Source organism: Bos mutus, chromosome 12 (assembly GCF_027580195.1).
Source record: "Bos mutus isolate GX-2022 chromosome 12, NWIPB_WYAK_1.1, whole genome shotgun sequence".
In the NCBI taxonomy this organism is placed as follows: domain Eukaryota; kingdom Metazoa; phylum Chordata; class Mammalia; order Artiodactyla; family Bovidae; genus Bos; species Bos mutus.
The window spans coordinates 72,599,978-72,671,625 of record NC_091628.1 but is presented as its reverse complement, the minus strand read 5'-3'; the positions used below and the strand labels follow the sequence as shown (position 1 = coordinate 72,671,625).

The 71,648-nt window shown below is 50.7% G+C and overlaps 1 protein-coding gene across 1 annotated transcript; it reads right to left on the bottom strand.

The window, feature by feature from the left end:
* Positions 1-23,951: 23,951 nt before the first annotated feature.
* Positions 23,952-54,090, bottom strand: IRS2 (insulin receptor substrate 2). The gene is made up of 2 exons (XM_070380744.1): positions 49,975-54,090; positions 23,952-26,376 (listed from the first exon to the last, which is right to left on the bottom strand). The coding sequence occupies exons 1-2, from the start codon at positions 53,942-53,944 to the stop codon at positions 26,372-26,374; spliced, it is 3,975 nt and encodes a 1,324-aa protein (XP_070236845.1). The 5' UTR covers positions 53,945-54,090; the 3' UTR covers positions 23,952-26,371.
* Between the last annotated feature and the right edge of the window lie 17,558 nt (positions 54,091-71,648).

The following is a 71,648-nucleotide window of genomic DNA, read 5'->3' as shown; positions in this document are numbered from 1 at the left end:
TTTAATATGCTGTGTAGGTTGGTCATAACTTTACTTCCAAGGAGCAGGCGTCTTTTAATTTCATGGCTACAGTCACCATTCACAGCCCATTCAGGGAGAAACCAGGAGGGTTCATCAGGTGGGTGAAATGAACTACATTTCCTAAACCAACTCAGTTCTGTTTGAATGCTCTCTCTTCTTTCTGAAGGTGCTTAGTTTAGGATCTAAACTGCTCAGGGACACCAGTTCTTTAAACATAGTGTTCAATCACTCAGTCATGGACTGTAGCCCTCCAGGCTCTTCTGTCCATGGAATTCTCCAGGTAAGAATACTGGAGTGGGTAACCATTCCCTTTGCCAGGGGGTCTTCCTGATCCAGGGATCATACCCTGGTCTCCTACATTGCAGGTAGATTCTGGAGGGCTCAACTTCTCATTATGTAAAAAGATCAAAATATCACATCTGATGAGGGAAATGGATAATGATGACCAATATAGTGCCTGGTTAGTACAAGAATTCTACAGAATCCACAGCAACAGTGATTCAACTGATCGTTTTTGATCTCAGTTCAGTTCAGTCGCTCAGTCATGTCCAACTCTTCGCGACCCCATGGACTGCAACACGCCCGGCCTCCCTGTCCATCACCAACTCCTGGGGCTTACTCAAACTCATGTCCATCGAATCCGTGATGCCTTCCAACCATCTCATCCTCTGTCGTCCCCTTCTCCTCCTACCTTCAATCTTTCCCAGTAGCAGGATCTTTTCCAGTGAGTTAGCTCTTTGCATCAGGTGGCCAAAGTATTGGAGTTTCAGCTTCAGCATCAGTCCTTCCAATGAATGTTCAGAACTGAATATTTGATCTAGGCAACCAAAAATGAGAGGTAGTCCATTGCTATTAGATTTTGGACTTTAAACAATTTTAGGGGATAATTTTATTAGTTAGTCATATAAATACTATACATCTACTCCTATTTCCCTGAATCTCCGTATGAAAGCCTTTGTCTGTAAGATCAGTAAATCTTAGAGAAAGCAGTAAATGTTGAACGATCTGAAAAGGCAAGTCAGAAAAACCCACTTACAAAGGCTTCCATTCTGCCCAAAATGGATGTATTTGTAAGGAACATGGCTGACATGACCTTCTGAAAGTGCAGGACACCCAGCCTACAAGGTCTGCTTTTCAAAGCTTCCATCTGTCCCCACGGCCATTTCTAGTCTGTCAAGAGGAAAAGATGTTCTTCAGCTGTCTGGATGAGGGGTCTCAGAAGGGAACCTGAGACCCTCTCCTTCCATGGAAGCCTGGAGACCGGCTGCCCACCACCCCAGGCCACTGATGGACGGGAAGCCAGACTGCTTCCCAGGCAGCGTCACTTGTGTGCGGTAAACACGGACCCGCTCGTTAAGAGGGTGTCCTGCCTGGCAGCTCACTCACTTCCTTCAGGAGCCAAACCCTCCGTCGCCAGAAATACCAACAACCCTGTGTGCCCATCAGCTCTGAGGTGAGGGCTTATGGATGAGAAGACCCTTTTCATTCTAACAGATTCCCCTGCTATTTGGAGACTAGGAAGGAGGATTCCTACTTAATTTAACACCCCCCTGAACATTGCACTGAGTTGAAAAGATCGTTGTTTTGACGACAAAGTTGACATTTCAAACAGAGGAGCAGCTCACGGTGGGGATGCCTTGGGCTCTGACCCAGCAAACTGGAAGGATTTCACTCAGCTGAGTGCAGGGGCAACTATGAGCCCAGCATAGGGTGTGGTTTCTACAGCATCTGTGCCTCCAGGCTGGGTGGGCTTGGCTGAGCTTCTGAATCTCATCATCTCCTGAAGTATAAAGATCACTGGGAGGTTTATATGCGACAGTGCATTGAAGCGTTTTGCTCTATACCTTAGAGGCTTGCAGTGCAAGGCATATCTATATAATTGTTATTAATACTAAAAAGCCCCAAAAGGGGGCATTATCAGTTTCCTATTGATTTGGGAAAATAGCCACAGTAGTTTCTGGAACTTGATTCATGGTTGACCATGAATTACAGAAAGGGCAAAAAGATAAAATTCCTTAAAATATAAATCTCAAGGGTATGGAATAGAATTAAAGAACCCTGTGAAACTGAACACAAATCATGGTTTGTTTTCAAGGAAAATTGTGCTTGAATTACCAACCTAAATATTTCAATACGCTTTGGAGAGACACATGTTTTCTTGGGATGATAAAATATGTATTTTGCAAAAAAAAAAAAAAAATAGAAGGCATATCCAAAAGGACGGAAATATATATATTTCCGTGGGATCTCCGATCTTTGTTGCGGCATGCAGGATGGTGCCCTGCAGCATGTGGGATCCAGTTCCCTAACCAGGGACTGACCCTGGCCCCCTGCATTGGGAGTGCAGAGTCTAGGCCACGAGACCACTGGGTAAGTCCCTCAAATCTATTTCTGAATGCTGTTATCCATCCATACTGCCCCCACTTAATGGAGATACATCACCACTGTGCTGACCACCAGGGCAAAACCCTGTCTATACTTCAGGGTTAGTTTTGCACTTGGAATTCACAGTTGGTCTCACATACCCACTGTGTACTGAGTAGTAAACAGTTCTCAGAACTTCGTAAAAACCAGTAGAAGAGAGAGCCTACTGCCTTTGGAGGAGGAAATTAGTGCCATGTGTGATATTTGTAATAAATGTCGATGGAATCCAGAACGAGAATTTGCCTTCGGGATGAATAGGTGAATTGGTAGGACCTGTGGTAACAGAGGTCATGAACTCCTGGGCAGAGTCTGGTCAAGGTCAGCGATAAAGGGCCAGCCACGGGGTTTGGAAGGCCTATGATCTCATCAGGAAACCTCAGCTTCCCACTGCAACACTGCTCACCGTGGACAATGGGTCCACCTTGGAAGAGCTGGACCTCGTTAGCTGCACCAAGGTCAGACCTGAGAAGCCAAAGAACAGCAACGCACCAGACCTGGCATCTGGTCACGCACACCCCTGAGCAGAGGTCAAGTCCTCTGCCAACTGTGATTCTGCAGACAGCCCGCTCACCCCCAGCTGGTGGCAGGAGGATCAGAGTTTACCACCTTTTGGAGAGAGTGTCTGATTTTGCTCCAAATATCTGAATATACGTTTGAAGCCAGAGTGCCCAAGTCACCTGGCCACATTTCCACATCCATGCACCGGTTGCTCACGGTCAACCCGGCAGGCACCGGGGCCTGGGGGGACAGAGAGAGACATCCACAGTCTCCCTTCTGTCTGCAGTGCAGACCATGTGACGGGGACGATACAAGAAACAGTTACTCAAATTCCGCTGCTAAATATGAACCCTGAATGGAGGCCCCCTTGTCCCCCAGGTTATCAGCTAAAGAGAAGGGGCTCAACCATGTGACGAGGTGGAAGCTCTGACAACTGACCTTGTGGATCTCAGAGGCTGGAAAGGACCAGGGCCTGGTAGGGGTTGGGGAGGGCCCCTGAAGAGGAGGGGTCGCAGCAGAGCTTTGAAGGAGAAGGGTCCGTGTAGGCAAAGTGGAAGGGTAGTCCTTCAGAACCACCACCACTGCCCCGCCAAATGTAAAACCAGCCTTTCCCGTTTTTGATCGGTCTTTGTCAGCATCATTTACCCCTAAGATTCTGTGCAAATGAAAAACATTACAAGCAATCAGTAATTAAAGATAATTGCTTCAGTGGAAGAGATTTTTGTTTTCCTAACCTCCTCTCTCTCTGCAGAAAGGCAGCTCTCGGTTACACCTGCTGTGGGAGACTTTGCCCGGCTCACTTTAAAGAAGAAGTCGCTGTTTGATTTGGTTTCTTGTCCTCGACATGTCGGCCCCGGTCTCTTGCCTCTCCATTCCAGAGAGAAAAAATAAAAGAACAAGGCTCTTTAAACATCAGAGTGATGGCTGCTTACATATACAGCCTCAATATTTTATACAACAGCCACTTAGGAAAATGCGCAAGAATCTCCCAGCTGGCAGCTTTCATTTGGCAGGTGCACCTCCACTGAACCAATCACTTCTGATTTGGCTGCAACTCGTTTGGCTCTTCTGGCTGCATTGCACCAGTGTGTTTTTATTTCAAAAGGTCATTCACCTCTTCCACGGTTCAAAGGGACCATTTTGTTCATTTAAAGGGTGACTGTAATGATATATGAAGACACAGCCAAGGACCATGAGTTAGAATTGTGAGCAAAGCTTGTAGGAAAACCTAGGAACGCAAACCACAGAACACACAAAAAATAAGTTAAAATATCATTCCTTCATTTAAAAAAAGTGAAAAACACATTTCTAAACCACACTGTATGAGTTTTACTCTGTACTAAAATTAATAATCACACGTGCTATAAATACTTCATTTATCTATTTAATCCACATTCTGCACTGGCTGCATATTCTAGCTGCCTGCTCGATTTAACTAACCCACAGCAAATGAAAACAGAGATGTATATAAATTTGGTTTGTACATCGATTGTGATGGAGTCCACAACTAAACTCAGGTCTGACTTGATCAACTGGATAGTCATGTATCTTTCCCACCTCCGGGGGCGGGAGATGAAGGGGGCCTAATGAAACGGTCGTAAGTGACTGTACTGCTCTCTGCACGACAGGCCAGTGGATCAAAAGACTAGTTGCTGGTACAAGGAATAGCAATTTTATTTAGAAAGCCAGTCAACTGAGACAATGGGGGACTAGCACCCCAGACCCATTTTCCCTGAGTGAGAATTCAGGCCACTTTTATACTGGAAGGGGAAGGGGTCAAATCCTGGTTCTGGTCAGCCTTCAGAAGGGATGTGCCAGTTTCTTCCTTCCTGCATCCGTTCACAGGTGGGCCAGGTCAGGATGTCTCCTGTGAGCCAAACAAAGGTATTTTAGCTTAGCCCTCATTACCTGGGAGGCAGGGTTCCCAGAGATGGGCCTATATGTAGAAGTTAAACTTACAGGCAACACCCCTTTACTGATGAACTTGGAATAGGATACAAAGGTTCTTCCCTAGGGAATTCCCTGGTGGTGTGGTGGATAAGAATCCGCCTGCCAGTGTAGGGGACACGGGTTCGATCCCTGGCCAACCGTAGGCTACATTCAGGTAACACAGGTGGCCGTCACTTGGTGGGACCATATTAAGATATTTGATTTACATGAGATCTTTATAATCAGACTACTGTGGTTTTCACAGATGTTTGGCCTGTAAAAATGTTGAAGTTAACAATTTATTTATGCTACCATCCACCTGTATTTACAGAGACCACGAGGCAGAAAACAGAACCACTTGGGGGCTGAAAAGAATTTGAATGAGCTCCACCACTGACTGTCGTGGAGCTTTCCAATCCGGTCCTTTCTGAGCCTGACCTTCCTCGGGTGTGAAAATGCAGGCGCTATGACCTAGGGCAGAGCTGGCGGGACCACCAGGCTCACGTGGATGGAAGAAGGGCTGAGCACGCTGCCTGGCAGGACAGACACGCTGACCCACGGGTGGGGCTCACTGGCGCCCTGCCCCTCAGAACCCCCCACCCCACATGGTCCCAGCAGCAAACACAAGCATTGACAGGTGTGTGTCTGACCCTTGGGCAGGTGTGCTGGGCTGGGAGCGGAAGTCAGGCATCTCAACATCTGTATTTATCCACCAACTGACACCCTGCCATCTCTCTCTCCCCAAGCTCAGCCTGAATATGGGGGTGAGGTGGCGGGAGCCCATGCTCCCTTCTGGGAGGGAGTGCAGAGGCCCTGTGGACACGAATGCAAATGCACCGGGGTAATTGCCGCCAGGCGCTGCCAGCCAAGCCTTTCCTGTTACTCATGGGCTCAGCTGATGCAGGCCCTGTTCACAAACACAGCATCCATGCCAGGACTTGGACCCAACAGCACCTCGAGCACAAACCAGAACAAGCTGCACTAATTTGCCTGAACCCCAAATGGAGCCAAATTCGAAGCTTTATTTTTGAAACTGCTAGTAGCAGAGAACCACAGCTTCAAAAACACCAGGAAAAGAGCCTCAACCAGGCATTATGACAGGAAAGATGCCTGAAATCTATTTCAGTGTGAAAATGCCATGGCGTTCTTACTCTCCTTTCTAAAACTGCTGAATCCATTATTGAAATGGTAACCTACATCATCTGACAGCCCCTACATGGAGCCACACTTCATTTACCCTAAGATCTCTCAATCAAGTGGAGACATAATCAGTGTGATCAATTTAGGGATTTCTACAGTATCTATTCCTGTGACACATTAAATCTATGTCTCTATAAGAGAAGTAATTGATTTTTTTCCCAAAGCAGGATTTTTTTTTTTTTTTTTCAGTTCCAAGAACAGCTAAGGGCTGCAGAACTGAGCAGATGGCCCCACGGAAGAATCTGCTCGGTAGATAAGATAGTTTATAAGAAATATTGTACATTCTGAATAACTGTCAGACTAGGTCACTTTCGCTATTGGATTGGACTATACCAAAATATTTAAGGTCTCAATTTTTCCAGAGTTCACAGTAACTTTCCTGCCTAGACCTTGACTTAAGCTTGGATTTTCCCTCATTCACAGAACCTGGCCTGTGACCGCATCTGGGGATCCAGTTGTTACTCTGTTGACCGCACTGGGGTCTTTACCACGTCTGACCTGAGTAAAAGGTTGTTGTTCAGTCACTAAGTCATGTCTGACTCTTTATGACCCCATGGACTACAGCATGCCAGGCTTCCCTGTCCTTCACTATCTCCCAGAGCTGGCTCAAATTCATGTCCATTGAGTCAGTGATGCCATCTAAACATCTCATCCTCTGTCATCCCCTTCTCCTCCTGCCCTCAGTCTTTCCCAGCATCAGGGTCTTTTTCAATGAGTCAGCTCTTTGCATCAGGTGACCACAGTAGGAGCTTCAGCTTCAGCATCAGTCCTTCCAATGAAGATTCAGGGTTGATTTCCATTAGGATTGACTGGTTTCATCTCCTTGCAGTCCAAGGGACTCTCAAGAGTCTTCTCCAGCACAATTCAAACACATCAATTCTTCAGGGCCCAGCCTTCTTTATGGTCCAACTCTCACATCCATACACGACTATAGGAAAAACCATAGCTTTGACTATATGGACCTTTGTTGGCAAAGTGATGTCTAGCTGATGCTGTCTAGGTTCTGGGTAGTAGACGCCTAAAGATAAGGTTCAAAGACTTAGCCAAGCCCTGAAGCAGAATAAGACTAAGTGACTTTGTAACTCCTCAGAAAAGCACAGCAAGGTGTTTATCAGAGAAAAGAGATGCGCCTTACTAAAGACAGAACACTATCTTGGTCCAAGAAAACAGTAGACTATCTTCTCTCTGGCCGTGATGGGCAGCCTCTACCTTGAACGGCAAATTTGCAGATTAATGAAGACAGTAAAATACGGCGTACCCTGCTGCCTCCAGGTGCGATATTTTATTCATGCCAGAGCTGTGGGAGCCTTGATTTATACGGACTTTCATTAATAGGCAAAATTCAGTGTGAAGGATTCACCTCCGGGCTCCCTTAAATTCAACACTCGGTCAAACGTGATGGGTGTGCCCCCTACTAAGGTGATACTTCCCAAGAAGACAAAGAAAAAACACGGGGAAAGGAACGACAAGCAGGTTAGAAAGGTGGTCAGATGAAACCATTTGAGCGGCTGGAATAAATTCTGCAGATCCCAGTATGGCCCTGACTGTCCCAGTCATAGAACAGCACTGGTCTACGGTGGAGTCATTCTACTTTATTTCTTTTTTTTTTTTTTTTAATTTTATTTTATTTTTAAACTTTACATAATTGTATTAGTTTTGCCAAATATCAAAATGAATCCGCCACAGGTATACATGTGTTCCCCATCCTGAACCCTCTTCCCTCCTCCCCCTCCGCATACCATCCCTCTGGGTCGTCCCAGTGCACTAGCCCCAAGCATCCAGTATCGTGCATTGAACCTGGATTGGCATCTCGTTTCATACATGATATTTTACATGTTTCAATGCCATTCTCCCAAATCTTCCCACCCTTTCCCTCTCCCATAGAGTCCATAAGACTGTTCTATACATCAGTGTCTCTTTTGTTGTCTCGTACACAGGGTTATTGTTACCATCTTTCTAAATTCCATATATATGCGTTATTATACTGTATTGGTGTTTTTCCTTCTGGCTTACTTCACTCTGTATAATAGGCTCCAGTTTCATCCACCTCATTAGAACTGATTCAAATGTATTCTTTTTAATGGCTGAGTAATACTCCATTTTACTTTATTTCTTAAAAGTTGTACTCCCAAGTTGTTGGGGGTTTTTTTTTGAAGTAGAAGGCAATGGCACCCCACTCCAGTACTCTTGCCTGGAAAATCCCATGGATGGAGGAGCCTGGTGGGCTGCAGTCCATGGGGTCGCTAGGAGTTGGACATGACTGAGCGACTTCCCTTTCACTTTTCACTTTCATGCATTGGAGAAGGAAATGGCAACCCACTCCAGTGTTCTTGCCTGGAGAATCCCAGGGACAGGGGAGCCTGGTGGGCTGAAGTCTATGGGGTCACACAGAGTCGGACACGACTGAAGCGACTTAGCAGCAGCAGCAGCATACTTGATTTACAATGTTGAGGTAATTCCTGGTGTATAGCACAGTGATTCAATTATACGTATACATATATGTATTCTTTTCCATTATGATTTATTGTTGTGTTCAGTTGCTTGGTCGCATCCAACTCTTTGCAACCCCGTGGACTAAAGTGCGCCAGGCTTCCCTGTTCTTCACTACCTCCCGGCATTTGCTCCAACTCATGTCCACTGAGTTGGTGATGCCATCCAACCGTCCCATCCTCTGTTGCCCCCTTCTCCTCTTGCCCTCAGCCTCTATTAACGTAATATACGATGTAATAAAGGTTGATTACAAGATACTGAGTGCAGTTCCCTGGCTATGCAGTTCCTTGCTGTTTATCTTTTACATGCAGTCGTGTATCTGCTAACCCCAAGCTCCACGTTCACGCCTGCCCGCACTTTCCCCTTGGTAGCCTGAAGTTTGTTTTCTGTGTCTGTGGGTCTGTTCCTATTTGGTAAGTAATTTCCGTGTATCATTGTTATAGATTCCATCCGTAGGTGACAGCACATGTTTACCTTTCTCTGTCTGACTTAGAATGACCATCTCTAGATCCATCCATGGTGCTGCAAATGGCATTACTTCACTCGCTTTTGTGACTCAGCAAGACTCTGCTGCATACACGGATATATACGCGCCACATCCTCTTCATCCCCCCTGCTGTCGATGGGCCTCCGGGTCGCGTTTGCGTCTTGGCTGCTGTAAACAGTGCTGCTGTGAACACTGGGGGCTTGTATCTTCAGATCAGAGCTTTCTCAGGCTCTCTGCCCAGGAGTGGAATTGCTAGACTACAGGACAATCCTATTTTTTTTTTTGTAGGAACCTCCATACTGTTTTCCATGATGGCTTCACTTCGTACATTACATTCCTACCGACGGTGTCGGGGCAGCGGGGGTTATCTTTTCAGTAGAGACATTTAAAAACTCAGATAGCTAATATATGGTGTCAGATGTTTGAAAACGTGTGATTTACTTTCTCCATTAATTGTGAATGCTTTGCAATTTGCCCCAAGCTTTTAAGAAGCTCTAACTGACCCTATGCAGAAACTCAATTACAAATTTTATCATCATTTCTATACTCAAGTGCTTGATTTCTTTAGGTTCGGAGCTTTCATTCATTCACTCACTCATTCACTTGCTTCCGAGCCCGAGAGCAGAATTGCAGGGAGGTATAAAACCATGTGCCTGCGTGCTAAGTCACTTTAGTCAAGTCCAAGTCTTTGCGACCCTATGGACTGCAGACCACCAGGTTCTTCTGTCCATGGGATTCTCTAGGCGAGAATACTGGAGTAGGTTGCCATTTCCTCCTCCAGGGATCTTCCCAACCCAGGGATTGAACCCGTGGTTCCTGCATTGGCAGGAGGGTTCTTTACCACAAGGGCCATCTGGGAAGCAACTATATAGGGCCCTCCAAATTGATTATTTTTACTTTTCTAACCATCAGATGTAACTCAAACTCACAGACTTGGAAAATGAACTCACGGTTGCCAGGCGGAGGGAAGACTTAAAGACTTCGGGAAGGTCACGTACACGTTGCCATACTTAAAATGGGTAACCAACGAAGACCTGTTGTACAGCACGTGGAGCTCTGCTCAACACTGTGCCAGCCGAGACGGGAAGGGAGTTTGGGGAGAATGGATACATATATGTATATGTCTGAGTTCCTTCACTGTTCACCTGAAACTATCACAACACTGCTCATCAGCTATACCCCAATACACAATGCTTTTGTTGTTAAAAAAAAAAAGTAACTCAAGTACATAAATCTGCCAAGAAAGGAAGTGGGTGTTAAGTGTTCTGATAGAGTGGGACAGGGAAGTGGGACCCCATGGAATCTGAAGTCCAGCATTTTAATCTTCAGGCTATTCTAAGTCCTTGGCGATTGCCCATAATGTTGGCGCAGAACCCGCGGCCGGCCCCCAGACGGCTCCGGTCTGGGGTGAAGACAGGGAGGAGCGGAGCCACCCACCCCGGGAGCTCACGCTGACCACCACTCCCCAAGGAGTGAGAAGGGTCCGCCTTGCCTTACGCAACTCCTAAGTTTAACCTGGGGCTCAGAGCGGGAGGTGGATCAAAGGGTGGATGATCACCTGTGCTCTGACAAGACATCTCTTGAGCGTGGTGAATCGGCTCGGTGGCCCTGGGCCCAGGGCAGCGATTTGAGAAAATCACCCATGGCAACAATTAGGCCAGGAGTCCTCAGTGACTGCCAGGAAGCTTGCTGAATGTTGGAGGGAGAGAGAATTTATGTGTAATCCAATTTGGAACAACAACAACATCAACTGAACGCTCCCAGTTCTGTAAGGGAGAAAGCCAGCCTGGATCTGAAGGGACCCTGATGGTGCCACTGGCCGGGGGTGGGGGCTGGCTTCCCAGTGAGACATTCATCTCATCAAGCCGTGGTCTCCACGACTGCAAATCGGGACCCCCTACCTCAAAGGCTCTGTGAGGCTTCAAGGCCAGCACCTAAGTACTCTGCAAACCAGTTATTATCACTCTAAGCCTCTGGGTTACTGTGACAGATGGGAGTCCATGCCAAGCAGCAAAGGCCCCCAGACAAGGGTACCATAATTACCCTAATATAAGCTCCACAGAGACACTCTCCCGGTTGGAGCTCAGAGTGGGGACCTGTGAGAAAGAGGTACAAAGTTGGTTGGCATCATCAGTGACAAGAGGGAAAATTCCACCTTCTTGCAGACCTCCTCGAAGTCTTGGAGAAAACTTCAAAGAAGAAATAGCAGAACCACACAAAAATGAACCTTAGCAGCAGGAAGGAGCCTCTCTGAGCCCCAGCATCTCTGACCAGAGGGATGCAGATCTTGCTGGGTGCTAATGAGGTGAATGAACCTTAAACGTTAAGCCTCATTTCCCCACAGAGACTCTCTGCCTTCACGCAAATGGACAGGCTGTGGCCACCGGTCAAGGAGCAAGAGATGGGTGAGGATCAGTGACAGCGGGGGTGGGCTAGTCCCCAGCAGGGCTCCACTCTATCCCCCACCCCAGACCTCTAAGGAGCCACCTTTCTCAGGTGAGGCACGGTCCCAGAATGAAGCCATCTTCCCCCAATATCCCACTTTTATTCCACGTATTTTATGTGGCAGGCAATGTGCTGACTGTTTTAAGCAGGTGATATTTCTAATCCCCACAATGACCCTGAGAGGTAGTATTATTGAACCAACAAGCTGGATAAGTGAGGCTCCCAGAGATTGAGTACCTGGCCCAGCTGAAGACACATCAACACTTGTAGCATTTTGCTCACCCCATGTTCCTTCCTCTCCCTAGGATTCTGAATGCAGGTGGACAGGGAGCTGTCCTGTGGGGTGGTCTCTGAGCCAGCTGCAGAACCAGGCCCTGGTGTGGGTCTGGTCGACCAGTTGGGTAACAGTTGCAGGGTTGGGCTTGGGGCCTTAGTTCCTGCCCTGTGTAATTGCCAACCCTCAAGCCACCCCAAATATACACTGGATATAAGCTAGAACATAGTCCTCGCCGGGCTTCCCAGGCGGCGCTTGTGGTAAAGAACCTCCCTGCCAATGCAGGAGACACTGAGAGATGTGAGTTCGATTCGTGGGTTGGGAAGATCCCCTGGAGGAGGGCACAGCAATCCACTGTGATATTCTCGCCTGGAGAATCCCATGGACAGAAGAGCCGGGCAGGCTACAGTCCATGGGGTCTCAAAGCCCGATGCGACTGAAGGGACTTCACACGGCGTGGCACGTGGTCCTTGCCATGAAATTCAGCTTCAGGACAAGCGCCCTCCCCAGCTCACCACCCCCCACAGTCCTTCCTGTGGAAACCTGAGGCTGCTCCTGCCCTGGCCAGTCCAGAGAGGAGGACCCAGATGACAGAAACGGTGCCTGCAGAAGCCCAAGGGAAGGCAGAAGGCGCTCAGCCACCAGTAAGAACACTGAGTGGCGTGGGAGGCTGACCAGGTGGTGCTCCAGGGAGCACACGAGTCCTTCGGAGCAAGGAATTCCCGGAGGGAGTAAGAAAGGCCCGCGTGTTAGACAAACCAGGGACTCACACGGGGCTGACGGGAAAGTGTGGGGAGGTCAGGAGGGCTGGGTGGCCGAGTGTGGGAAAACCCGAGGCGCTTGGCACACCCAGAGGAGGGGAGGGACTCAAGGGGCTGTGCTGCCAACCTGGCGCTGGGGCTTCATTGTAAAGGCCATCGGTGGGCCTGGGGCTCAAGGCAAGGCACCTGCCTGGATCTCGGATGGGAAGCTAACCGGTGCCAGGGCTGGGGGTGGGGGGTGAGAGTAACCATCCAGGCAAGAGCCAGGTGGCGAGTGGAGTTGCCATTGGCAGTGGTGACCGAGGAGACAGGACAGAAAGCTGGTGGAGACAACTTAACTGAGCTGGAACCGGGCTGTGTGAAAAACTACTTGGACGTGGGCAAATTTTGCACACAGGCAAAAATATGGTTTTCTTCCTGGGGGCGGAGCTTCAATTATTAAAAGATGTCCATGACCCAAGAAAATTGCCCCTATCTGCTTTTGGAGACGCGCGGCGTCCAGCGGGCAGGACGGGGTCCTTGACCGGATAACGAGAGGTAAGCAGAGGCCATTACTTGTGCACAGGCTTCTCCTTTCTTCAGGGGGGAGCCTCAGAGGAGGGCGGCCTACAGACGCGCCAGAGAGCCGGCCGAGCCAGGAGGGCACACGTGCCCACAGGCCCGCGTGTCTCAGCTGCGCCTGCTCTTTAATTGGGTTAAGCGGTCCAGCGCCAGGGCAAGCGGGGCCTGCCCAAGCCAGGGAAGGCTCCAGCTCCTTCACACACCTCTCCCCGGAGGGACCACGTGATGCTCAGCACGGGGAGGACGTGACACACTCCGCCCAGGGTTGGAGACCTCCGCCCGGGAATGGAGCTCCCGTCCCAGCCCAGACAGGGAGGGCCCCCTCCGCACATTCCACAGGTAGAGGCAGCAGCAGCAGAGAGGCACAAGCAGCAGGCAGGAGAACAAAAGGCCGCCACTCTCCCCCATCAACGCGCTTTCAGGCTGGTCCCGGGCAACTGCCAGCAGCCGGTGGGAGAAAGCAGAGATGAAAAACAACAGCCTGCCCAGCCGAGGCAACGCTGCTGAGCACGAGAAGAGGAATGCCACGGTGGGGGCAGATCAAAGGGCCCCGGGCACCTCGGAGGCGGCTCCCACACTTACAAAAGCACCTCTGTGCCTTTAACTGCAACCCCGGGAAGGGTCCCCGGGTTTCACAACCGGAACGCAGCCCGCAGTGATGTGGTTTGGAAATTAACCTGGCTGCTCTTCCCACTGCTGTTTTACATATTAATTAAAGTGTTTTCCCCGATCAGGAATGCCTGCAGGCTGGCAGGGTTCAGCAAAGGCCCTTCATGCCTGCCACCCCGCAGGGCCCCTGCCTCCCTCGTGCAGGGTTCAAGGACTAAACCTCTCCCGAGTCTGCCCCGGGACCCTGGCTGCCCTCACTGGCATCGTGCTGGAGGAGACACACCTCAACACAGCTTTTCAAAATTCATCCATCACTCCCCCCCACCCCCGACAACTCCCCTGCAAAGACGCCGGTGCAGTGCAATTTAAGGGAGTTGAGTTGCAGAAGACACGGCTGGAAGGGTGTCCATCTCTTCCCAAATCCATAGGCATCTCATCTACGAGCCTGTTCCTTTCTTCTTGTTTCCTGTCCCAGCCGTGTCTGGAAAATTCACAAACAAATCACATTTCAAGCATAAGGGAACTACATAGAGCTGATTCACTTTGCTGTACAGCAGAAGCTAACACAGCATTGTAAAGCAACTGTGCCCTATTTTTTAAAAAAACTGAAAAAAAAAAGGAATAAGTTGACTTGTCTAGATGATATATTTTTAGGGAATCACAGTGACTCAAAGTTTGAAAACCACAGAAACCTGAACACTCAACTTGCAAAACTGTACGACAGACTCGGCTTCCAGCAGCCTGCTCCAGTCTCTGACTCTGCATCCTCAATCTGCAGCTTCTAATAGTATAATATCACGTTTTTAAATTGAAGGTTTGTAGTGGTCCTTAAGATATACAGTAATGCCAGGACTCCCTCGTTACGTACATGTGGTTCATGTATCTGCCACCAGGATAACAAAGTTAAGTCATAGTTACTGCCTTAGGTTTTAGATAGTTTAGCCTAATACATCCTTCTCAGTTCTGAATTACAATTTGGACTGTATCCATAAACTTCTTGGATGATGTTAAGGATACGTCTTTCTTTGTGATTTTAGAGAACTTTGTTCCCTATAAAATCAAGGGTCAGGCGATTTAAATTCAACAATGCAAAATATAAGGCTAATTGGTCATTTGTAACAAAGGCAAGGAGTAAGCGTCTTTTAATTTCATGAAATTAAAATTACTCCTTGGAAGAAAAGTTATGACCAACCTAGATAGCATATTCAAAAGGAGAGACATTACTTTGCCAACTAAGGTCCATCTAGTCAAGGCTATGGTTTTTCCTGTGGTCATGTATGGATGTGAGAGTTGGACTGTGAAGAAGGCTGAGCACCGAAGAATTGATGCTTTTGAACTGTAGTGTTGGAGAAGACTCTTGAGAGTCCCTTGGACTGCAAGGAGATCCAACCAGTCCATTCTGAAGGAGATCAGCCCTGGGATTTCTTTGGAGGGAATGATGCTAAAGCTGAAACTCCAGTACTTTGGCCACCTCATGCGAAGAGTTGACTCATTGGAAAAGACTCTGATGCTGGGAGGGATTGGGGGCAGGAGGAGAAGGGGACGACAGAGGATGAGATGGCTGGATGACATCACTGACTCGATGGACATTGAGTCTGGGTGAACTCCGGGAGTTGGTGATGGACAGGGAGGCCTGGCGTGCTGCGATTCATGGGGTCGAAAAGAGTGGGACACGACTGAGCGACTGATCTGAACGGAACTGAACAAAGGCAATTCAGTTTCTAAGCCAAAGAGCAGATTACTCCAAAATTTATGTAACATGTGGAAGTAGATAGCAGTATAAATAAGGAAATCCAGTTGACTTACTGAAAATAGAGCTACTCTAGTTCCTTACTTGGGATTCCCAGGTGGTTCAAGTGGTAAAGAATCTGCTTGACAATCCGTAGGTCGGGAAGATCAGCGTCTATTTATAAAATTCCAGAAGAGATGAATGAAGGTCAAGATTCATTGTAATGAGCGTTTAGGGGTGCTCATTCACCCCTAAACACAAGGTACCAGCAGAAATTCCACCACTGCCGACTCATGCTTTGAGTGTGTGTCTAGAGTACATGCCCCTCCCCCAACCTGCATAGTTGGCGTGAGCCAGTTAGGGCCGCAGAGCCCCTGTGCCAAACTAGTTTATTTAGTAAGGAAACATAGTCAGTCCAGAGGCAGGGCCTGCTACGGCCTGGAGGGCCCATCAGTCTCCAACCTCAACCCTCCGGCTCATCCATCCTGCATTAACTGTGCCCCTGGCTGGCACCTCTTTGAGTCCTAAGCTGACAGCCTGAGAACTTACCTACATCCACTAAGGCCTGCATGGGCATTGGCATTCTCTTAGAAATGTCTGTGGATTGGAGCTGGGGCTCTCCAGCAGAGGAACAGGCTGTGTGCAGTTTCAAGTCCCTAACCCCAAAATAACGCGAGGGGACACAAGTTCATCGATTACCCAGGACTTCTGTGCCGAGAAAATAGGACTCAAGCACTCTGAGGCTCCTTCCAACTCGTAGAGCCTATGGCGTTACACCTGCTGGAGACGGTCTCACTTTGCCAGGACGGAAGATTCACAGAGCACTTATTGAATGCCTACTGTATGCATGGCACACTTATTCTAGGGTCAGGAGAACAGGTGTGAACAAGGCGGACCTCACCGCCCCCGGTCACTTACGTTCTATAGGAAAGACGGACAGCACACAAGATCAATCAGGGAAACACACGGTCTTGGGAAGAGGGACAAGCAAGAAAAAGCAAGACAGAAAAGTGCGTGTGAAGTACTGAGGCGATGCTCAAGTTTTCATTTTAAATACTAGCCAGGGAAGCATGGACTGAGAAAATAATTCTCTCAGCCTCGTGCCTCCAATCTTTGTCCCTGAGGCAAAGATCCGGGTTCAAATCCTTCATCGGGGAGCCAACTCCAGGAAGCCCAGCGGGGAAGTTGAGGGGCGGGCGGGGAGTAGGCCCAGGGAGCTGCCCTCCGTGGTGGGCACAGGGAGGTGTCCATGGGCACCAGCCCCTGCAGGGAGACAGGAGATGCAGGGCTGGAGTCAGGGGCGGGGAGGCAGAGCCAGCAATGGAGCCGGAAAGGTTTCCAGGACATAGACACTGCCTCCAAGTGACGCGGGGACACATCTGACCTGTTTTCTTAACAGGGTCACGATGCTTCCGAATGAAGAATGAACTGAAAGGCAGAGGGAGCGGCGAGCGGAGCACTGTGGGAGCAAGCCCGAGGCCGGGTGGGGGCCGGGGCGGTTCTGGGGACCACGTGGAGAGGTTCTGTCAGGGGAAGGGGGGTCAGGGGGTCCGAGGCAGCGTCAGGTCAAATCTGCATGATTGAAAGGTCCATTGAAAAGTCACGCAGGAAGAGCGAGAGCTGGGAACAGGAGCGGGGGAGAGATGCAGGGAGGTGGAGAGCATGAGGAAGCTGGAGGCACAGGAAGTGGTGGACAGAAGAGCAGCCTCCTCCGGCTGCCTTGTTTGTGCGTCCGCCCTTCTGACGCCAAGCCAGGACGGCACACTTAAAGCACAGAGCAAGCATACGAAGCGTCCAGCTTACTAGAGGGAGGAGTCCTCGTATCTGCTGCTGATGGGGTAGGAAGTAGGTTTGGGGAGTGATGTCCGTCCTTTCCCATTAAGACGCATCAGCCTCAGGGAGGGAACAGCAGACCTGCTGCCCCCTCAAGCCCAATGCAAACTGATTTCATCCCCTTCAAGTCTCCATACCTTAAAAGAATGGATGTGCATGTTATGAGGTTTAACATGATTTTCAATGAACAAAAGAATTCAGGGAGAGAGTTTCTCAAATGGCCAATATCAGCTGGTTAGATCGTCTAAAGAAACATCTAGGAGTTGTCTTATGGAAAGGTTTATCAAATCCAAATGGCCAAAAAATGATGCGCGCTTACGATGTTGGTCTGAGTCACACACATTCCTATCACCCAAGAACAGACCTACCAGAGCAGAGAGCAGAGTGTAGCTGCTGAGCAAACTGGCCACGAACGTCGTTTATCAAACCCCAGACCCTACAGAACGGCCTCCTCACATCAACCCACCAGTCCGCAAGTGATTCTGAAGACCCAAACATTCACATTCTCTGAGCTCCAGCAGCACAGGGGCAAACTTTTGGCCAGGGAGAGTCTGGCCCCTCGAAGGGCTGAAGCTCCCCTCAAGCTGTTCGCTCCTCCGCATCCACAGATCACTGCTCCATCCACTCTTCTAGAGAATGTTCACACTTCTACAAGGACTATCCCTGGTTAGAAAACCACAGTTACTTCCATACTCTTATTCTGAGTCAGTTTTCTAAACATATACATCTGGTGGGGCCGGGCCGGGGGCCTGCTCCCCACACGTAACTGTGTAGGGAGGGCCCCTGATTTCTTCTCGTCCCTGGACCACATGGCCCCGGGGATCCTCAGATGAGAAGCTGGAGATGGGGCTGAATCGTGAGGGCATGGAACCCTAAGGAGAAGAGCTTGGACTCTGTTGGGTACCAAGAGGGATCTCCTGAGGGTCTGTGCATCGAGCACTGACATGATTTGAGCTGAGCATCAGAACGACAGAATCTGCAGACACACAGAGGTGGGGACTAGAGACAGGCTGGAGCAGAGAGTCCACCAGAGCAGGTGAAATTAGCCAAGGGATGGAGCCGGGTGAGACACCAAAGACAGAAATGGATGGGACGTGGGGAGGGCCACAGGGGCTGTCAGAAGGAAGTGTCAGCCTCATTGACTCAGAGGAAATGGTCAGGAGGCGGAACTGGTTTTCAGGGAAGACAGGATATGCTTGTAGGCATGTTAGATTTAGGATGCCATTCAGAAAAGCAGGAGGAGAAGGGGGTGACAGAGAATGAGGTGGTTGGATGGCATCATCAGCTTGATGGACATGAGTCTGAGCAAGCTCTGGGAGTTGGTGATGGACAGGGAAGCCTGGCGTACTGCAGTCCATGGGGTTTTGCAAAGACTCAGAGGATAAGACTGAGCGACTGAACAAGAAATCCAGACGGAGGCAGGCTGCAGGCCCATCAGTGTGCGATCCTGGCTTGTGGGCTGGGGAGCAGCTGCAGAGGGGTGGGAGCAGAGGCCAAGGAGGAGGTCGCAGAGGAGGGAAACGCAGACCCAGGAGGTCACGGAAGGCATGCTGGGGTCCACGAGAGTCAAAGGGTAAAGGACGCAGGGAGGGCTGCGTCCGGGAGGCGGCCAGCTGGGCGGCCGGACCCCGGGGGAGGCAGAGCCGTGCGTGCGGAGGTGTGGAGGCTGACGATCCGTGCCATTCGAGTGCTCTTCCAAACTCACACACCTGGGGAAACGGGGGCAGCTGCCTCCCAGCTCCCCCGTTGTGTTCTCAGGAGAGCTGCGTGAGGATGGCCACAGACCGGAGGGTCTCGTCATGAGCGGTCCGCAGAGAAGGTGCTGCGGCTCCATCGCCGGCGGGCAGGGCCTGCGGTCACCGCGGATCTGCCCTGCTCCACCCGGAAGAGGGGGAATCCATCCTCCTTCCAAGACGGAGCTGACGGGTTCTCTCTCAGAAGCTCTCCACAACCGCAGAGCAGCCCCGGGGGCTCCAGCGTCCCGCCTCTGCCGGTCTTTGCTCTCTACAAGAGGCCCTAGCGGGGCTCGCTGACTTCCTCACCCCAGCCCCCCACGCCAGCTAGCCTGAGAGTGACTCAGACAAACAGGCATGACATCCCAGTCCCGGAGCAGGGTCAGCTCACCCGCTGGTCGTCCAGCAAGAGGAGGCAGGAGGGTGGGTGTTCTGCATGGGGCACACGACCCTGTGGAAACGAGGACCCCCTTCCCGTGCTGAGACAGGGTGCTAGGGGGAGGCCGAACTGGGGGAGCATGAGAAAACCCAGGTGGGCATCCTGGGGGCAGCAGGAATGAAAGGGCGGGTGTCCCCTGTAGGAGGCCCTGATTGCGGGGTCCCCTGGTCAGGAGGTGAGCTGTGTCTGGACTTTCCGGGCTGACCGCTGGACTCTGTAATGTGGATGGAGAGGCATGTGGGACCACCGGGGTCGGCGGGGACGGGCTGGGGGCTGGAGGAAAGGGAAGCGCAGCAGTGACCGAGGGCGGGGGGCAGGGTTGGGGGCACTGGGGGAGGAAGTGCAGGAGGAAACCCCCCCTGCCCCACGACGTCACCCACAGAACCAGCAGGGACACCAGGGGGTGCACACACCTCTCCCTCTGCTCCGAAGGGCAGGCCCTGAGTCTGTGAGTCAGCAGGGTGACTCCTCATCTAGCCTGGGCTCCTGTCCGGGGTGGGGACAACCGGCCTGACCGGTGTCTGCTCCACAGGCTCTCCCGTCAGCCAGGAGACCAGCCCGGGCCTGCTCCGCCGCCAGGGCCAGCCCTCAGGAGAGCAGGCAGGAGCCGCCGGGCTCACGGAGGAGCATGCCTGGTGCCTGCCACTGGCTCCATGTTCCCCGGACACAGCGGGCCACAGCCAGGAGAGGCCCACACTCCATCTCCTCATGAGCCGGGCCTCCCATCACCTCTCGGGGGCGGACACGGGGCCCTGTGAGACCTTGGCCACAGGTCATTTTCAGCTCCTGAAACCAAATGAGTAGCTGGTTGACACGATCGTCTGTCTCACAGAATGTTGTTTAGGGAATTGGGGGAAGCATCTCCAGTGCTTCTTATCTGGCTTATCTTCGTGCTTGTCATTTATTATAAAATTAGTGAACTTTATGAAAGACCTGTGCGTGCTGCAGTCCATGGGGTCGCAGAGTCAGACACGACAGAGCGACTGAACCGAACCGTGCCTGCTACAGGTGGGTGCTTAGGAGAGGTATTCGCTGTGCTTAGTCGCTCAGTCGTGTCCCACCAGGGCCCTCTGTCCATGGGATTCTCCAGGCAAGAATACTGGAGTGGGTTCCCATGTTCTATACTAGGGGATCTTCTGGACTCCGGGATCGAACCCGCATCTCCTGTGTCTCCTGCATCGGCAGACGGGTTCTTTACCACCTGGGAAGCCCCCACAGAAAGAATGTGGAGTGTGAAACCCCCTTCCCAGAAGAACTGAACCAACCAGCCGCCCTGCAGCCTCTGCCTGAAGCAACCGCCTGGCCCTGCCTCCCACCTGAGTCACTCAGTGAGCCGCACTGGGTGTGGAGAGCAGCCTGCCCGGCTATGCGCTGCCCTCGGGGGGCAGATATTAACTCCAGGGCGGGAGCAGATTTCCAGCCACACCTGGATGCCTACTGGTGATCAGGAGAAAACATTGAGCGGAAGGCAAGCATCCCTTTCACTGAGGGGAGTCTGCGTGCAGGAAGGTTGAGTGGTGGGAGGGGTCGGGGAGCGGCTTCGCTTGCTAACTGGAAACATTTGCGGTGGAAAGCTTCCTCCAGGATTCAAGGACCCTTTGGAGGAGGCCTGACAGGGGCCGTCCCCAGAGTGACTTTGGAGTTCCTGCGAACCCTGGAGGGCCCCCGGGAGCCGGCAGCCTGCGCGCCCCGGTGGGTGAGGGTCAGCATGAGCTGCAGGCAGACGCAGTATTTTCCCAGTATGACCCTGTGGCCCCAGCAGACTCACTGCCCTTTGGGCGAGTCTTCAAAAGTCACTGAACTTAGCGAGCAACCCAGAGCAGAGGGAGGGGACGAGGTCGCCCGGCCTCTGTGCGGCTCTAGGTGCTGCCCTGGGAAGGGCTGCCCCGGCCGCGGGCCGGACATCCTCGGTCCAAGCTGAGCAGATGAAAGCAGAAGCGAGGTCCGCCGGCCTGGAGCTGAGTGTTTTCAAAAACTAGACTGGATGGGAGAAAGGAGCTCCGGTCTGCTTTGAGAGCGGGAAGCAAAACCTCGGCTGCCCACCTGGGAGAAGCTGACATCTCCCACGGACCCTGCAAAGCCTGGAGGCTGCTGAGCCCCTTCGGGGGATGCTCAGAAGGTGGTGGGGGGGCTGCGGGCCCAGGGCGGGGGTCCCTGCTCCCCCCACCCTCGGAAGGGGAGACAGAGGAGCCCAGGCCGGCCATGGGGCTTGGGGTAAACCCACCGGGGCTCAGCTCCCCGATGGAAGAGGACACAGAGAACGGCCAGGTGGCATCTCCTGGCTCTGCTAGGATAGGACTCCTGCACGAGAAGGGACCAGGGGGTCCCTCAGGCAGCGCCAGGCTGGGTCCCAGCCCAGGGCTCCCCCGTCCCTTTCAAGGAGTCTGAGAGGGCTGCGACCACACCCATAAAAGAATTTTGTAAAAGTAGGGCCTTTCCTGGGTTTTCGCCGTGTGATGCCCTTGTAAATTACTAACAACCTGGCCTCTCTCTCGATTTTTAAGGGGGAAAACGGTTTCCGCACACCCGGCGCGACAGTTATCAAGCAAACCTCTACTGCTGTAAAGTCGCTGTGGGCGTGATGCTTTCAGGGTATCCTCTGGCCTCGCCGGACGGTGGAGGGAGGCGGCAGGTGGAAAACGTGGCGAGAGAGCTGGCATCACTTGATTGGAAGCTTATCTTCAGTTATTTTAACGGAGGTGCCAATCTCCGCTCACCTGAGGGTCACGAGTCTTGTGTGTTTCGCTTTGTTTGGGCAGCACGGGCCTTACTGCACTGATGGTCATCGTAACAAGATCACAGCAATGTGGTTAACAACAATTACACCCACGGATGAGGAAAATACACTGAGCCAGTGATGCCATCCAGCCGTGGACAAAACACACAGCCTGGAGACCTGGGATCGCGCTGACTGATCACAGGCATAGTCTAAAAGAGCGGCGGTGGACCCAGCGCTGTCGAGGTCTAAACAGGCCCCGACCCCCTTTGTCTTTCTACTAGTGGCCCCGAAGGGTGGAACGGATGAGGAAGTAACACCGCACAGCTCACCGTTAGACGCACAAAGCAGCGAACGGCCAGCCCGAGCAGCTTGCAAACTTGCCAAGCGACCTCCAATGTGGGACTCGGGGCTTTGAGACGGGCCAGCTGTGATGCTGCCGGTGAGCTCACAGGTGCTGTCATCCTTGAAGGTGCCCATCCGCATCCTCCACGCTGCCCACGAACGGCTTAGAATTGAGCTCTCCCCAGTCAACGTGGGGGGCCTTTAGCCTACATCTTGGGATGATGCCCTGCTAATCTAGCATTCTCCTCCAAGTTCAGAAATTGGTTTCTGGTGAATACTTCCAGCTTCCACAGGACCTTGATTACAAACCCCTCCCTCCTTTACTTACAGTCAACATTGGTAAAGACACTCTCTGATTCTTGCCTTATATGTCTCCCTTAAAATGACAGTCCTCTCATCACTAACATAGCAGATTTCAGGGGCGTCAAACCCTGTAGATCATGCCTCCTCCTAAGTGTCTAACGGGAACCCCCAGAACAACCAGTCTGGGCACCAACAGGCCGCATGTCATCACCAAGTTCCCAGATGCTGCACAGGGCTTATGGGCTTGAGATTTAAAAGCCATCAATCAAAAATCACCTTCCACATTGCTCTGATCTTATTTGTTCAAAAGAGATGCCACCCGTTACTGCATTTCAGTTGATATAATGCCAGTAAAGTGGATGTATAAAAAAGCGATTCCTAAGAGGTGGAGTTGCCCTTGATAGAAATCACTAGAGGTCCTCTTCCTGCTTTCTGTACCTCCTGGCTCCGGTGCTGTGACCACCCCACGCCCTGGACGCTGTGTGTCTGACACCTGCATCTCGGGAGTCGGGCCGCAGCAGGCACACGGGCACGGACTCGGGGGTGTGCTTCTGCACCCAAGTCCTGGTTCCGCGCCTCCTGAGCTCTGTGCCCCCCAGCCCAGGAAGTCCTTTAACCGTTTTGTGCCTCAGGCTGCTCATCTATAAAATGGGATGGCAATTCCCACCACCAAAGGTTATTAGGAACCACAAGGGAATTAACGTTTGCACAGCACTTAAAACAGCACCCAGGACTCCCCTGGTGGTCCGGGGTTGGGGCTCTGAGCTTCCACTGCGGGGGGCTTGGGTTTGATCCCTGATGGGAAAACTAAGATCCCTCATGCTGCACGGCCAAGAAAATAACTAAAATCAAATAACAAAAAGACATCAAGACAATAAAGAAAATAACAAAACAGCATCCTGTATGCCTGCAATGATTCTACGCTCCGTAAAGTGAATTTTTTTCTGTTGTTTTCTTAATACATCGACTTTTCATACACGTTGTGGTGTGGGGTGGGGGGGGTGTTATCTGGTTTCCAGAATACAACTATTAAATGAAGATGTAACAAAACGTTTTTAAAGAGCCAAATATTTACTTAATGACTCCGAACACCAGAAGAATGGCTTGATGTCAAATTCATTATCCACACAGGAAAAAGCATCGTGCAGATGGTCTTCATTTCATAAATAATGCATTTATTGTATTGCATATGGCTATTAAGGAGAGCATCCATGATCAATACAGACTAAATACAATGCACTAGTCTAGTTCCGTGGAGTCTGGTTTCCAGCAGTGCCATGTCGGTCCTTATGTACAGCGGAGACGGTGGAAGACAGCAGAAGGCAGTCTTTCGTCATTTCACGATAGCAAGAAATATATTTAACATCTTGATCTCCAGAAACAATACGTACCCCCTAAAAGAAAACACTGTCATAACTGTTAAAGTTTATATAGCAAAAAATATTTTAAATTTAAGGTAAGTCAGGCAAAATGTACAAAGACCCAATATACATTGTGAAGTTTTAACAAACATAACATTTATACATTTTGGTTCCATTCTGTAAACTAAATTAAAAATGTAAATATTGCATATGCCTTTTTTTTTTTAATTTTTTTGAAATGTACAGGATAGAAGAAAATTTAGTATATTATCAACTTTTTTATGTCGCTTGTTTGAAGCGGCAGGAGGAACATGACCACAGGGAGGGTGGCAGGACCACGCGAGGGAAGGGGATTCTGACGCTGCATCCGGCAGGGTCCACGACCCGTCCTGCGGGAGGGGCGGTTTCCATAGCAACTCCATCTATCCCGAGTCCCAGAACTAAACCAAAACTTTAGGACACTTTATACATCTTTTTCATGAAGTCTCTCTACATTACACACTGAAAACGACCTTCAAACCAACATCAGATGGTCTGTGCACGGTTGTGCTGTGTGATTCCAGAAGCGTGAAACTTGAGCAATGTTCAGGGCGGTCACTTTACATTCAACTTTGTCTTGCGATACAATCCTCTGTTCTGAAAGGTCAGCGTGGAAGGAGAAAGACGTTTGCATTGCGATTAAATATAGATTTAAGACATTGAATCTTTTTGGTCTTCCTCTAGAAAAGCCTCATTTTATGAATGCATTATTCTATACTGATATATATCTATATATTTATATATATTTTTTCTCCCCCTACCACCCCCCCAAAAAAAACACACCCCAACTCATTATCTCCAACAAATTCATGTAACGTCTACAGGACTCTCAGAGAAGAGGCACTGAGGATGAGCCCGTGGGAGTGGGGGGCGCCTGCAGCTCCCTGCCCCGCGCGTCAAGGAGCGAGGAGGCGACCTGACGCTCTGCAGCTCAAGGGCGGCAGTTCTTGGGGACACCCTCAGCGATCACCACAACACTGATATTCCCAGAACACTGAAGACACACAGAAGAGGGGTCGCTTGTTGGGAACTCCTCTGACAAGTGACATGCACTGTGAGATCACTTTCTTCCTCTGTGTCCCAGGATGCCTTCTTTCTCAGCTCCTTTTCCTTTTCTGTCTTTCTGTGTCTTTGTTGTCGTTGTTTGGGAAAGCCTCGTGGCCCGACACGAGAGTGTCATCAAGACAATACATTTTAGAGGAGACCTGCCAAACCCCTGACCCCCCGTCTTGGAAGGGCTCCATGCCTACGTGAATTTTTGGTTAGAGAAACGCAAGCTCAAGGTTAAGGACGGCAGAGACGTTTGAGCTTGTCGATAGGATCAAAGGTGGCTGCAGTCTGAAGTGCCTACATAAACACCTACAAAGAGAAGCTGGAACAAGTCTCTTAAAGGTAAAAAGAGATACTCACCCCATCCCCACCCGGCCTTCCCAGACCCTGCCCTCCCACCATCTCCCACCCCGTACAGTTGATGATTTGCAAGAGTAGCTTGCTTCCGTTACATATAATAATTATTATTCATCCATCCATCTTCAGAGTCCAGTCTCTAGTTGCACCTCCGTGGAGAGACGTCAGTCCCACGCGGGGCTCTGTGTGCGAGTAAACACGTAGGTCCCTGGGCTGGACTTCGATGAGCAGCTGTGTCCGGGGCTGGGGGATAAGGCAGATGACCGTGCTGGAGACTCAGCCAGCAGAGGGGGACCCCCCACCAACCACGCCGACCCGGCTTCACCTGGGACTGAGGTAGGACGGTGGTAGTTTTGAGCGGACGTCCGTAAACACCAGATTTTACCACTTGAACGCGAGCTGGGAGAATCTCCGAGCATGCTGCGGGATACATCTGCTGCGTCAAACGAGGGCGAGGAGAACAAAGACACTGGCCGCGACCAAGATTGTTCGACCTTCTCGTGAGTCACTCCTTCCGCTCATGTTGTTGAAAACCAAAACACAAACAGCGCGAGGAGGATGACTGCACCCCCTACCCCCGGAGACCGGGGGAGACGGGCGCGTCCACGTCTAACTGGGTCACAGGCGCGTCTACACGCGACGATCGCTCAGATCCAAAAGGAAATGGCAAGCAGCTTCCGATGTGTTTAAAAAAAAAAATGCTGAGCGTCTTCTTCCCATGGTTTTCTGTGATGTCTGTAGTCACAGGGATGGAGCCGGACAGGTCTTCACTCTGCAAGAGAAGGAGACGCGTCAGTGGGCTTCTGTGCACACAGAGTCACCCTGGGTGGGGAGGCAAGGGCCCCTCTTCACCGTCTTTGTCCCTTTTTTGGAAACGACCCTCTTTGGGAAGCAAACGTTTACTCACTCCATTTCTCCAGAGACAAGCTTGATGGGCCAGACTCCCACGTGGTGTCCCTGGAAGCAGGGCTGATGGACTCACAGTGTGCTGGTGAGACCCACCAAGTGAGGGTCATGTTTTTAATGCAAGAAAACTAGCCAGCATTCTCCCCTTGGTGGGGGGAGAGGCCATGTGACCTGGCCACGGCCCCCTCACCGCCCGGGGCTCAGACCATCATGTGGATAGTCGGGGGAAGCGGGAGGAACCACTGCCTCCCTCACGGGGCTGCAGAGACAATGAAAACCTCACCACGAGTCACAGTGTGCTACCAACCACAGATGGTACAAATGTGTCACATAAGAAAGGGGGAGAAGTGACAAGTCCACACGTCTGCCCCCGCAAGGAAACCCTTCTCACTGGATCCTCTACCCTACTCCTCGTTCACTTCAGGTCAGTCGCTCAGTCGTGTCCGACTCTTTGCGACCCCATGAACCGCAGCACGCCAGGCCTCCCTGTCCATCACCAACTCCCGGAGTCCACCCAAACCCATGTCCATTGAGTCGGTGATGCCATCCAATCATCTCATCCTCTGTCATCCCCTTCTCCTCCTGCCCTCAATCTTTCCCAACATCAGGGTCTTTTCCAATGAGTCAGCTCTTCGCATCAGGTGGCCAAAGTATTGGAGTTTCAGCTTCAACATCAGTCCTTCCAATGAATAGTCCCTGTTCCTAAAATGACCCTAGATTTCAAAACCTCCCGTTACATACTCCTTCCTCTGCCGACGACCCCCCTGGCGCTGACCTGGCAGGATGCCCACCAGCTCCAACTGCTTCCTCCCTTCTGGGCTGAGAGACTAAACTTCCTCAGCTTTTCCCGAATTCCCTCAGCTTACTTCCACTGGATGTGTGTGCTCCTTCTTCAGGGGACACACCACCCGTGAAGACTGACACGTCACAGCACACCGCCTCTCTTCTCTTAAGCCTCTTAAACAAAAATGCCAGGTGGAGCATCCCTCCTCATGTTGGTAACCACTCGGTCACATGAGCGACCGGTGGGCCACGCACCACTGTAAACAGAACAGTGTCGTCCTGCGAGGCTGTAGGTTACTTAACCAGCACCTCTGCGTATTATTCTGAAATCACTTAGAAGTCTAATGATCACACTCCCAGATTTACTTCTTTGCACGTCTACTGCTTTCTGTTCACCTTGAGCTCTGAGGGCTAATCCCAGCGAGACGGAAGTGTCCAGGGTGTCCCACGGCTGAGAGTGGGCACCTGCTCTGCAGCCAGGCGGTGCCCAAGCCAGAGCCGGCACAGACGAGGGCTGTCTACCCACAACGTAAACACTGTCATCTCTCATGACTTAAAGTTCCCAACAACGCGGCGTTTGAGACAGCGCCACTTTATCTCATCATATTTAAAAAGACTTATATCTTTTAAGGAACCTAATACGTAAACTACTCAGAACATGAAATGTAATGGAGAACAGGGCCCCCGAGTTCCTCCAAAGCACAGACGTGGCTCCATCTATTTCAAGTTCTCAACTGAGAACGTGAAGGGTTTGCATCCCCTTAAGTACACAGGCAGTTGTCAAAATCTACCTGAACTACTGAAGAATTGATGCTTATAAACTGTGGTGCTGGAGAAGACTCTCGAGAGTCCCTCATACTGCAAGAAGATCAAACCAGCCAATCCTAATGGAAATCAACACTGAATATTCACTGCACGGACTGATGCTGAAGCTCCAATCCTTTGGCCACCTGATGTGAAGAGCCAAGTCACTGGAAAAGACGCTGGTGCTGGGAAATATTGAGGGCAAGAGGAGAGAGGGCGGCAGAGGATGAGATGGTTGGATGGCATCACCGATTCAATGGACATGAACTTGAGCAAACTCCAGGAGATGGTGAGGGACAGGGAAGCGTGGCGTGCTGCGGTCCAGGGGTCACAAAGAGTCAAACACGACTGAGCAGCTGAACAACAGCAACCTGGACCGAGTCTCCCCTAAATGAGCCCGCATTTTGTCAACCCGGCCCTGACTGCGGGAAGAGTCCTGTGGCCACCGCAGAGGTAGTCACGACCCTGCGGGTCACACTTACAGAAAGAGTTCCATTCAGTTTATTTTTATACTAATGATTAGCTAAATGTGGCTAAAACATCTCATGTTAACACTCAACCCCATTACCTTGAAAACAGCTAAGCAAGTAAGTTCTCTAACCCCTCAAACTCTAAGCACACAGTCATATGCTGCTAAGTCACTTCAGTCGTGTCCGACTCTGTGCGACCCCATAGACAGCAGCCCACCAGGCTCCCCCATCCCTGGGATTCTCCAGGCAAGAACACTGGAGTGGGTTGCCATTTCCTTCTCCAATGCATGAAAGTGAAAAGTGAAAGTGAAGTCGCTCAGTCGTGTCTGACTCCCAGCGACCCCATGGACTGCAGCCCACCAGGCTCCTCCATCGAAGGGATTCTCCAGGCAAGAGTACTGGAGTGGGGTGCCACTGCCTTCTCCAACACAGTCATATAAATGAGGGTTAATACTTGCTGAAAAACTTACTTTCCTTTACCATCTGCAGATTCACAGGGCCATGGACATTTTTGCTCTGTTTTTAAAGACGTTTTACGGCTATGAAATAATTCCTAACATTAGAACTCCATCAGTTCTAATCAAGCTGAACGTGTCATTTCTTTGAAGCACAAACTGCATAACTGTCGAAACTTTTAATTTCTAAGCATTAGCATTATGAAAGCAGAGAGCTGCTAGGAGGCAAGAAGTGAACTGTGTTTTTATTCCCGGCGCCCTTTCGGCCTTCTTCCCAATTCTGCTCTTGAGCAGCACCTCTGGGAGGCTCGTGGGAGGATAAGGCAAGGCAGTTCCCGCCGGAATGGGAGTCACAGGACGGCTGTTTTCCCAGCCTGGAAGCAAGTACCTGTTTCACAGGTGCTCTGCCCTCTGCAGACACCTGCATTCCAAAGGACGCTCAGCTGTGGTCACCAGCGAAGGGAGAAACAGCCCTTCCAAGGGCACAAGCGTGGGCCATTGGCAACCCAGGGACACAGCCAGACGTGGGGACAGCGAGGAACAGGGCTCCCCAAGGTGCTGAGCCAACGGCTGGGCAGCCTCAGGCTTCCAAGGAAAGGCAGGGGCAGGGGCGTGGCCCCGCACGCAGCTGGGGGAGCCCCGAGGACACGCACACGCACCACACTCAGCCATCATGGGGAGTGAGCAGGGTGTGCTCACAGCACGTGGGGAGGATGTGCGCAGGCTGAGGCCAGAGAGAGGACAGGCGTCAGCTCAGAGACGGCATCCAAGCGTGTAGATGTGTCCTGGACCGACACAGCGGCACCACGTGGACGCCAGCTGTCTCCCCCGAACACCCCCGGTCAGGGCAGGGAGCCTCTGCATCCCCCGCCCCTGGAACGTCAGTCCAGGCCGCCCACGTCGCCTGCCACTGAAACCCCTGAGGTTCACCCCTGACTCACAGGGCGATCCTCCTGCATGTGGTCCGGCAGGAAGCCCGACCCAGGATCCTCAGGGCTCACGTGCGCTGAGCAAGCAGCCTCTCTGCGGTCAGGCGAGCATCCAGAACCCCTCTTGGTCCTGTCGCTCCATCCTGCATCCCACACCCCGCATCCCAGGAAGAAGGGGCCAGAAGTAGGAGCTGGGACCCAGGACCTGAGCCCACTGTTACCTTGTATTTATTTACTTTTGAAAGTGAAAGAGTCAGGCGCTCAGTCGTGTTTGACTCTTTGCAATCCCATGGACTGCAGCCCGCCAGGCTTCTCTGTCCATGGGGACTTTCCCAGTAAGAATACTGGAGTGGGTAGCCTTTCCCTTCTCCAAGGGATCTTCCTGACCCAGGGATCGAACCCAGGTCTCCCACATTGCAGGCGGATTCTTTACCAGCTGAGCCACCAGGGAAGCTTAAAATCACTCCTCCCTCTGAAAATTAGCCTGGTTCAGCCAACTAGAAAAAAAAAAACTTCTAGATCATCACCCCTCAACTTTATTAACGATGAATTCCAGCAAAACCGTATCTTATTATCTATGTTAATCCTACTAAGGGCAAAGAACAAACGATTACTTTTCTGATCTCTCCACAGCGCCGATCACTACGATGTGAGACATTCTCTGAACTGAGGGGTGCCGGGGTAACCTGAGGAACAAACGTGGCCGGAATCACGTGCTGCCCATGAACACAGTCAGAGAGCAGCATATGCTAATTCTGACTCTGCTCCTGGAGGTAATGGGTCTAGAAACTGTGGAAACACTGACGCACGTTGAACTGGTCGTGTAATTACACGCGGTACTGTTCTGTAGCTTAGACACTGCTGTGTAAAGAGACCCATTCACGGAAGCATCGATCGAGAGCTACTCAATTAAAAAAAAAAAAAAAGTTTCAGCAGAAAGACTGAAGCTGTTCCACACAGCACACCAGGCAGCCCGGCCACGTCCACCTTCTTTCCACTCTGTCACAGGTGACACATGACATCCTCGTGACGGACACAGTCCTTTGTCAGCTACTGTAACTCCCTGGGGACCAGGGCTAATTCTGCCCTTTCTCTTCCATTTAAAAGACCAACCAGAATGCAGATGAGCACAAGTGTTGTCAGCAAAGGCCTGCCTCCAATATGCTCTATTTTTTAGAGAAAGAAAGAAAAAGGAAACACATCACTGAAAAACTCTGTCCTTGAGACAAGCAGGGGAGCCGCCAAGCCTTGGAATAGGACACACGTCACACCACCACCGAACTGGCCTCCAAGACTGCAAACACCACGGTGGAAAATGTGGTGAGTGGCGGATCAAGAAGGTTTCAGAAATAAATCGGGGAAATGTGCTCTGGCCAAAAAAAAAACAAAACAAACTCAAACAGCATTCTGGAGCATGTTCTGACTCATGGCTTTTAAAAGTGATTTCTTATGATTATTTGGGTTTGGATGTAGACAAGAGTCCCGTGTGGGGCTCGTGCAGGCCTCCCTGCCTGGGAGGGACCAGGACCTCCCAGGGCTTTGGTGAACACCACTGCATCAGACAGAAAGCATACCCAAGCAGCAGGTACACACGGGTTAGTATTTTCAGGCAGATCTGAGTAAGAGGCAGTACGGACACTTGTTTGCATGACAAAAAGGAAACATTATACTTCTTAAAATAAACATTTATATTTCTAGTAGCAAACACGATTAAAAAAGAGCTAAACCTGCTGCTGAGCCCAAACATGGCCTACAGGTTCATTAAGACTTCTTATGTCAAACACAGAACGATGGGAGAAAATAAACTTTTCAGTTACATGAGAAATTCCTAGAAAAGGCAACCTGATAATTCAGTATCTCCCCACTTTACTAAAAGCAAAAACACTCTTAGTATATACAAAAAAAAAAAAAAGTAAGGTTGGGTGTGATAACAAGCAAGCCAAGGATTCTAAGAAAAACGGTTACTTAAACTTTGCAAGTGGAAAAAAAAAAAATAACTCACAAGGAAAATACGGAAGCACGGAGTCCCCAGGACAAATGGGTGCGGCCAGTGACTTGACCAACCCAACTTGTGGAAGACCTAGAACCTTCTGGAGGTGAGCTCATCACGGACAATTAAAATCATTTCATCCCGAATGCTTGTGATTAAAGACATTTCCTGGCATCAAGTTGCAACTTGATGTTAATGACACGATAGGAGACAGGGTGAGACATCCAAGTACTCACAGGAGGCTGGGCTAATAAAGGCATCTCTGCTGCTCTGCTCGTGTTTGACCTGCACATGAGACCTGAACCACCGAAGACGAGAGCGCTCAGGTGTCCCAGGCTGGTTGCTGCGCGTGCGTGTTTGTGGGTGTGTGTGTCAGTCACTTCAGTCGTGTCCGACTCTGTGCGACCCCAGAGACGGCAGCCCACCAGGCTCCCCCGTCCCTGGGATTCTCCAAGCAAGAACACTGGAGTGGGTTGCCATTTCCTTCTCCAATGCATGAAAGTGAAAAGTGAAAGTGAAGTCGCTCAGTCGTGTCCCACCCTCAACGACCCCATGGACTGCAGCCTACCAGGCTCCTCCGTCCATGGGATTTTCCAGGCAAGAGTACTGGGGTGGGGTGCCATTGCCTTCTCCGAAGGCCTTTTCTAGGTAAAGCCAAATGAGGGAGCCTCCGTGACTTGCCAGCCGCCTCAGGGCTAATCGGCGAGAAAGGATAATCCTTAAACTTCTCCCAGAAGTTTCATCACTGCAGCAGGGGGACGCCGCTACCCCTTTCTGCAAATAAAAGACAGGAGGGACCCGGGGAGGAGTGAGGAGGACTCCTTTTGGGTCCTGGAGTCTAAACCTTTACACGCGACCATCAGCTCTTTCTAAACTCCCCCAGGACATGGAGCCCTGTGATGGTGGATCTCTGCTTGGTGCGCCTGGACCATCTCGTACCCGGCACTCAGCGCGGGCCTGTTAAAGTCCTTCACGAAGCCCTGATGAGTTCAACGGAAACCAAAAGCCACGTGGTGGGTGTCAGTTCTCACAGGCAGAAAAGCAGGATGAAAATCTTCTCAAGGAGCACAAAAGCAACTCGGAGCTGTCCGAGGCCCGGGAGAAAGCATCCTTTGTCACCTCACGAGTGGCCTTCGGAGAGAGAGGTCAGCAGTGCACGGCCAAGCCCGGCCCTTGCCATTTCTGCAAATGGAGTTTTATCAGAACGTGGCCCCGGTCACTCACTCGGATGCAACTGTTTCTCACTCTCAACGGTGAGGTTGAGTGAGGGTGGCAGAGACGTTGTGGCCCCGGAACACAAGCAGGAGGAGGAGGAAGGGTAAATTTGTGAGAGTTAAAACGTATTTCTGCGTGTTACACCTCGAGACTCACGGATAGCCCCTTGGAAAATTATCTTCGAGCCTGTGTGCTTTCGAGATCTGATCCCATCCACTTACAGCCTGCTATCCTGTTACAGACCCTCCTGAGAAGGAGAAAGCAAGTCATGAAGTCATTTATGAAGCCACCACGCTCTTGTGGAAGCGGTTTTCCTTACAAGTCTATTTGATGTTTCATGAATAACATAGCAGAATCGAATAAATCGGATTATAACTAAATATATCCTACAGTACTGCTCTTTCAACTTGAAAAGAAGTTACATACATTAGACCTGCAACTCAAAAAGGGTCCAAATCTCTTCTCTTTCTTGGGTCATTTGAAAATGCAACTATTTATGTGTCTGCCCCCGAAAACAATAAATGTTTTGGGGCCAAATGATAGAACATGCATTAAAAGTCCAACTGTGCTGTGAATGGTACAATTCTTTCCTTAGCTGTATAGTAGGCACACTATTAAAATGTTAACGCTGCGTCTAGGTGAAGTTCTCAAGCCTAAATACTATACTTTTCTCATGAAGTGGAAAACTTTATATACACATATATATGTATATATTTCAAACCTAAATACTATAGTTTTCCTATAAAGGGCTTTCCTGGTGGCTTATCAGTAAAGTGTCTGCCTGCAATGCAGGAGACTCAGGTTCAATCCATGACTGGGGAAGATCCCTGGAGAAAGACATGGCAACCCACTCCAGTATTCTTGCCTGGAGCATCCCACGGATAGAGGAGCCTGGCAGGCTACAGTCCGTGGGGTCGCAAGAGTTGGACACGACATAGTGACTAAACCTACCTACCTATAAAGTGAAAGCAATGTAGAATAACAATTTATTCAAAATATAAGCATCCCCAAATATCCTGCTGTTACATAACATTCCAATGAACTGTTCTTTCCTTCGGATATTTAAATATTTAAGAGTTTCTATTAGGTCTTTTATGTTTTACAGTTTGATTCATTTTGTTTTTATTATTGAAACTGAAATAAGCATTTTCCGGAAATCTGAAATTATGCCAAGCACAACTCAAACCCCTTCTAAAATATCACTGAATAGGAAACGTACTTACGAGTCTAGTTAAAAAGATACACCTTCAGGAATCTGAAACTCTGTTTTTTATACTTAAGGATGATGCAAGAACTTGGAAATGTATTAAAAATAGGAGCCGTGAAAAACTTGTTTATCATTATACGGGAAAAAAAAGAAAGGATTTAAAGAAAAAAGGAGGAACATATTCTGACCCACCGCCACCCTCCAGCCAGTGACCTGAACCGTCTTCCAGCACTGGACACAGACCATGGGGGCCTCAACAGCCTCGGCTGTGGGGTGGGTCAGTCTCCCACCGACGACACATCCCTGACCGGGCGGCCAGCTCCCCTCCTTGGGAGAAGAATCCACCCGGCCTTCAGGCTGAGATCTAGGCTCTGCCTGCAGAGGGGAGGCCGCGGGTCCCCAGCCGGGCAGCCCCGCGCTCCGGAGTCTTGGGGCACATCTGCCATCGCGGCCTTTGGTTCATTCAAACCTCCACCCGTGAGTGACGTCACCAGCAACTGCAGCTTCGGGCAGCAAGTAAACAGTCCATGAATGCACAAACACGCGGGCAAACAGCTCCCAGAAAAAAATGAATAAACTTGTTTTCACTGGAAAGGAGCAGAACAGAGCAGAATTGTTTTTTGATGGGGTGGGGGGACGGGGTTAAATCCGGGGCATTTGAAGCGAACGTTCTCTGACGCAGCACAGAGCGCCTGGTTCGGGGGCCTTCCGCAGGCCCCGGGCACGGCCTGCGCGTCTGGGCGGAGCCCCCCACGAGGTGGGCCATGGGGCCCAAGACCTCGGTTCCCTCGGGCTCACACACAGCCGTGCCCCCAGTGCAGACAGACGTGTCAATTCCCTGTGGCCGATGAGAGCCGTTCACAGCCTGATCAAAGAAAGTACCCCTGATTGAGATTTCAGTAACAAAAAGTGGAACGTGCAGAGTTCCAGACCACCTTTATCAGCTTCATTTACTGGAAACAAAAAAAAAGGGGCGGGGGGAGACAGCAGCTGATGGCCACGCCTTCCCAGGGAAGAGGGGCCGGGGAACCCAGACCCCGGTACCCCCTGATCTGTAGATGACCGCCTGCTCCCCGCCCAGCTTCACCTGCAGACATCAGCTGCCTGGCCGGCCAGGTGAAGCTGCCGGATACCCATGTTCAGCCCACACCCGCAGCATCTTTATATCTTCAGAACTGGAGCCTCGGCTGGGCAAACCTGCCGAGAGAACTGTGGAGCCTCGGCACAGCCTGACCTCAGCACAATTCCTCCTCAGCCCGCTTGCTGGGAGGGACCCCGGACAGCCGGGCTCCTCGCAAGAGCCGTGGGAGCCTCGAGTTGGAACCCTTGGCCCCCAGCCCCTCCTGGAGGGCCCACGGCCGCCAGCTGTCAGACGCGGAGCAGGGAGGTGCCTCCAGGTGGGAGGACCGCAGACACGAGATGGAGGACACCCAGGCCTGTCCGGACGGCACACAAAGGGGACCGGCTGGGAGGGCCTTGGTCACAAACCCGCTGCCCCGGCCTTCTCCCCTGGAAAGAAGGCAGAGGGCGGGAACTCAACACCCAGCCAAGCCAACACAGCTTCCCAAGCCGCTGAAGTTAAGAGAAACGCGGGGAGACGATCAACTCAGTGTAAAGACATTGCTTACAGTAAAAGGAAGTGCTGACTGACATGAACACATCCCTGGGCTCCAAAAGCTGGGCGGGAGTTCTCTATGACTCCCGAGAATGGAGGCGGCTCCCACCCACCTCTTCAGGAATCGGAGGACGCACAGGACGACAATGACTCCCCAAGATCACGCAGAGGCCCGTGCCCCCCGCAGAGCATCGCGCAGACAAGGGTGCCCCAACCCAGGAGATCCCTTTCACCGCGTCACACTTCACAGCTTTACGATTTTGTGACACTCGCTCTACATGAATTAAGATAACGTTTTCTCCATCGTCCGTCGAGGGCAGCTGGCCATTTCACAATTTCTGCTTGTTGTATCGAACTGAACGTGAATGGGGTGGGAGGCTCCACAGTGCCCTGAACCGTAACCGAACTGAACAAAAGGAAACCTCACGTCAGATGTTTTGGACGGCTCCGGCAAGACGACGCAGGAGTCCAGTTATTTCCGAGTCTACGTGAGCTGTCTGCCTGCAGGGCCGGGGAGGCAGACACCGAGAAACAGGCACAGCCCCTGGCCACACAGCCCACTCTGAGACCCCGGGCGCTGGTCACAAAACTCCCGACATGCGAACACACAGCCTCCTGCCGGGACTCCCCACCCATCAAGTACTCTAGACCAACTTTATGAACCAGAGACATCAAGAGACCCATGCGCATAAGCATGTTTCCTCAGATACACACTTGACGGAGAAAACGGAATTTCATCCTTCCCGTCTGGGACGATGTCACGGCAGCCCCCAAGGGAAGAAATAACGACTAATACGATGAAATAAATAATTAGGACGACATCGTCGCTTTTCTCTTGTTCAAATGGACGAAGTTCCTTAAGGTACTTCACCCAGACCATCACTTTCTTACTTATTTAAGAAAAATTAAGTAAAACTCAGCCTACATTCTAAAGACAGACTTATACCCATGTTAAGTCCTTAAAAGTCAAGGAAGTTACAAATAACCACACACCAGTCTATGTATCAAGTATGCGGTTTCCTCGAAGGCAGGATGAAAGGAGGGGAGGGTCTTTCCCGTATGACTCACTAGCTTTTCTTGGGCTCTCACACCCTCAGCTCCAAAATCACCCCGTCAGCGCTTTCCTGTTGAGGTCCCATCCCCAAGAAAAAAGGGAATACTGACTTATCTACCCCTCTAGTGTCCCAGTCAGCTGAGGAAGGAAACCCATCTGCTGCAGAGCCTGACCTGGGGCTCCTTACAGGACAGCACCCCTGCCGGATGAACGTCCTGGGTAGGGAGGGAGTAACCGACCCAGTGTTTCAAAGGAAGGTCCCGGGGTGCCCAAGCAGTCTGAGCCGCCCGGAGCATCGCTCCCCACAGCCCGGCAGAGGCTCCCCCAGGCCCGCCGAGCACTGGGCCCCTTCCCCCTCGGGTGGTCCCTTTAAAAAGCAAGAACAGGGACTCGTCCTCCTTGGAGGGCCTGAGGATGAAATACCAACCAAACGCGTGTTACAAATCATAAGGCGCTTTCCAGATATGTCTGTGCAGCTGAATACGCAGCTCTGGGACTGAACACGGGTGCCCTGACGCCACTGTTCACCCTGTGACAATGCCCCCTCTGCCCTCCCACCCCAGTGACACCTCAGCTGCTTCCTGCCCCCAGAACTTTGGGGTCTCTCCACCTGTGATGCACTATCTTTGAGAAAGAAAGTCAAGAGGTGACACAGACCACGCTAAGTGGAAGAGAAAAAGACGCTATGGGGACATGACGCGGAAAGCTCTTAAACGCTTCACGTGTGGTTCCAAAGCACCTGCATTTTCCGCCTGTGCTGTTAAGTAGAGACACAGCCTTGACCCCAGGCTCCACACGCCACGGGCGGCTGTTCATTCACCCTCAGCAGCCTCTGCTCTCTCCCCGCTCCCTCCCCGTCAGCTACATGGGTCTCCCGGTCCTGGGGCACGCCAGCGCCTTTCACGCCCAGTCACTCCCCTGCCCACGCGGACTCTCCCCATGAATATCCCTAGACCTTGCCTCCTGTTCGCCTTCTGCCCCCCTCTCCCTTGTTTTAGTTTCTGGAACACTTGTTACCACCTATATTACTTCACGCTCTGAACACACGTCAATGTTGGATTTATTTCCTCAGTTTCAAAGGTAGGCTTGAAGATTCAGTACCTTTGGCTTTGGTGGTGGTGGGGTGGGGGTTGCTTTTCCTTCGTTTGTTTTTCCACTTGGAAGTCTAACTCTTTCATCCCAGCCTGCACTCTGGTCTTTTTCAAATGGGTGAGAGGGTTTTAAAGTCCACAGCACGCCACAATCTGCATCTCTGCTCCCAGCTGGCACTAGTGATAAAGAACCCGGCTGCCAAGGCAGGAGAGGTAAGAGACGCAGGTTCCATCCCTGGTCCACCGGCTGCCAAGGCAGGAGAGGTAAGAGACGCGGGTTCCATCCCTGGGTCGGGAAGACCTCCTGGAGGAGGAAATGGCAACCCACTCAGTACTCCTGCCTGCAGAATCCTATGGACAGAGAGGCCTGGCGGGCGACCGCCGATGGGGTCACAGAGAGTCAGGAACACAACTGAATCAATGTGGCACGTGCACAGCAAGCTGGCTGTCTGAATCTGAAGGCAGGAGCACCCTCCCCAGCCCCGTCTTTCCTGCTCCCAAGCCCACCTTCCCCTCTTCCCCAGAGCCCCTGAAAGAAAGCTCCTGACATTTGTTTGCTTGCTTTTTTGAGGGGAAAAAAAAAAAAAAGATAAAACACACAGTTTTTTTAAAAGGCTCAAGTCAGGGTGTGCCAAGCAGTTTCAGGAGTGCCTAAAGAAAACAGAACTTGCCTTAGAAACTGTCCGGACGTCTAAAAGCTGAGCAAGGTTGAAGCCTGACCTATAAATAGAATTGTGATAATGTGAAATGTTCACAGATCGTTTATGAGAAAAATGTTAACTGAAATCGAAATGCTGACTCCTCACGGACAGCCACAGCCCTGAACACACTGCACGCTCACGTTTGCGGCTCCGAGAGGCAAGGACAGGTGACCGGGGTGGGCGTGGGTCCAGCCACCCCTCGCACGGACCGCAGGGGACCATCTCTCTCCAGCAGGAGTCATGGGCGAGCAGAGGAGACTCAGAATGCAGGGGAAGGGGTCCCAAGTCCTGGGACCTAGTGAAGGTTCTGGGGCCAGACGGCAAAGACCAGATGCATGGAGTGATGCATGGTGAGATGAGATGGCCCAGAGCGGAGGGGCTGGCAGCTCGGGGCTGGGACCGCAGCAGATCAAACCTGGGGGTTCTCAGAGGAGAAAACTGGCGTGGAAATTCCACTTCCTTGGGTGGACCCCAAGTGAGTGTGTGGGGTGGAGAGGGGGTGGATGGGGCACTCTAAGCTGTGGTCCCACCGGAATTTTCCAGGCAAAGGCACCCGCAGGCCCTGCAGCGACGGTCCATCCTGTGTCTCTGGCCGAGAATGGCTCAAGCAGGAACGCAAAGATGAACTCTGAGCATCCCAGATGGATGGCCACAGACTGGAGTGGCGAAGGTGCACGCTCATCACCCAGAATTACTCTAGGCGCTGAATGAAACGCTCCACGCCAGGGAAACGTGGGTATTTTACTAGGGTGCGTATTTCATTTGGTACCAAGTCCGTTCATAAACCAGCACGACCCACAGGCTAAACTGCTTGTGGCAAGAAGCAAGAACTAAAACGGCATTAAGCTCTGTCCCTGATTCTGCGTCTTCACAGCTCTGATACGATCCCCAATACCGGAACGTCTATAGACTTGGAAGCTACGTGAACTTTCACCTTGGAAAGAAAATGCTCATTTAAAACAGCTGTCAAAATAAATGAAATTGAAAGAATGTTTCAAAATCCATGAATGCTATTTATAGGAGTGTGTCGATATTTCATATTGAATATATTCACATCATTCACTATTAAAGTTTATATTTTTTGTTGTTTAATCAACCAGTTAAGGCGGGTTTTCTGAAACTGACTGAGCTAAACATCCACCCCTGTTATATAATATTCAAAAGAAAAAAGAAACAGATACTGCAGTTTTGCTACTAAGATATTTTGTGAAAATCCATCTAAATATTTTCAACTGAACTGTACATTTATTAAAAGTTTAACTGGTGAAGTAAGAAGAGTTCTTTGTAGTAGTTTCGCCGAGCCTATTTGATAGAAATATTTGATTAGACATTTGTTTAAAAAATCTGGTTATAAATACAACTGAGCTTATAAGTTAAGGGCGTATGAGTAGTTTATGGCTTTGTTTTCCATTTCACTTGCATAATATGGAAAGTGTTGTTTTAGGTCTCTTTTATGCTAGAAACAACTTTAAAAAAGTACCTGCATCACATAAGAGACTTCCCTAGTGGCTCAGATGGTAAAAGCATCTGCCTACAATGCGAGAGACCTGGGTTCAATCCCTGGGTTGGGAAGACCCCCTGGAGAAGGAAATGGCAGCCCACTCCAGTATTCTTACCTGGAAAATCCCATGGACAGAGGAGCCTGGTGGGCTACAGTCCATGGGGCTGAAAAGAGTCGGACACAACTGAACGACTTCATTTCACTGCATATAAGAATAAAACAATAGCATGGCACCACCACAAATCACGTTAACAATGTATCTTTGAAAAAACGCACGCAGGCTGTGGTGTAAGAAACGGACCCTTTCCCCTTCTAGGAGTTCCCGTCGCCTTAGCAGCTGAGGGTCCTGGGCTGTACTGCCCCATCCCTCACCTTCAAACAAAGTCAACCCGCACCACAGGCTCTATCCCACTCCCTGCCTAACCCTGCTTATTGCCTGGAGTTTCTAAAACACTGCCTGTACAGTCTGTGAATTCAGGCAGAGCATCCTGGCCTAATTTCAAAACTTCTCCCCCACCTCTCAATTCCCCCATCATCCATCCAGCCACCCACCCACCGTGGGCTCCGGAAGCCCTACAAGAGGGAAGCGGCAGGGACCGTGTGGGGCCTCCACTGGGCCTGGCAGGCCAGGGAACGGGTGTGTCCCTCCCAGGGCAGGTCCGGGCTTCTCCACGGTGGGACATGGCCACTGAGCTAAGCCTCCACGTTCAGTGGCTTTCCAGCACCAGCACCGGGTCGGGCAGCCAGCGCTTCGTCCCAGGTCCTCGCAGGAGGGCACGTTTTCAGGGGAGGCGTCAGACCTCCTCCAGGGAGACGCTGTGGCTTTAACTCGCATCTTGATTCCCATCCGCTTTCCACCTAACTGCGGAAGTGCTCCCCAGAGCCAACGCCCCAAGACAGGGCCCCTGAACTCGGCTTCTGTCTGATCCCAAGGGGCAGTTTCATCACCCCATGCACTCCCGGCCTGTTTACCCCACGCCGGCAGACAGCGACGCTGCGGAATCGCTGGCGCACTCGCTCCTGATGGCAGGCGCCTGACCCCCAGGCTGCATCTGCCAGGAAGGAAGTGTCTCTGCTCGGATGCTGGCGAGACTGTCAGCTCGTGTAAACACAGCCCCGGACCACTCCCCAGGGCGCGAGGCGGAAGGGCCCCGACTACCCTCTCTTCTGAGCGTGGAGAGCTGTTGTGGGAACCGTTACACGTGTTTATATCTTCCTTTCTGCCATTTGAAGGGGGCTCGGAGTCACCCCTCAGGAAGGCAGCGCCTTCTGAAAAATCATGTCTCATCCTGTAACAATGAAGGTAAGTAAATACATTTTTTTCCTCAAAAAAAAAAGAAAAAGACCTCAAAAACAACAAGGGCACTGATGAAATGATCCCTTCCGGAGAAGATCGCCACTTAGCCCCGCTGGGGTCCTCAGGCCCTTCCGGAGAAGATCACCACTTAGCCCCGCTGGGGTCCTCAGGCAAACTCTAAAATTGTTGGTTTTCAGACAGACTCATCATCCAACAGATGACTCATTTCTTAGGAAACTGTTAATGGACTTATCCGTCATGAGGAGTAAATGGTATTTCACTTAGAAAAGGAGTGCATCTTAAGGCCCCCTCAAGGAATGACAGAGACCACAGACCCACTGGATGCTGGCTCAGTGGACCAAGGTGACCCACCGACAGAAAAAGGACCTACATTTCCCAGATCGTAGAGGTCTTTTGATCTGAATTACCCCAAGAACGTTCTTTCTTCCTTCTCTCTTTTTTCTTATAAGGAAGCACATGAGTTGGACTGACCGCCGAGCCCTCACCCTCTGCACCCCCGGGAGACGCTGCCCACATGGGCGTTGGGCCATCATCACCCTGATTCCAGGCTGCTTCCTCATCTAAGTGTTTCTGCTTTCTCTGCTTCTGTCCACCATCACACCTCGTAGCGCATGCACGAAGCAATTTCCTGAGAGGCTCCAAAACAAAAAAGACTAGTAAATAGCACTTCTACAGACAATACATCATTCCAGAGGGGGCAGGCCAAGTCAGAAGAGCAAGGTCTTCATCACCACACAGGCCCGCAGAGACACAGAACATCCCATTCCTTCCTGAGAATGTTTACAAACATCTCTACCAACTAATTAAATCAGTGACCTTGCAGAAGACACCCACCTCCCCCGCCTCTGTTTTCACAACCTTCAAGTGAGTTTCATCAGACCTGAGAGTTCTCCACCCCTTTTCCTCAAAACGACCTTAGATCTTTTTTTTTTTCTGATTCTCACCACACTGTGTGGAGAGAGCTCTCAAGCATTTGGTGTTTCAAGGGGGAAGTATCTTATCAGGTATAATATACAGTTTGTTTCATGAAAACAAAGATAGCTGCGGAATGTAAGTGTCCACTCTGCAGGTCACTGGAAGTCCAGGAAGACAGCCTGGGATCCCCAGAACAGATGACCAACCAACAATCTGATTCAACTCTGAAACCCACCACCACCACCAGAGCCTTGAAAATAATATTGAATCCTGAGCTCTTCAACCTAGCAGGTGTGGAAACCAGTTTAAAAAATAAGGGAGCTTTCTGAAACTAACACAACATTATCAGTCAATTACAGACCAACAAAAGTGTAAAAAAAAATTAATATATTAAAAAAAAAATGAGGGCACTTTCCTTTATCATCCAGTCTTTCTGCTTAGCTGTCCCCATCTTACTCTGAACGAATGTGTGGAAGGAAAGACAGGGAGATTCCGTAAGTGGCACCAAGTGAAACAACAACCCAGCTGTTAACTCGAAAGCTGCCTGAGGCGAGTCTACAGAAAATCCCAAGATCACTGTGGCACATGAGCTTCCCAAACAGCGAGTAGGGCCTGCTGAAGACGGGACACCCTGGCCGGGAGTCACGTATAAGACGGCACCACCGCCCTTCCTGGCTCAGGGATTCCAAGACGGGTTGCTGGGACTCTCTGAGCTGCAGGCTCCTCAGTCCAAAAACGGGGACCCAGGCAGCTCTGCTCTGAGGTACGGCTTTTGGAATATCACGTGAGACTCTAGGTATCAAAACCTCTGAACACTATCAAGTGACAAAAACCCTACTCTTTGAATTTTAAACACTTCTCTTGGCTGAAAGGGAAGAGAGAGAGGGACATGCAATAATCTTTCAGCACTGACCAGGGTAACGGTTGCATTTTCATCATCTCAGTTTTCAGTAGCATTCTTTCAGCCTCATTCACTGCTCTTCACGTTTGGGGGATTACTAGTTACACTTATAATTTGGAGGCAAAAAAATGGGCAGATATAAGTATGGACTTTTGAATTTGCATTGCAAAAGTACTAGGTCTCATAAATATTAAAGATTATGCATTGATTCTATGCAAAAATATAAATCATTAGTAAGATACACATATGGATTTTAAAGTAATTATTAAAATCACTAATATGATGAATTGTATATAGTACCTGTTTTTTTCACATTGAAAGAACTGGAATTGAACACTGTACTATAGTAATTCACTCAAGTGTCTGCCCCAATACCTAATGGGCAGACTAAAGTCACAGCCAACAGTGCAAGTATGCTTGAGGCTACAGAGCTTTAGCATGATTAGAGAGCATTCTTATTCAGCACTGGACCTTGAATTATGAAAAAAAATCCACATCAAGCCTCTTGGAGCAAAACTGGATGAGGAATTATGAAACTAAACACATACACGCACACACGTCACCCCCAAATGATAATTTTTATGGAAAGTTTGGTACTCTTTAATTAAAATTGATACTAAAAGCCCAGTATTTACCAAACGCTATGCATGTAATCATTCTTTAATGTATGTTGTAGGCCACCATATTTGACCAAATATTCCAAATTAAGTACCATAAGCCAAGAATATTTTCTAAGTCCTGTCTATGGGCATGAGAGCACAGGGCCACGCTTGGAGACAAGCGTGATCAGCTTTGCCTGATCAACTTTTAGAAAAGTCTCCGGACAGGTAAAAGTCACTTGATACACACTTAACATTTCCTAATCCAACAGAAAAGAAATCAGAACCGCTGACTCGACTGTTACAACACTTGTAAACATGCAGCCTACAAGTTTTAACCCAATTACATTTCAGCCCAATTCAATGAATTCCATTCTGATGCAATGAATTCAATTAAATGAGACCCCCCCCACCCCCCACCCCACAAGCACACAGAGTGAACGCTAGTTTCCAACAGGGGCTCCAGCTCTCCCTGTCCACACTTTCTTCTCTGCTCTTTAATTCCACGCACAGTTAATGCAAGCCTGTGCCAGCCAGCCAGAAAGACATCGAAGAGTCAGGAGCAATTACCAGCCTCAGCATTTCCTCCATCTTGACTGATGACTTCACCAGTTCTCTCCAGAAACAAATCTACAAATCTATTGTAGACGAGCTCGTCTAGAATATTCAGCCTTGAGTGATTCAGAATACTCGCTGCCATCTTGAAGAACGCATCCAAACTGATGAACTTAACACAGAAAGAATCTTCGCACTGAAATGTGAAGAGCGCTGTTCTCAGGAAACCTACAACCTGATCGGTAACAGGTTTATAACCACTGATTTTGCAGGTTCAGAAAATTGTTCAGCGGATGAAAAATGCCAGCATTAACAGCCTTCCCCAACTTGTACGGAAAAACATTCTACCCATGTCTGCAGCAGCGAAAGTCTACAGAAACTCAGCTATTACAGGGGCCCTGGTGAAGACCCAGCTGTTGGGGCAGGACACTGTGGTCGCCTTCCCGCTCAGTTTTTCCCCCACTCTGTGTACTTGGCAAAGCAGATAAAAGAGTCAAGATACATTTTCCCTTAAGCTTCTAAGGTGAAATGGGAACACTTGATTCTACCCCCAAAAAACAAAACAAAAAACCCTTTCCACCTGCCAAATCTGATACCAAAAAGTTAACTGGCTCTCGGAACTCCGCTGCTACAGAAAATGCATTAGTGGGAATTTTAACAGAAAAGCCATTATCCCCGTGCTGGTCCTGAAACTTTGGCAAGTTCTTTTCAGAAAGAGACTCGTTTTAATACTAAGGTCTAAAGAAAATAAAGCATTAATTATCTATTAAAAATCCTTTTCAGGAGGGTGGTGGGCCTGTGGAAGAATGAATGAATCAAACACTGGAGGTTTTCCTGGCCAGTTGGGACGACCAAACCAAAAACAGTCAGGAGTGCCCACTCTCGTGAGTCAACCCCGAGCAGTGAAGGCCCAAACAGTGATGACTCAGCAGCTCAAAGCTTCAGGGATCTGTTTTTCTCTTGATGCTCTGCAGATGAAGGGCCAACACTGTCAGTCTGAGAAATCTACATTCCAGTTACACAGGTTCATCTTGCCAATATCTCTAAGTATATGGCCACATCATAAAAGGTCATCAGAAAGTGTGGTCCTGATATAGTTTCAGGATTAGAATGCTATTTTCCTTTGCTGTTACTCTGCTACCTGATTTAAAACACTACTATGTGACAACTGATAATTATCTATGGCAAAAAAAAAAAACTCCAGTGAAACAGAGTCTGGAGAAAACAAAGGCTCTCAGAGACTGGGGTGAAACCTAACAGGAGAGGCCTGCATTTCTCAGGAAGGTACTGGCTCCACGTTCAGACAACTGTGAGGGTCTGGGGTTTTGTTTTTAATTTAAAACATGCATCGACAGAAGTGTCTTTCCTGCACATACTCGCGGTTTCAAGGCAATAAGTATGGACAGCATTGCGGGATTTACTGGCATTCTTCTTAGAGGAGCTGAAGCTCTCTGGGTGTGGACAAGCTCCTGGACCTCCTGGTGGAGCACAGGAGGAAAGGGTAATAAGGGCCTTGCTTTGCAGACAGAGAAAGTGGGACAGAGGGACTCGTCTCCTACGTGACTCACCAACATCAGCAACTAGAAACCCGGTTTCCTGATTTCTGGTTGGTGTTCACACACCCTGCCTCCTTTTCTGCAGTACTCTTTTGGTAAAGGTTTCTCTTTCAATAGAGGAACCAGAATGAGTCATGTGACTTTCATTCAGGAAAGCCTGTGTGTGTTTCCATTAGCACCTTAGTCGTCTGCCCCTGGGAACAGGGTGGGAGCCGGGCACACGATTGGCTTATTACGATAAGAGCCGGCCAACCAAAGCGGAAAAGCAAGCACCACAGAGAAAGTAAAGTGTGTGTGGTTTGTCAAGCCATCTCCTTGGAGTTCTAAAAATATTCAGGTCCCCTGCTTGAAGACTTCAACAGACAACACTTTTAAACATACATGGTGATGGTGTTGCTCTCTTATCCCACGATTCTTTCTGTGGGATGTGAATAAATAGTCCTTTTATCAAACAAATTTAAATACAGATACTTTCAGGGTAATTCTTATCTAATCCGCCTTATACATACACACACACCAATTTTAGAACAAAAACCTCACCAAAGAGGAATACTAAAATAGCACAGTTTACAGTATAGGACAATCTATAATCCTAACAACCAAACATACAAAGTTAATTTTAAAAAGCAGCTTGAATGCTCAGTAAATTCAGCAGCAGCATGTCTGCTCCCAAACAACAACACGGTAAAGATGGCTTAGACTTTTCAACAGACACACCCAGAAAACACAGAGCAAGCACCTTCTCCCTGCTCCCAAGGGAGAGGCATAACTTAAGAGTTAAATTTTCGTCTTCTCTGGACCACTTACACAGATATAAACACATGTCTGGGTGTCAATCTAAGGGGTACTAACTTTTTAATTGGCTCCAGCACTGAAACTCCGCCCCCAGCCCCAATTCTACTGCAAACAACCAACCAGCAAACCCGTTGCTGAAACCTTAACTCTTTGTCACTGCTTATCCAAACGCCAAACACTACCCAAGCGACCCCGAACGATGCCAACTCTGTGGAGCTCACAGTTTTTCCACGGGCAACCCGAGGAGCTGGGTGTGGAAACACAGCCCCTTCTGAGGGTCAGGGCATGCACCCAATGACTCAGGAAGCTCGCTTTCCATTTTATCTTCAAAGAAATGCTTTGCAAGTCTTCCCTCCATAAATCATGCTCTCAAAGAACACTCATCTCCTGTTAACTTTTTATTTATGAGCATCACAAACCAATGTCTATGTGCAAACAGGAGTTAAATAAAAGTGGATGCTCCTTCAAGGTTTCCGGCAGTCCCTTTCTGGCTCCACAGAACACAATTAAGCTTCCCTCCCTTGTTAATTAAAATGAGACCCTCCTCTTCCTTCTTCTGCTGTTCTCTGTGCTCAAATAGGTCTACTAGAAATCCATTTAGCATGTAGGCCTTTTTGAAAGAAAGGGAAAAAAAAATGGTTTGGACACAATGGATCAATTGTAGTTATCTATTTTGTTTAAAAGTAGTCTTTTTCCGTTCTTAAGAGGGTGTTTACCATAACACCCACAGAGACTTTGGACAAACAGCAATCCAAAGTGATTTCAGTGACCACGGAACTTACAAACTGTTTTGATTTCAGAGCCCTGAATCCTATAGGTTGAGAAGAATGTTATACTGGTGGGAAATCGGGAACAAAACAAGGCAGACCAGGCCTCTTGCTAAACTTATCTCTTGCAGTTTAAAATTTTCCCTCATCTGAAAAGGGCATTATATCAGCTGTGAATCATGTTTCTGAATGTATCTACTTTATCCGAAAGGCCTTGGATTCTTTCAGGCCTGGAGGCACACACCCCAGCTCACTGTTCCGCTTGCTGCGAGAACCGCCTCCCAGGGCCCTCCTCAGTCCAGCCCGGGTTTTTCCTGCCTGCTCCACCAGAGGCAGTACAAGGTGGTGTGTTCTCAGGCTGTTTTTCTGATGAGAATCAGATTTCAGCAAGGCGTACTCGGTGTTCACTGTGGTCTGTACCCCTTCCTGTGCATGCGGATTTTCCCCCCAGTCAAGTCTAGTTACGCTGCTCTGTTTATCTGGCTTGTGTCTTGGACTGCACCTAATAATCCTTCAACTCCAGACACGCCAGCAATTTTTCAGACGCACCTGTAGGGCTTAAGTGCCTCCAAGAAAAGCGACCTTCATTTACGGGGCACATCCTGACGGCTTCCAACGGCGTCATTAGATGCCATAGGGCTGTGTCCCTGAGAGGTCGCTGTGCCTCTTTGCATCTTGTAGTCCATGATTTTAGAAAAAAAGCAAATCGCTTTTCCTCTATTGTATAACAGGGTATCCACCCTACAGCTACAACTTTTTTTTTCTTTAAATTTATTTTTATTGGGAGGATAATGGCTTTAAAATATTGCGTTGGTATCTGCCGTACATCAACATGAATCGGCCACAGGTGTACATATGTCCCCGCCCTCTTGAACCCAGCTGTAACTTTACATCCCATGGATGCGAGGAAACCCATGCTGGATTTACGCCGCATCAGATGCGTTTGCTTTCAGAACAAGGTGTACAGACCCCCAAGCTGTGTCCATCATCACCCTGTAACCCCGGCAGACTGCTGACCTCAGGCCAGCATCTGAGTACTGTTCATTACTCTGTGCTCTGGGGTTCCCACAGCGCCTCTATCTTCCTGCACAGGAGCAGCTATAAAATTAAGAAACTCTTTGAGCCCACCCTCCTCTCCTCCCCCTCGTCATTCAGGGTCTGAGACAACCAGGTCAAGGCAAGCACACCTCTGTCCTTGCCCATCTGTGAGGAGACAGGGAGGAACAGCACTGGGCACCGCCCCACCGTGACTGCTCCTGAAAAGACCCATGTGGCTGGCTTTCACTGTCTTCTCTGAAGCCCAGATTCTCATCGCCTGGGCAACCGGGAAAATGCTGGCGCCTGGGCTCCGCCCACTGGCCACTTTCCTTGACTGCGGCTGACCCCTCAGGTAATTTCTCAGACCTGCTCCAGCAGTCTAACTGGGGCAAGTGCCCCCAACTCCGCCCCCAGCCAGGGCCCCCCGACCAGCAGCACCAGCGCAACAGGGGAGCTTCTTAGGAAGGCGCACTGGGAGCCACATCCCAGACCCGCTGCATGGGGCCACCCAGCCCGGCCAGACCCGCCTCGGACTCTCCAGGTGACTCCCAGGTGGGCTCAAGCTCCGGAGCTGGGTTAAGCAGAGTCACCCTTTCAGCCCCCTAGAGAACAGGCACGTCTCTGGTGGAAACGCTCCTACAGTCCCCATGTAAACTTGAAATGGTTCAGGGCTCCCTGCAACGACCAGCCAAAATGGATGCTAGTTTCCTAAACAAGTTTGGGGCCTGTTTTTATAAACTTTGAGGCTCAGCAAGAATCAGCCCGGCCAGGCTCCAGGAAAACAAAGAGAAAGGTGACGTCTGCGGGCTTGGGAGCCGCCAGCGGCGGGTCCCTCCAAGTGGAAGTTTCCCACCTCACAGATAGGAGGACCCCCCTGGGCCACCTCCTAGGGGAGTGGCTGACCTGCCCCCCCACCCCGCCCCGCCCGCGCCGCCCCCCGCCAGGTGTTCACAGAAGGGAAGAGGAGGGGGGCTCTGGAGCCAAAGAAAACAGATCTGCCTCCCCGGTCGGAAAACTCACTGTTCAACTCAAAGGTGACTTGAGCGCTCTGGCGAGGTCTCTGGGGAAAGACTTGCACTGGGACAAAGGCAAAACAAAGCGAGAGCCCTGCGCCAGGACTCAGGCACTGAGGTCACGGTACCCCCGAAGGGAAGCGGCTTCTAGCACCCCACAGGCCCACGCTCCTCCCCGGCCCAGGCCCTCACCTTTCACCACCGTGGCCTCTTTCAGGTGATGCGTCAAGAAGTCGATGCTGGCGTAGGCGTTGGCCGCGGGCAGGGCGCCGGGGCCCGGCCCTCCGCACACCCCGGCAGGGCTACCGGCACCCACGGCGCTGATGAGACCCCCGAGGCTTCGGGTGCGGCCCCAGGCGCTCCTGTCGCCCGTCTGCGCGTGCGGGTGCTGCTGCAGGGGCGGCGACAGCCCTGGCTCGTCCCTCACGTCGATGGCGATGTAGTTGAGGCCGTTCTGGAAGCCGGCGGAGGTCTCCCGGCGCATCGGCGAGCTGCTGCCCCCGGGACAGCCGACCAGGCCGCCGCTGGGCTGAGCCGGCGTCCAGGCCCGCGCTTGCTGAGGCGTTGGCGGAGGCAACTGGCGGGGCGACGAGGGGGGCTCATCGCCCCCACCCAGGACGCTGCCCCCGCCCCCGCCCCCTTCGCTGCCTTTCCTGAGAGAGACGTTCTCCACCGAGGCCGAGTTGTGACGCTTGGGGGTGTGAGCAAAGGATGGGGACACGGGGGTCACAGTGGTGGTCGAGGAGAAGGTCTCGGAGCTGTGGCGGCGGCGGCCCCCCTGGGGGTCCGCACGGATGACCTTGGCCCCCCGGTGCGGGTCTGGGGGCTGGCCGGCCTGCAGGAAGGCCTCGACCCCCGACACCTGATCCATGAGGCTCAGCCTCTTGAGGCCGGACACAGGGCTGCTCACGCGGGCACCGTCGGGCTTCGGGGGCGCCGCGATCGGTTGCGGCGGGGTGGCGGCCACGCCGAAGGCCATCTCTGTGTAGTCACTGTTGTCCCCCGTGTCCGAGGACGAGGAGGAGGCCGCGCCTGGGCCCTGGGAGGCGGGTGCCGCAGGCAGGCGGTACAGCTCGCCTGGTGGGGGCGGCGGGGGCAGCGGCTGCAGGGCCGAGGAGGGGGCGGCCGGGCGCGGGGGCAGCGGCGGGTACACGGAGGCCTCGGGGGACAGCAAGGCGTCCAAGGAGCCCACAGGGTCCCGGCCCTGGGCGCCTGGCTGCGGCGACTTGGGCGAGCTGAAGTCGAGGTTCATATAGTCGGAGAGCGGGGAGCGCTGCCGGCTGTCCCCGCTTGTGCCCGGGGTGCCGGAGCCCAGGGACGAGGCTGGGCTGCTGGCGGACAACAGCGAGGACGACGAGGCGGCCGAGGCCAGGAGCGGGGGCGCGGGGGGTGACAGGCGCGCGCCGGCCTCCCCGAAGTCGATGTTGATGTACTCGCCAGGACTCCTGGGCTCGGGGGGCAGCGGGTACTCGTGCATGCGGGGCAGGGCCGGCAGCCCCTCCAGGGACAGGCGCGTGGGCCGCACTGCCCGGCAGCGCTGGGCTAGGAAGCCGTCGGGGCGGCTGCCTCCGCCACCGCCGGGCCTCCCAGAAGAAGGCATGACGGGGTGAAGTGGCTGGGGGTGGCCGCTGCCAGCCGCCGCGGCCGGGAAGGCACTGGCCGGCTGCGCGGGGCCGGGGGGTGGCTCCAGCTGCTCCTCCTCCAGGACCCGGCCCACTGGCGAGCTCATGAGCACGTACTGGTCACTGTCGCCGTGGCAGGCGTGAGGGGCCTTGTAGGAGCGGGGCAAGGAGCTGTAGCAGTAGCCGGGCACGCACCGCAGCGTCTCCCCCGCGGCCGAGAAGAAGTCGGGCGGGGTGCCCGCCGTGCCCGCATCGCTGGGGGACATGTTGAGGTAGTCCCCGTTGGGCAGCAGCTTGCTGTCGGCGCTCTCCATGGACAGCTTGGAACCGCACCACATGCGCATGTACCCGCTGTCCTCGGGGGAGCTCTCGGCCGGGGAGCCGGTCTTGTAGCCGCCCGCGGTGCCCGGGAAGGCTCTGCCGGCTGCCGATGCGGGCGGGGGAACCGTGGCCCCAGCAGGGGGCAAGGCGGCGGGCACGGGGCGCGGCTGCAGGATCTGTTTCGGGGCCGACACGCTGGTGGGGCTCATGGGCATGTAGTCGTCGCTCTTGCAGCTCCCGCTGCCCGTCCCCAGGAGGGCCACGCCGGGGGTCATGGGCACGTAGCCATCGTCCGTGCCCAGGTTACTGCTGGAGCTGCGGTGCGAGCCAATCTCGATGTCGCCGTAGTCCTCGGGGTAAGGGTGGTAGGCCACTTTGGGAGAAGAGGCGGGGCAGGATGGGCACAGGCGGCCGGAGCTGCCCGAGAAGGTGGCCCGCATCAAGGTGTACTCGTCCAGGGACGCGGAGGACGGCTGGGGCACCGGCCGCTGCCGGGCAGGCGTGGTCAGCGAGTAAGTCCGCTTCCTCAGCCCTCGGTCCAAGTCCGGGGCGCCGTCCCCAGAGACCCTGCGGTAGGCGCGGCCGCCGCAGTGGCTCAGCGGCCTCTCCATGGTCATGTAGCCGTACAGCTCGCCCGCGCTGCCGTCCCGCGCCGGGGGCGTCTCAGCGATGGACTCGGGCGTGTTGCTCCGGTGGCCGCAGTAGACCCTCAGGTCCCCGGGGCTGGAACCATACTCGTCCAAGGACATGAAGCCGGGGTCGCTGGGGGAGCCCGAGGCCGAGGCGCTGCCGCTGGAGGGGCGCTGGGGGTGCAGAGGGTGCTGCAGGTGCGGGTGCGGGCCGGGGGGCGGCGGGTAGGAGCCCGAGCCGTGCCCGCTGCTGGACGACAGGCTGCCGGGGCTGGTGGCCGCCGGGGGCGAGTGCGCCACGGGCATGGACATGGAGCGGCTGTGCTGCAGGCCGCCCCCTGCCGGCGCCAGCGCCGCCTTGCCCGCGCGGCCGCCGCTCAGCGTGTGCGAGCGGCTCAGGGGCGCGCGCACCGGGCCCGGGCTCAGGGGGCTGCCCGCCGCCGCCCCGGCCCCCGCCCCCGCCGCCGCCGCCGCGGCGCCGCCGTCGCCTTCGCTGGCTGTGCGCACCCGGCACGCGCTGCACTTGGCGGCGGGCGGGGTGGCCGCCAGGCTGTCGGTGCGCGAGCGGCGCACCAGTCCCGTCTGGCTCGGGGGCAGGTTGACCAAGTGGTGGTGGCGGCGCGCGCCGGGCACGCTGATGGGGTGCGTAGCCGACGAGCCGGACGACTGGCTCTTGCTGCGCGGCCGGAACTCGAAGAGCTCCTTGAGCGCCTTCATGGCCTCCAGGATGGTCTCGTGGATGTTCTGCGCCACCACCGAGTCATCCGCCTGCATCCACAGCTCTCCGGGGCCCGTCACGGCCGAGCGGCCCACCTCGATGAAGAAGAAGCTGTCCGAGTGGCCGCAGCGGCGGATGCTCATGAGCTGCAGCGTCACCGACGGCTGCTCGCAGTTGAGCTTCACGAAGCCGATGGTGCGCGCCGACAGGCACAGGCGGTACACGCCCGTCAGGTTCTTGCTCTGGCCCAGACCCTTGGGCTTCAGGTTCACCTGCCACACCTCGCGGTAGGCGGCCGTGGCGGGCGCCACCAGCCCGTAGCTGTCATCGGCCGCAGCGGCGCCCGCCGAGCCGCCCAGGGCGCCGGGCAGGGAGGCGCTGCAGGACCCGGAGGTGGCGGCGGCGGCGGGGGGCGCGTCCCCGGCGCCCGCGCGGCCCTCGCTGACCAGGTCGGTGAGCGCGCGGTACCAGCCCTCCTGCTCCTGCTCGTTCTCGGCTGCCACGGCGAAGTACTCGTCCTTGGTGTAGAGGGCGATCAGGTACTTGTGCTTGGCGTCGGCGCGCTTGTTGATGTTCAGGCAGCAGTCGAGCGCGATGACCCGCTTCGGGGCGCCCGCCTTGCTCCGCCACTTCTTCTCGCTCTCGTAGTACTCGAGCCGCGGCGGCTGCGGCGCCGGGCCCCCGCCCGCGCCCGCCTCGTCGCCGCCCGCGCCGGGCCCGCGCAGCACGAAGAAGCGCTTGTGGCCGTGCTTCTGCTTGCGCAGGTAGCCGCACTTGCGCACGCTGTGGTTGTTGTTGTTGTTGTTGTTGTTGAGGTTGGGGCCGTCCCCGCCCGCCGGCCCGGGGGGCCCGTGCTCCGGCGGGCTCGCCATCGCGGGCGCTTCAGGCCGCGCCGCCCGGCCCGGCTTGGAGGGGCCGGGGGCGGGGCTGGGGGTCGGGGGACGGAGTGCAGGGGGGCGCGGGCGGCTCCCCACCACCCCTTGCTCGCCCGCCGGAGCCCGCGTCCCTCGGGCCCAGGAGGTGGGGAAGGTTCGGAACGGGAGGCCCCGCGGGGGCCGGCACCCGTGCGGTGGCGCAGCGCCCTCTGCGATCCGGGGCCCCAGAAGGTGCCCGGCGCGGGCGGTGGCCGCCGCCCCCCCTTCCCCGCGGCCCGGCTTGCCCGCGGCCGCTGCCTCCCGGGCTCTCGGGCGGCGCCTGGGGGACTCTCTGGCTGGGCCGAGAGTCGGGGTCCCCGAGCCGCGGGGCCGAGCCTACGGCGCGCGCGGCCGCACGGGTCCCGCCGCCGCGCTGCGCTCCGGGGTGCCGGGGTGTGCCCGGGGACTCGGGGTCCGTGCCGCCGCTGCCGGGGCTGCCGTTGCCGCTGCTGCCGCTGCTGCTGCCGCTGCCAACGGCGACCCGGGCTCGTCGCGGTCCCCGCCGCACAGTGAGTAACACATCGCGCACCGAGTGACTGAACTAAGAAGAGCAAAACAACATGTGACTCGCCGTTACGCAGGCACACACGGCGCGGCCGCCCCGCCCCGCCGTCCGCATTGGCGCCGCGCCCCCCGACGGACGGCGCGCGCGGCCAATGGGCGCGGGCCGCGGGGAGGGCGGGCCGCGCGTCCCCGCCCCGCCCCCCTTTCTCCCGGGGCCGCGTTTCCCGCCGTCCCCTCCCCCGCCCCCTCCCGCAGGGGGCCCGGGCCGGGGCGGGGCGCGGCGGGGCGGGGGCGGCCGGGCCTCATTAATCAGAGGCTCGTTGCGGAGGCCGGCGGAGGAGATGCCACCCAGGGCGGGAAAAGGGGCGCGCGGGAGGGGCGGGGGCCGGCCGCCTGCTCAGGGCCCGGCCCTCCCGCCTTTGACTCAATTAATTGGGCTCGGAGCTTCCGCCCGGGAGGGGACGCTGCAGGGGGCGGAGGCCGACCGAGATCAAGGGGCGAGACCGCCAGCCCGGGCTCGGGGCTTGGGAGGGGGCGGTGGCACCCCCCCCTCCACCCCCGGGCCCCGCACCGCCTCGCCGCCGCCCCACTGGCTAGGGCTCGGAGGAGGCAGTGAACTTGGCTGCCCCCTCGAAATTCCCTCCCCCAGCAGCACACACTTCGGCGCGCGGATCCGGTGCCCGGGCTGGGGGTGGGCGCGCGCCCCCATCACCACCACCCCCGGCACTGCGGGTTCGCGCCTGGGTGGTTCCCTTGGTGCCCGGCCCGCGGCTTGTTTACGAGCATCCCATTAGTCACCGGTGAGCTCAGGATCGATAGCAGCTTCGAGCCCCTTCCTGGAAGGGGAACCGGGGTCGGTAAGGGGCGCGGATGGGGGCGCCCTAGCCGCGGGCCGCGTGGGCCTCAGGCGCTCCCCGGGTCCCACCCGCTCAGGGCTGCCCTTCCCCCGCGCCCGATCGCGGGCCCTTTCCGGGGCGTCATCAGCGCCATTCACTTGCAGGTTCTCGGGAAGTTGAAATCGTCTGTTTAGATGTAACAGGAGAAAGGGGAGGACGAGCGGGCGGAGAAGACTGCAGTTTCCATCGTGCCAGGAAGAGGGCGGGCTCCGGCGAGCCGAGCCGGGTCTCCGCGGCCGCGGCCAGTGCCCCGCCGACCCCCGGCCCCGCGCGCAGAGGCGCGGGAGTGGGCGTCTCCGGACTACACGCCCGCAGCGGGTGCCGCGTGAAAGATGCCCTTGGATGCTTCAGATATTTCCATCTACGTGGCTTCTGTGACTTTCAAAGTCGATTACAAATTAGGACCTACCATATAACGCGTCTCCTAAATGACTGTGAGGGCTGCTATTGAGGGTGGGAGTCCCCGAGTTCAGATCCGAGCAGGCTACGAATCCTGCTGAAACGAAAAAGGCTATAGACACAAGCCTTAGTCGGGTTTTTTGGTTTGTTTTTAATTGCGTCTTCATGAAATGATTTGAAACAAATTTTTGTTTTAACTCCTGGAAGTTTGCCTTTGAATGCCGTCTATACCTTACAAAAGTCTTCGTTTCCAATGTCATGGAGTCATACATTGAAGAAAAATAATTTAAGATTGTAATTTTTGAAAGAGTGATAAATATTTGAACATATTTGTAGAAATGTGACCTGAAAACTCTGCTAGTTAATATTATGGGCCGAGAGACCCCTACTTAGCGGAAGGTTGTAGTGGTTTTGGTTTTGGTAGTTGCTGTGTGAATTACGGTTCCTGATGAATAACGTAGAAGGATCAATGACACAGAAATCACCAGAATTTGCCTCAAAGAGGTGTGTTCAAAGTCGATCCTTCATTTTAGACAAACCATGCTTTACAAAATAATACTTCCATGAGTGGTGTGTGTGTGTGTAGGCGTGCGCGTTTCTGTGAGTGGGCATGGGTGTGTATGTACATTTGCGTGTGTGTGATTGTGTGTGTCCTATTACTTTTAGATCTTGCTGTCCCTTTTATGGTAACAGATGTTGCCTAGCAAGCTGTCCACCCAGCAAGGAGAGTTGATGGGGCTTCTCATCTGGGAGCTTCAAGACCGATTCTGTTGTCTCTGTGATCATTTCCAGTGAACGGACCTGCCTAAATGTTCAGGAACCCTAGCAAGCAGAGGGTGATTCTGGGGTAACCTCTTTCCAGCATCATGCCATAATAATTTATTCAAAGAAAGGATTTCTGCGCTTGATTTTGGCTTTTCAAACAAAATAAGTTTTCAAATACTCATTGAATATTTGGTTGTTGCGCCCTTTGGATGTCAACAAGTCCATCTTGGATTTTGGTTTTGTCCCCCGCCCCTTAAAGCTGTCCCAGCGGGTGTTCAATTCCAGCGTTCCAGTAATACTGTCAGAAGTTGTCTGCTGGCAGCTGACACCCCCGTATACTGGTTAGCCGGTCCCTGGTTAGGTACAGACAAGCCAGGGTGAAGAGTTTATCTTCTCTGTCAGTGGTGTTCTCATACTCTAGGGTCACAGAGCTGCAGCAAAACTGCAAACTAATTGTCATTCTGAAGTCCCAGAACCTCTAGCTGCAAGTGTGGGAGTACAATTTCCATTCTCATTAAGAAGTCAGCCGGTGAAACCAGCAGAAAGGAACTCTGTAATTAGAAACATCCCAGTCTTCCTCAACGAAAGAACTGGTTGTCTTTCTCCCTTTCCATTGCCAAATAAGCTATTTATTTATTTAAAGCTTGTTTGACACCTTGTGATTTTTCCAACTGTTCTCCAGCAAAAGTCAGCTAATAACATCTGCCAACCTGTTCCCTATGCAGGGCTGGGTGCTGCTTGCGTGGCCTGTTGCCAGCTAGAGCCCGGATGAAATGCTTTCCCATGGTCCGAATAACAAATGGCCATATCTTCGAACAAATATTGGTTTTTGTTTGGTTGGTTTTGTTGTTGTTTTAATATAAAATCTTACACGGTGATTTTTTTTTTTACCAAACCAAAAAGTCCTTTCTGGAATAATTTAATTACCTTTCATAGAGTAGTCAATTTCATAAAAGTATGATATTAAAAATATACAATAATTCATAATACAAATAATAGTAATAATAATGTGTGTCAGTCGCTCAGTTGTGTTCAACTCTGTGACCCCGTGGACTGTAGCCCACCAGGCTCCTCTGTCCATGGAATTCTCCAGGCAAGAATACTGGAGTGGGTTGCCATTCCCTTCTCCAGGAAGTAATAATAATAATGACCATTAATTTTCTTCTCTGTTTCACATAAGAAAGTGTGTATAGCAGGAGAAAAGTTAACATGAGAGTTTTTTGGGTTTTGTTTTTAATTCTTAACCCTGTAGCTCTTTGACAGTACTTTTGTCTTGATGGACTCTATTTATGAACTGACTAAGCTGATCAGTCCATCCTAAAGGAGATCAGCCCTGGGTGTTCATTGGAAGGACTGATGCTGAAGCTGAAACTCCAATACTTTGGCCACCTCATGCAAAGAGTTGACTCACTGGAAAAGACCCTGATGCTGGGAGGGATTGGGGGCAGGAGGAGAAGGGGGCGACAGAGGATGAGATGGCTGGATGGCATCACCTACTCGATGGGCATGAGTTTGGGTAAACTCTGGGAGTTGGTGATGGACAGGGAGGCCTGGCGTGCTGCAGTCCATGGGGTCACAAAGAGTCGGACACGACTGAGCGACTGAACTGAACTGAACTGAAGGTGATCAGTGAAATATTATATGAGCAGTTAGAGTAGTTTTAACTTAAAATGTATTTTAGGAGTAGAGATTTTAACATCAGAGGTGTATGTCCCAGTCTTTAGAAGGAGTGGCAGCATTCCATCAAGTTTGCTATATTAAATAATGTATTTCAAAAAAAATTAAAAAATAAATTAATAATGTATTTCAGTAGCTTATGTAATACATTACCCCTTCTGTGATGAATGAACTCCAAGGACAGACTTTCCCTCATCTAGGATCCATATGGGGTCTTCCTACACTTTAACTGCTAGTTTTTCCTCACAAATATATTTGCTAATATGTTTCAACTGAAATTTCACAAGGCTTTTGTAATATGCCAGTGCTGTGCAACAGAATGTTTTACGTGAAAGAATGTAACTGTTGTTCGGATCATTTACTGTCAAGGGGTGGCTTTGCAAATGTTTGAAAAAGCAGGATTTGTTCATAGGCTGTATCGTTTTCTTGGAAGTGGTAAAGCTTTCCACTTTAGTATTTATTTTGCTCTTTAAAAATCCTGATGCATTTTAAATAATCCTTTTTAAAAATATTCTTTTGGGGAAGAAGAGTTTTCTAAAGTAAATGATTTCTTATGTGTATATATTCTTGAGCAAACTACTCTGATGCTCAAGAATTATTCTGAAAAGTGTAAAAATTGAATTAATACTGCTCAGAATAATGCTCAGTTATGTGGTAAGCTCCAGGACAGCTAATCCAATATTCAGAACATTTTCATTTTTAAAAGAATTATATTGAAGAAATACTAACATATAAACAAGCAATTACAGAGTGACTACAGCCAGTGACTTACATTTCTTATTCATTCATCCCTGAATTCTGTTGTGTTTGAATTTTGAGAATATGTTTCTATATTAAAACACATACACACTTTTTTCCCCTAAAGACTTTCCATGATGGAAATTAAAAGTTTACATTAATGGCTATATAACATTACTGAATCATCAAGACAAACAAAAACTGTTCCTTCTCAGAAAATCCCTCTTCCTTGGAATTCTTGGCCCTGAAATATAATATAGCTTACGTTTTGCATGGCTAAATTGATGTCCTGCGATGCTGTGCTGCTGAGTTAAAGCCTTGTTTATCTTCTATTTGTTTTTTTGTTTTGTTTCTATCAGATCAGAATTAAAGTGTCTGCTTCTCAATATGTACTTCCTGAGCAGATGACATAAATAAAGGGGGGGGGGCTCTAAAATGACACAGCTATACTTTCTGGGAGGGGAGGGGGTGAGCAGTGAGGCCAGCTGGGAGTGCCCTTGAACACAGCCCAGATGTTAAGGAAGGAGGAAGGTCAGCCGGAGCTCACTGATCCCACCGTTGCACATTTGCTCCAGGAGCCAGCTTTCGCCCTGGTTTTGCAAAACTGCTCAGGAGGTAAATAGGACAGCGGCTGCCCGCTTGTCGCCAGATGCTCTGGCGTCTGGGGCTGTAGTCAGAAGCCTCCCGCTTTCCTGCAGTCGTTCACGTGCCATTTCCAGCTCGCCTTTCAGTCTGTTTTCGAGAGTTGTTTTGAAACCCAACCTACAGATAAGAGAGGAAACATGACCCGCTCTTGTGAATGCTGCCACCAACTGGCAAGGCTTCCTCCCAAGGCAGGACCAGCTCCCCTGCGAGCTCTCATAGCCAGAGAGGTGCCTGCTTTTGTGCAGAGCTGCTTGCAAGCTCACCGACCCTGGCTGGGCATAAATGTTTACATTTAGAGTCGATAGAAACTGCTTGAGATAAAAGAGAAGTAGCATCAAGGAGTCAGATAACAAATGAGGAATGACTGTGTTAGGAAGCTTCATAATTTTTTCTTTTCTTTTTGGATTCAGTATCAAGCTAATATGGTCACATTTTCTGATACACTTTATATCTCAATTTGCATCTTTAGTTACCGAGAACAGCTATTATATAAAAAATGTATGTCATTGTCCTTTAAGACTTTAGAAAACTACCTAACCAACAAATTAAAAATAAGAATCTAAACAAGATTATTTTCAAATATTTCCTGGGGCGAACCTCAGGGTTACAATCAGGATACAAACTTTTGGTTGTATTTCTCCACAAAATTGACCTATCAATTTCTTTTTTTTTTTTTTTTTTTTTTAGAATAAGCCAAAGTCATCTTGAGAGATTTTGAAAAGTATTTGAAAAAGTATGGAGGAAAGAAAATACATTTTCAGAACTATCAATAACATTTTAAAAGCTACAAAAGACAAATGGCAGTGAAATGTCAAAAGTGCCTACCTTTTTGATTAATTTGAACTTATGAACTCATAGCTTATTTATCAAAGTTAAACGTATAAATTATACCTTCTTTCATAATTGCTCTAGTCTCGGTTTTTTGGCTGTGCCAATGACAGAGATATTCAAGTTAGTGATGGTATTTGAGCTAAGTTATCCAAACAGTGTGAAGGGATCAGAAGACATAATGTATTTGCTCCCAAGTTTGTTCTTCAAGTACCTTTAGCCGGGATGAAAGAGAAAAACGAAACAACAGCTTAGTACATAGAATAACAACGATAATGACAACAACTGATGAGAGTGGTTTACCAGCGTGTTCACATGTTACGGCGTTTGATGCTCACCAGTCTGTGAGAACCAAATCAAATAGTATAGTTTATATTCTTGATATTAGTATAATTAGGATAGTTATGTCTATGCTCAGTCGCCACCCGTGTCTGACCCTTTGCGACCCTGTGGACTGTAGCTGCCAGGCTCCTCTGTCCATGGGATTCTCCAGGCAGGAATACTGGAGAGGGTTGCCGTGCCCTCCTCCAGGGGATGTTCCCCACCCAGGGATTGAACCCAGGTCTCTTTCATCTCCTGCATTGGCAAGAGGGTTCTTTACCACTAGCAGTATAGTTATAACTATATTATAATAACAGTATATCAATATATTATTGTAATGTAATAAACATGTATCATTTTCCCATAATGCCAATATTATAAATATATGATTCTGACACAAGCAAGCATCCAGGTAGATCTTTAATTCCCCTTCTGGATCCTATGAGCCCATATACAATGTTTAAGAATGACTAGCTATTTTTATGAATAGGATGTTTTTTTGCCTTGTTTAAATCACTTAGAACACAAATGATATTAACTCAACTGAAGTAATTTGAGGAAAGAGGAATTCGTGAGGTTCACGAGAAAATAATTAGAGCAACAACTTGTGAAGTTAGAGCAGATGCCACTTATCACCATTCCCCGCTGGCTGTTCCATGTAAAGTGGAGACTCCGGTTCAGATAAACACATTCCAGGAGTCACTGGGTGGCTCGCACCAGCTTGCATCTTCACGGCTTCTAGTTCTTCACCGAGATGTCAGCCTATCACCTTGCTCGAAGAGAGAGAAAAAATAAGACTTAAATACTGAAAATTTCTTGAAATTACATTTGATACTACAAGAATATCTTTTTCGATAGTACTAAGTATTAAAAAGCCATATTTTTCACTGCTGTTGAGCAGCACACAGAAAATGAAATATATTGGTATTTTACTTTATTATTCTGTTTTTATTTTGGCAAGTATGTCCCTGGTTTGAAAGCTTCTACACGCTAAGAGTGGATTCCAATTCCAAAATGGCAACTGTATCCCTCATGGTATAAATTTAAGGAAACGAATACGCAGATTGTTAATGAGTGTCATTGTTAAAAGTTACATTACTCTTTACTTATAGAATAATAGAAAAGTAGGATTGTTCTTTATTATGCAGTTGAATTTATATCTTTCTCAACTCAAGAGATAAAAATCAGCAAGCATCGAATTGCTAAAGGTGTGTGAACTATCTGTTTAAGCATCAAACGTGTTAGGAATTATCATCGAATTGCTAAAGGTGTGTGAACTATCTGTTTAAGCGTCAAACGTGTTAGGAATTATCTAGAACATAGGTTGTGCCCCTTTTGTTTACTGTCTAAATAATAAAGTACTATCTTTCTTCAATGATTTACATTGGAGGAGTTTCCTTTTTTTGTATCTTTTGTTACAATATTGTTACATGTAATTTGGAGACAAAAATTGTCTGTTATGACACTGATCATATGGCATTTTTCTTAATTTTCTTAATACTATATTTTAGTTTGTAATGTTGCTGTTTTAGCCTCTTCTAATTAATAAGATATGGTAGATAAAGTGATTTTCATCTTTAAGCCCAGGAAGTTTTGTAAAGTTCCTCATATCATATAACGTTCAGGAAAATTCCAGGAAAAGGTGATATGAAGATGTAATAAGGAAAAAAAAAACAGAAATGAACTTCATCTTGGTTACTTGCAACAATCTTCTGATAAAAATCCCGTTTGCAGTTAGAACAAAGAAAGGGGATACATGGGAAGAAATAAAAGGTAAACTGAGGCAACTTTAGGTGTCGAGCAGTTAACATTTAGGCTGACTTGCAGGGGGCCCTGCGCTGTCAGAGGGCTTCCACGTGGTCACACAAGCACCTCCGAGTCCTCATCCGTGTTCAGTTAGAGTAACAACCCCGATGTTCATGGCATTGACATTCCTGTCCTTCATGTCACAGTCTTTCCTAACTGGTTAAACTGCGCGCTGCTGGGGCTCACTGCTGTTCTCCACTGGTTCTCTTTTTTCCCTTCTTTTAAATCCTTCGCAGGCTCACTCTTCTAAGTGCCGTTTGCAATCTCCAGCTACTTTCCGGGGAGGGGGAAACGCGTTTTTGTCTCCACAGCTGACCTTCGGCATACTGTTCTCAGTCCTGACTGGACTACAGTTTCACACGTAACAAGGCATCATTAAAGCATTTTAGTTGTAATAACAAGGAAACGGCAACCCACTCCAGTATTTTTGCCTGGAAAATCCCATGGATGGAGGAGCCACGGGGTCGCAAAGAGCCAGACACGACTGAGCGACTTCGCTTCACTTCACTTCAACAAAATGCCCATTTTATAAACAAGGCGCATCTGTTTAAGAGAGATTTAGAGTGCTTACACCCACTCCGCTGGGAATGAAAATAGGAAGAAAAAAGGAAAAAGTCTCTTTCATTTAGTGGAAATTCGTTTCAACTAGTCAAACAGTAATTCTATCAAGCATATTTTTAAGTTAATTTTTTAAGCTAATATTTTGGACAATGATCCCAAAGGTCTATATAATATGAGGAACTACCTGCTTTGTAGGAAATACTATTAATAATAAATGGTTCCCAGTTACATTATCTGGTGATAAATTCATATTAACCCAATAAAGTAGTTGATTCTATCAGATTTATCAGTGTCTTAAACATCTACTGTGTGCTAAAGTGTGTGTGATACTATTGACTCCAAAATGCAAATCTACATCAGCCACCCAGCTGTGCCTCTTGGGAGGGGCTGCCTTCCAGGGGTATCTCCGGTCCCCACACCTCTTGCTGGATGAGTTGGATGTGCAAGTCCCTGGGTCCCCTTGGTGCTAGCCCCTTCTGGGCACTGAGCTTGTAGCAGTTGCCCTAAGAGATGAGGGCTTCCCTGGTGGTTCAGTGGTAATGAACCCGCCTGCCAATGCAGGAGATGCAGGAGACGCAGGTTTGATCCCTGGGTTGGGAAGATCCCCTGGAGGAGGAAATGGCAACCCACTCCAGTATTCTTGCTTGGGAAATCTCATGGACAGAGGAGCCTGACAGGCTACAGTCCACGGGGTCGCAGAAGAGTCAGACACGGCTGAGAGACTCAACAACAACAACAAAAGGAATAAAGTGATGGATGGCTCCCTCCAGGACAGACAGCAGGCTTGCTTATTTCCTGCTTCAAAGAGGTGGATCCCCACGCCTGGTGAACCCGCCAGGACACCCCAGCCCCCGCTGTAGGGACAGCCACTGGGACGCTCATGTTATCCCCGTGATGCTCAGGGAGGGGACGAGGGAGCAGAAGCGGGTCTTGCTGTTTTCTGTGGCACAAACCACGGACCCCCAAAGCTCACCTCCTCTTCCAGCGAGCATGCCTCTAAGTGATCAGCTCGTAAGGAAATTGCAGCGAAGTCTCAGCCCCCCAGGGAAGCTTACAGACTAGGGGGAGACAGCCTGTGTGTACACAGGCAAAGCCAGGGGCCAGCGGCCTTTAATACAGAAATAGATCCAGCTTCACAGGGGAGGCTGGTGTACTCCAAAGCTGGCATTTTATTTCGTGTCTCAGGAAGACAGACTGTTTGATAAATGATGTTGGCATAACTGGAAAATACATCTGAAGACACACTAAAATTGCATCCCTGTGTCCTTTCACGAAAATATCAGGTGAATAAAAGATGTACATGTTAAAACATGAAACCGCAAATGCGGGAGAAAGGGACAAATGATAAATTTAACTTTCTGAAATAGAATTCTGTGCAGAAAAATACAGGAAAGGCAAAATCAAAGACAGCAAACTGGAAAGAAATCGCAGACATTATCACAGGAAGTGCTACTTTTGTGTTTACTTCATACGTTCAAGGCTCCTGTAAAGGCAGCAACAAAGAGACCACAGACAATATAAAAGGGGAAAGATCTGGACGCAAAGGTCACAGTGATGAGAATAAATGCAAGGAAGTCTAAACCAGTAACAGTCTGCTTAACCTTTCTCACAATAAGATAAGTGCAGATTAAAACCACAGTGTGGTACAGTCATTTATCCATCAGATTGGCACCGATCAAGAAGTTGGGTTACTTGATCCATATGTCAGGAAAGGTTCCCATACAAGGCTGCTTGATGGTACAGACCCAAACAGCATCCACGCAGGGCAATCCGACTGTCCATTAAAGTGACAACTGTCCGTGCTCTTTGACTGACAATTTCATGTCTAAAAATCATTGGTACGTATGGGAAATAATTGCCTTACAAGAGTATTGTTGAGAACGGAACCTGATGTGCATGTGAGAAATAGTATGTTCTGGAGGACCTTCATTCCATTCTCACCTGGAACAGCAGAAATTTGGAAGCAAGTCGAAGGTCAGCAATTTGGAACTGGTCAAACCATATATGAATGCAATATTATACAACTGTGACATGTCGAAGCTTTATTCATACCATAACATCCCAAGATGTGGTTTAAGCAAGGAAAATATAACACAAGAATCTGTTAACTATTCAGAGGTGTAAAAGTAACATATTTTACCATTTAAGGGCTCTGTAGACCTAGTGCGTTTGTGCTTGTGATCTGAGATGCTGAAAGGCTGTCACAGAGGTTTGGACTGGAGGTATCGGTTTGGGAGTGCAGGCATGTAGCAGTATTTATCCATGGGATGCACTAAAACCTAGGCATCATATTCAAAACCAGAGATGTCACTTTGCTGACAAAGCTCTGTCTAGTCAAAGCTATGGTTTTTCCAGTAGTCATGTACAGATGTGAGAGCTGGACCATAAAGAAAGCTGAGCGCTGAAGAACTGATGCTTTTGAACTGTGGTGTTGGAGAAGAATTTTGAGAGTCCCTTGGACTGCAAGGAGCTCAAATCAGTCAATCCTAAAGGAAATCAGTCCTGAATATTCATTGGAAGGACTGATGCTGAAGCTGAAACTCCAATACTTTGGCCATCTGATGTGAAGAGCTGACTCATTTGAAAAGACCCTGATGCTGGGAAAGATTGAGGGCAAGTGGAGAAGGGGGCGACAGAGGATGAGATGGTTAGATGGCATCACCGACTCGATGGACATGAGTTTGAGCAAACTTAGGGAGATGGTGTAGGACAGAGAAGCCTGGCATGCTGCAGTATTTGGGGTCGCAGAGAGCTGGACATGAGTTAGCGACTGAACAGCAGCAATGTGCTAGACTCGCGGTGAGAGAGATGAAATCGGGAGGAGGGCCCAGATCACGCTCAGGTTTCGAAGTCAGGGTCAGGAAGGGGAGCCGACAGAGGACACGTGGGAGAGGCAGCCTTTGAAGCAGGGAAAACAGCAGGGTTCGTGATCAGGAGAAGGCGTGGAGGAGAGCCTCGGGAATCATGATGCTGAGTGACCCAGGGAGGTGGATCTGGTGACAGGGAAGCCACTGTGGGTCCAGGCGGGAGTTGATTCCTTGGATGAGGTGTTTGTGGAGCAGAGGAGGTCAGAAGGCAGCCCAGAGAAGACAGGAAAGATGAGCCTCGTCCCTGAGGATGAGCTCTTCCATGATGAGTTGCAAGTGCTGTCCTGGCAGGAGCGGCGGGGATGAGAAAGGACACGGAACTCTGAGCAAAGCCAAGGTGGACGGCCAGCAGCGTCCTCGGGAGGGAAGGGAGGGCCGGGTGACACAGACTCGGATGGACGGCGACTGGGAGCATGAGAGAAACGCGGAAGGCTTCTGGAGATGCCGGAGGAAGGCAGGGCTGGTGGGGAGACAGCTTGGCAATTTCTTAAAAGTGAAGTCGGTCAGTCGTATCCGACTCTTTGCGATCCCATGGACTGTAGCCCACCAGGCTCCTCCATCCATAGAATTTTCCAGGCAAGAGTACTGGAGTGGGTTGCCATTTCCTTCTCCAAGCCACACCCAATCATAGCGTACCATCCAGGAGTCATGCTCCTTGGAATTTTCTCAAAGGAGTGGAAAACTTATGTCCGTGTAAAATGCGAGCACAGATGTTTATAGCGGCTCTCCTCATAATTGCTCAAATCGGAAGCAGTCAAGACTACCATTCATAAGTCAATGGATAAATAAACTATGGTACATTCACACAATGGAGCATTATTCACTGATTTCTTTAAAATGAACTCTCAAACCATAGAAGGTGTAGAAGAACATGAGATGCACGTTAATAAGTGAAGGAAGCCAATCTGAAAAGCTACTTACTGTGTAATTCCTACTACGTGTCATCCTGGCAAAGGCAAAACTATGGAGTCAGTGAAAATAAAGAAAGCAGTGCCTGCTGGGGGTGGAGGAGAGGGGGCAGGCAGAGCAGAGAGGATTTTTAGGTCAGTGAAAATAAAATTGTGCTTGATGTGAGGAAGGTTCTGTGTCCTTACACATTTATCCAAGCCCACAGACTATTGAGCACCCAGAGTTAACCTAAGGTGATCTGTGGACTTCGGGTGATTACAATGTGTCAATATGTGTTCACTAGTGGTAAATATCTATCACTCTGTTGAGTGATAGATAACAGGAGAGGCTATACATGGGGGGTCGGGTGGGAGAAACCTCTAAACCCTCCTCTCAATTTTGTGGTAAACCTAAAATTGCTCTAAAAAAACGAAGTCTTAAATTTTGTTTCAAAACTACGTCCCGTGAGAACGTTACTACATGTCACAGAACCGCGTATTTTAACATGGCTCTTTTATGTAATGTGAATTCTACCTACAAGAACGCACCTTGATTACAGCTCTTCACCTCTACCGAGAGGGTTCAAACAACTCCGTGGTTACCTACAGCACTAAGGAGACAAACTGCAGCATGATCTTGCTGGCAAAAGATGTTCTTATTTCAAAAAGAGACCAGAAACGGATGGAGAAAATTAAAGAAGGGAAGGCGAGGCTGAAATGCAAAACGCTGACCTTCCCACATGAAGGAGAAAAGAACCAGGTAGTACCCTAATCCGCCAGATCCAAAAAAAGTTTAACCAACCAGCCCCTCCTGGGGGGGTTCTGGGAGGTGCAGGCCCTGAGTTTGAATCACCCGGGGTGCCCTTGAACAGAAAGCATCAGGACCCACGATCCAGGGTTAACAGTGTCTGGGGGAACACCCTAATTTGATTGCCCAAAGAGGCTTTAAACCCCCAACCACGTAATTATTTCATAACAAACATACGTCTGTCTTCCCCGTTGACCTCCTGCAGCACACGCTCACTTTCACATGAGGCTTTGCCGCCACTGAACCTCCGTGTGTGAACACGTGTTTGCTGAGACGGTGGTTGATTTCTGTCGCCGTATAAAATGCTACCTCTGTATTCTGATTAGATTATTGAAGGAATAACTGCTTAGGGAAGAAAATCTTTAGACTACAGAGGAGAGAATAGAGGAAAACCAAAAGGTAACATGAGTGTCCCACCCAGAGGTGGCCGTTGTCAGCACTTTCAGGACATTTGTATCCATCTTTTTGCATGCATGTGCGCTACTGTGCAAAATGGAAACCACACTGCTGTAAACTGTCCCCAGTGGCATCAGTGTCTTGTGGCTACACAGTCTTCCGTTTTTTCACCGCAATCACCTGGTCTTTTCACCGGCCTGCTGCTGCCCATTGGCCACCAGGCTCGGCGTATTTGGAAGAACCAGATCAGCCTGTGAGCATCATCACCGCTGTCTGACGGCCAGTGTCCCCAAGGCGCTGTGGCCCCAGCAGATGCTGTCCGTGGACGTGGACAGTGGTCTACACATTCTGCTGCGTGCCTGTGACCCTCCTGCACACAGGAGTCCTGACTAATGAGGACCCAAAGAGGAAGGACATAAAACAGAGTGAAGGAAATAGAAGATACAGCGGGAATGGTCCCAAACACTTCAGCATCCCCATTTTATAGGTGGTGAAACTGAGGCACAGGCAGTGCTTAATCTGAAATCCCACAGCTACTGAGGAGCACAGTGGAGACTCAGGGCCACCCCACCCCAAAGGCTGTGTGGCTACATCCGGGCTCAGGATGCACGCAGCCACTGTAACTTTTTCCCGTTCCACCATTAGCTGAGCAAAAGGCTGGTTGGGTCCTCCTGTGTGCAACATGCTGAGCCGTATGCTGGGAGAGACATCACAGTAATGATGCAGCGATGAAGCTGTGCTTACATAGCAGGACAGGCTTCCCTGGTGGCTCCAACGGTAAAGAATCTGCCTGCAATGCAGGTTCGATCCCTGGCTTGGGAAGATCCCCTGGAGAAGGGAATGGCAACCCACTCCAATATTCTGGAAAATCCCATGGACAGAGGAACCTTGTGGCCTACAGTTCATGGCGTTACAAAGAGTCAGTCACGACTGAACGACTAACACACACACACACACCAGGAACCCAGATTAGGGTTCTGGGTCCCCCTCCCTTCCTTCCTGGGGAGAAGCTCTGGGGGAGGAAGATGGGAGATGGGATGTGAAGGAACAGTGACCTGAGACTACCTTCAGCCCTCAAATTCTTTAAGGAGCTGAGTTTGATTTGTGGAGTGCTCTGAGTTTCTTCATTCCGCATTCATCTGAGTACCCCATCGTTCCGCAGCCCGTAACATTTAAGTGCTGGCTTCAAGAACCTGGAGAAGTTGGAGTGCGAGTCAGGTTGAAGTTTTGCTGAACGAATTCCACAGGAAAGAAAAGGGCCAGATGTTGAAGGGATTTTCAGAGGAATGGATTGTCCAGGTGTGAACGTGGAGGCCCAGAGAGGTGATGTGATTTGCCCTAAGCCATGCAGCTAGTGTCAGAGCCAGGCCTAGAAGCCAGGTGTCCTGGCTCCCAAGACATTCCGCTGCCCGAGGAATGGAACAGGGCTTCCCTGGTGGCTCAGATGGTAAAGCGTCTGCCTGGAATGCAGGAGACCTGGGTTCGATCCCTGGGTTGGGACGATCCCCTGGAGAAGGAAATGGCAACCCACTCCAGTACTCTTGTCTGGAAAATTCCATGGACTGAGGAGCCTGGTAGGCTACAGTCCATGGGGTCACAAAGAGTCGGACACGACTGAGCAACTTCACTTGATTCACTGAGTTTCAGAGAATGACCCGTAGATCCTTCAGCCACCAGAGCAACACAGAATCCCCAGGGAACCCCAGATCTCAGCCCGCCTCTCAGAACCTCGATCCACTGGTTGTTCACTGTTAAGATGATTCCAGTCAGCCCCTGGCAAGAGCCACGCTGGAGAAGCCCATCTGGTGCCCTGCTCATGGTACCATGAGCAAACATGGGCTTGAAGGATCCTGCCATATTCAGAAATCCCTGGCTATTCCCTAGCCCTGAGCCCTGGGCTCAGCGTGGCACTTCCAGTGTGATGCTAAGAGGGTTCCCGGAAGTACGTGGCTGCAGATTTACAAAAACTTGGCCCAGGTATAAAGGTCTGTAAGCTATTGTTCTTTGTAAATCTTTGGATCCGTTGTTATGTATTCTGCCTCCGACCTTTTGGCAAGGATGGGAAAACATTACCACGAGGTCCAGGTGGAGCCCCAGAGGGGTGAGAGCAGATGGTCATGCGTGTCTCCCTTTTTTACACGCCCTAGGTGGTGGAGGACACACGTCCTTACAGAAGAGACGCAGAGACACTCAGAGGGAGGGACAATGGTGTGGTGACCCCCAGGGAGGAGCCACCTGAGGATGGAGGCAGAGACTGGAGCCGCAGGTCTGTTAGGGTCAGAACAGCAAGGATCGCAGGCAACAGAAACCAAGAGGAATGTGTGGAGCAGCTTTTCCTGGTCCTTCCCCTCACAGCTCGGCTCTACCAGCAGCTCTATTTCAGACTTCTGGTCTCCAGAACTGTAAGAATACATTTCTATTGCTTTAAACTATCCATCTGTGGTACTTCGCTATGAAGCCCTAGGAAACTACCACAATTAGCCTGAAACATGTTGTAATTCCTGATAATTACAAAGCAATAAAAGACGACTGGGTTTATTTCAAAAGAACTAATGAGCCAGCTTGACAAATACCCCCTTGGCCAAAAGGGTGCAATTTGAGTTTGAATAAGGGTAGAAATGACAAAGACTGATGTATGTCACATTGGCTTCAATCCTTGTGATCATAATGATATTTTGAAAAGCCAAATTGGTCACTTCTTGAGAGGCATGAATAATGAGTCTATTATTTTGAAACCTCAGTAAATAAAAGGATAGAATCAAGCACTTTTAATGCTTATCTGCCATCAAATGTAGACATTTAACAAAAGATTAGATGAGGAGAAAGCTCTTATAAACTTATTCTAGCTAAGAAATGGAAACAAAATGATAAATTTTGACTCAAACTATTTACCAAACCCCAGTAATCTACTGGATCCGGGCATCAAAACGGACAAATAAACAGCCGTAACCTACCTTCTGAGGGTTCGGTTCAGTGTGGCCTCACTGAAGGAACTGAACCCAAATCTGAATGAATCTTTGAATCCAGCCACACTCAGAAGGCACAGGATAACTGCTGGACTCAATCAGTAAGATCTAGTCTTTAGAAGCACAACTGGAGAAACAGTCCACATTCTTCAACAGATGAACAGTAAGCCAATGAATTAGATGGTGGGGAGTTATGTGTGAATTCAAAACTCAATCAAGTTTAACTATTGGATTGACCAAAACATTCTTGCCAGTTTTTTCATAGCATCTTTGAACTTTTTGACCAACCCAATACAGTATCAACCCAATACAACAATTCAAACTGTGGAGCTGGAGAAGACTCTTGAGAGTTCCTTGGACAGCAAGGAAGTCAAACCAGTCAATCCTAAAGTAAATCAACCCTGAATATTCATTGGAAGGACTGATGCTGAAACTGAAGCTCCAATACTTTGGCCACCTGAGGCAAAGAGCCAACTCATTGAAAAAGACCCTGATGCTGGGAAAGATGGAAAGCAGGGGAAGAAGGGGGTGACAGAGGATGAGATGGTTGGGTGGCATCACCGACTCAATAGACATGAGTTTAAGCAAACTCCAGAAG

Coding starts and splice junctions, on each gene's coding strand:
- IRS2 (XM_070380744.1), bottom strand. CDS start 53,944: ATGGCGAGCCCGCCGGAGCACGGGCCCCCCGGGCCGGCGGGCGGGGAC.